The 62,035-nt window shown below is 39.7% G+C and overlaps 2 protein-coding genes across 2 annotated transcripts; one reads left to right on the forward strand and one right to left on the reverse strand.

Moving 5' to 3' along the window:
* Window positions 1–10,082: 10,082 nt before the first annotated feature.
* On the reverse strand, window positions 10,083–28,455 carry LOC149284676 (putative N-acetylated-alpha-linked acidic dipeptidase). The gene is made up of 17 exons (XM_089496307.1): window positions 28,262–28,455; window positions 27,442–27,730; window positions 27,050–27,175; window positions 26,774–26,957; window positions 26,435–26,525; window positions 25,694–25,789; window positions 23,861–23,946; window positions 23,411–23,530; window positions 22,233–22,315; window positions 21,266–21,329; window positions 20,195–20,262; window positions 19,699–19,799; window positions 18,799–18,889; window positions 17,442–17,694; window positions 16,779–16,860; window positions 14,734–14,826; window positions 10,083–10,299 (listed from the first exon to the last, which is right to left on the reverse strand). The coding sequence occupies exons 1-17, from the start codon at window positions 28,453–28,455 to the stop codon at window positions 10,083–10,085; spliced, it is 2,238 nt and encodes a 745-aa protein (XP_089352433.1).
* Window positions 28,456–31,347: 2,892 nt separating this feature from the next.
* LOC149284677 (calpain-3-like) lies at window positions 31,348–60,739 on the forward strand. The gene is made up of 24 exons (XM_089496421.1): window positions 31,348–31,620; window positions 38,512–38,581; window positions 39,656–39,774; window positions 40,597–40,730; window positions 42,004–42,172; window positions 43,001–43,132; window positions 44,165–44,248; window positions 44,856–44,941; window positions 45,165–45,242; window positions 45,545–45,705; window positions 47,802–47,971; window positions 49,083–49,094; window positions 50,510–50,718; window positions 51,612–51,648; window positions 52,960–52,977; window positions 55,440–55,553; window positions 56,993–57,067; window positions 57,298–57,355; window positions 57,799–57,863; window positions 58,325–58,393; window positions 59,183–59,261; window positions 59,462–59,578; window positions 60,265–60,323; window positions 60,713–60,739. Exons 1-24 carry the CDS (start codon window positions 31,348–31,350, stop codon window positions 60,737–60,739), a joined length of 2,415 nt encoding a protein of 804 aa, XP_089352547.1.
* Window positions 60,740–62,035: the final 1,296 nt, after the last annotated feature.

Consider the following 62,035-nt stretch of genomic DNA (forward strand, 5'->3'; position numbering starts at 1 on the left):
GGCCGATGCATCGCTTTTTCACGCAGGACGGTTTAGGAGAGTCTGCCCAGAAATTCACTTTAGAGTCCTCACCTCCTGAAATCCAGGAGTAACCATACAATATTTTGTTTTTGTCCAGGCATTTGTTGATTCTAGAAAGGCCAATCCAAAACACACTGAGGTCCAGTTTGTATTGAAGTTTGCTCAGAAGGTGAAATATTTCCCTGGCTTCTTGCTCGTTTTTCATGGTGGTGAGATCTCCCTTAGGTCCGCAAGCAGCGCGTGCATCCATAAATGACAAAGGCTTGGTGAGGATCATATAACAGTTCCCAGACTGATAGCACAGCAGGTCTTCCCCTAGAAGGATAGGTACCATGTACACGGACATGGCTAGAAGTACCCAGGAATGCTTCATCACCTCTGTTTGTCAGAAGCATACTAGCACAATACTCTTTCTGCTTTCGTAGATACAGAGGTTCAGGAAGCTTGGGAGGATATGACTTTTTCTTTCACTAATATAAATCCGGCAAGCAGGAAACATGAGGTAGTGAAAGCCAAAAGGAAGCTGAGGAAGCAGACCGGTTGTTTAAATGTATGGGCTTTCCATTTACAGAGGTAGGAGGGTGAAGAATTAGCTCAGAGTTCACAATTGCAACAAAACAGATGGTATAACATTTTGTTGTCTGTATAAAATTCCAACTCCTTTAGATCTTTTAGGTTCGTCATAATTCCATTTTCAGCTTAGCTGTTGAAGCGGCAGGGGTACTGTAGTATTTGCATGAATGAGACCCAAAAAGTTTGTGAATTCACTTGTAGATCACTCTGAGATCAGTATCAGAAACTGACAGACATTCAGACTTGATGAGATCTGCTTAATAGAGAAGTCCAGGGCAAGTCCAAATGGCACACCAGGCAAGAATGACCAAATGGCACACCAGGCAAGAATGACCTAAGGGGCTCCCCAATCAAACTAAATCATAGGAAAAAGGTTAAGCCAAAACGGGGTCAAGCATGCCTTGCTTGTTTTTTGTGTACTTGATGTTCATAATAATGAAGCATTACTAAACTATCATTACTTGCAACAAGGAAATGCTACTTTATGTTTTGCAAATTACTTTTGAGAAAGGTTTTATGCCCTTACCCATAGCTACAGCTACTTATACAGCAATTGCAGAGGAACCAACTAAATAAGTAAATGCGATACAAAAAAGCAACCACTAATTCAAGTCTAACACACCGCGTGAGTATAAAAATAATATGTGGAAGCAGACAGGGAGTAGGGCTTGTCTCAACAAAGCGCCCGCACACCCAGAGTTTCTCCGTGGCACCATACGGATATCAATACTTAGATCACTGTCCCCATATTTTTACAACTAATACGTTTCATTTTGAAGCAATAGTGTCACTCAGTAGCTATACCCTTTAGCGCTAACTTGCAGAGCGTTATTAGGTTATGGCTTATACAAAATCCAATTATTGCCCATCTACTCCCAGTTAGAAGTCCTGAAGTCATAAAGCACATACATTGATGTGTGTAGTTAATTTTAAAACGCAGCCCCGAGACATACAAATTACTCGCACGGCATCATAAGATTTTACAAATATCCAAGATACTGATTTCATATAGTGTTGCCAAATTTAAACTTAAGAGTCAGACATCCGCAAATTCAAAACGTAATGCTCGAATACATTAAAACCAAAAGCTTTTGTCATAGCTAAATCAACTTACAGAACTATAGGCTGTGCCTTTTGTTTTCAAATCGGTGTCGCTGCAGTACGGTTTATCTCCTTTCTCATCACACAGCCTTACAAAGGCTGCCTGAACCAATCAACGACAATCAGCAACATCACGGAAGAGGTAACAGGAAGTGACAAGCACGCAGATCCCGAAAACAGGAAGTTAATAGACCTTTCTCCATGGTATACACACAAATTTAGTGTTCACTACAATTGAGCAATTTATTTAGATGTTTTCTGTAGGCGATTTGAAACAGCCTCCTGCGGTTCTACGTTTCTGGGTGAAATGTTTAGTTAGTCTTGTTAAACAATTTCATCTTACCATAGACTCTTTCTTCCTCCTACACATCAGAAAAGAAAAAAAACTGGCCGCTATATTAACTCATCCATCAATTGATTGTTCTCCCCGACTGCAAAATAATTTGACGAGCCGTCACCTTTACAGAAGAGAAAAGGTTGAATTCCCTTTGGATTTACAATCTTTACCGTTAACCCATGATATTTTAGCTTACTGGTCTTATTCTGATTAACCAATCAGAAAGGATTAGAGAGGATATTTACTAAGGTTGATCCCACCTGGACCACTCACGGAGGCAGAACACAGAAGGGTCGTGCAACACCATATTGCGTGATCCTACGGCTAAAGCAAGTGCGAGAGCGGCCACAAAGAAAGCTGCGGGCGAGCTAAGGTTGTAATGGAGTTTACAGCTATGTATGAGTGAGAGTGTATGCGTACGTGTGTATGAGAACAAATGTGTAAGGGTTTGTGTGTTAGCATGAATGAATGTATTGCGCAAGTCTATTTGATAGGGAGAGTGTGTTAGCGTGAGTAAATGTAACGTGCAAGTCTATGTGAAACGGGAGTGTGTGCGTAAATTTGTGTCAGTTTAGAAAGGTGCCAGCCTCCCCTGGTTATTCTGAATCTAAGACGGTCGGATTACAGTTTGCGCTTTTACATCACAAAATATTTCTCCCATTTTGATAAGCCAGGCCAAGAAGCCTCAACAAGCCTCAAATCATGTAACCTTCAGTAACATGATCGAAAATGTATTATGATAAACCTTACAAATCGTGTTTTTGGGAGAATAAGTCATTTGTAATTATCACAGAAGATGTTCCTCAGTCTAATAGACTAAGGTGTTAAAGCCCCAAAGAGACTATAATTAACTACTTATTTTCAGAGGAAGAGATCATTACTAAAATAACTCATTTAAAATGTACTTCAAAGCAACATACTACATCAATTATGTAGGACGACAATTCAGAACGCAAGATTTTTGTCATGTACTGCATTTTCATAGTGAATAAAACGCATTTATGCCTATTTTATAAACAATTGGCAAGAAGTCAATTAAATGTATTAAAAGAGCCAGAGCATAGAACATTATTTAAACTGCATTTTCCCATTCATCCATCCACACGTCTTCTGATTATTATTATTAAAGATAGATAATAAAACCTCTATAGGCTATATTTGGAAGATAAAAGGGCCAGCTGGCCATAAGCTCCGGAACCTTTAGATTGATCTCTATGAATTAAAACCTGGCTGAAAGCAAAAGCAGTTTATTTACCAATCTCTGCCTTATAAAAGGAATAGATCACAGGAGAGTTGTATTTCTGCTCCTTGACATCACATCATGGGCCAACCTCGGGAAGCTACCGCTGCAGGAAGCACTTGGCTGGCCCTGTATAATGCATAGTAAAATCAGTCATCTATTGGACTTTTACATTATACTTTTCTGCCAGTGATGGCCATTCATAATAAAAACCCATTATACGCAATTAGACAGCAATGCAACGAGGGGTAAATTATGAATACAGACTTGATCCTAAAGAAAACCTTTTCCCTACCTTTTATGTGGTTTCACAGACTGCACATTCGCCTCATAATTAAAAGGGACAGTCATTTTGCTTCACTTATCCTATTATTTTAACGGAAGAGCAGTGTATTCTATCCTACCACCAGCGTTCAAGATTGCTGAACAGGCCCATATCATCATCCTGAAAAGGGCAAGAATAAAAGATATACATTTTATTAAAAAAAAAAAAAAATATATATATATATATATATATATATATATGTTACTGTCTCTTTAAATCATTCCATAGAATGAAAGCCTGGCTTGTTATAATGCCAGATAAACGAGAAGCGAGCGCTCGGTGGGAAATTTCTACTATACATCTCAGCAGGAAACATTGGCGTGTGATTCTAGGAAGGACATCCGATTATCGATTTATGTTTCAGAGCTTATAAAAGCCTTGTTATTTTCTACAGCACTTGATATAATTAATACACATTTTGAGAGTTATTTAATAGATTTGCCGCATCAATATGAATGCACTATGACACACTGTGTCCAGTACACTGGTGTAAAAATTATATTGTACGGAGCATCCAAGCCCAATGGAGAGCCATGCATTATAGACATTATTTGAGTGCTAGAATAGGTCTTGATCCATGTAACATTATTTCAGCGTGTGCAAAGGTAAAGAATAATGGGAAAACAGCTTTGTGTACAAGGCGCCCACAGAAAACGCAGGATAAGTTATCTTTCGGCTCAGAAAGAAACAAGGAAAAGGAAATATTGTTTAATTTAAGGTTCCAGTGCTTATATATCTTCCATTGCTGATATGCATTATAAATAGGAGGCGGTTCAACATGTGTGTCTTAAATGATACACCACGTGCAAATAAAACTAGGGGTGGACAAGTGAGTGGGATATTGCTTTATAGCCAGCCTGCCAGTGCCATCTTTGCACCCCAAACAGCTTGCCAGTGCCAACTTTAAAATAGGCACCAAGTGTGAGGTGCGGAGCCCTTCGCCCAATCCTTACCTGCTGTTCAGAACACCCGAGTGCGGTGCGCACCCCATGCACTCACCTGGGCTCAGCTCTGCCAGTTACCATGCAGGCGATACCAGGGTAATCGACATTGCTGACACAATGGGATAGGAATGGGGTCACATATGTTTCCATTTTTACATAATAAATGCCTTCTAAACGACAAGCATAATATTTGTTATAAAGTTGGTATAATGAGCATGAACAGAGAGTGATTGAGCTGATATGACTGAACGCTTATCACTTAGTTGCTCGAGTAAACATCGCTAGGCGAACACATGCTCCATGCTTCGGCCGACTAAATATGTCAGGAAAGCAGGTTTAAAGAAACAACGGCCCAAAAAACCATGAACGTTTACTTAAAATTACAGACAATAGCCTGATATGACATATACACATTACAGGTTGTAGTTAATCATTTACATGAAATCCATGGCTCCTAAACCCAGCAGGTGGACGGGCGACATTTGATTAGAACCACAATAAATGTAAATTTTATTTAATTAACTGCCACAATACAAGTGGAATATATGATATATGTATTGAATACGAAGATACGTTTTATTCACTTACCCGGCTGCTGCTGCCATGCACCAGGCCTGAGCTCCTGGAATCATGTTGGGCCCCCGGGATCATTTTGGGCCCCCAATGCAGCCGCCTCAGCAATAGCGCCCTGTAAGACAAGCACCGATACCCCATACACAGACCAGGTAATACCAAAAGCAAAGGGGGGGGGGCATTACTCAGAACCCCAACTCTCCAAAGGAGAGTTGGCAGGAGAGCTGTGAGCTCCCCTGCTTCACTGTTCATTTAAAGGTTTATGGTTGAGGAGACTCACTCATTTAACGCTACAGGGCCAGCCAAGCTCTTCCTGCAGCACTGGTGTTGGCCCTTCATAATGTATAATAAAAAGTCAAGAAGCTCAAACAAAACTCTCCCTTTGGTAAACAGACCCCTACTCTGATTGGGGGGGGGGGGTCATGTTTTTTGTGTGTTTTAAATAAAGTTTAAGTAGGAACATTGTGTTGCTAATGGTACTAATTAAAATCCATGTGTGCTGAAATGTTATTAAAGGATACCAGGCCTCTTACTCCTTTAAAACCAGTTTTAAAAAAATAAGAAAAAAATAATATTTTCAATATTTCTTTAAAAAAATGACACCCCCCCCTCTCAGTGCAAATATCATTAGCTTTTCCAGTCAGAAATACCTCATAGACTCCAATTAAATAAGAATAGCTGTTGTCTCAGATTTTGTGGAATTTTGAGGCCTATAAAAAGCAGAAAAGCCTATTAAACTAAATTTTTACAGGATAAAAAAACCCCAAACATTTTTCCTCACACCTTTACTTACACCCTATACCAAACGTAATTATGTGCAAGAAAAAAAAAACATTTTTAATGAAAGCTCTCCTCAATAGGGCTTAATTGGGCAATATGTGTAATAATCCGGGCCCTGATAACAAAGTAGCAATATTTGTTTATTTTGCATAATATTTACAGTCTGACTGCCCTCCGTGTTTCCCAACATCCAAAGTTGCAACATTAATTCCACTTACAATACACAAAAAAAGACGAGGCCACTCACTGTTTATGAGCACACAGTAGGAGAGGACACGACTCACTTGAGTTTGAGCTTCTACCGCCTTCAGCTCTCCCAGCTGCACGCTTCATTATGACGTCTGGCTTAAGCCCCGCCCCGTTGTCAATGCGATGACATCACAAGCCACTGCCACAACACCTGTTGTTTAATTTCTCCATATCTCAGGCATCTTCAGTGCCTACAGCCTAGAAGATACCCCAGGAGGATTTAGATCCACACTTATCAGATGAGTGCAGAGATAATAAATATACAATAATTACAATACATACCATTAAACTTCTGGCTTCATTGACTTTCAATAGTTATGAAAACAACTATTATTGATATTCATATAATTCTTTTTTATTATTTTATTTATTATATAAATTTCATTACACACACTAATACATGAATTATTAGTTTTGTGTTGCAAATCACAATTCATACAGATATAATATTTAAATAGTTAATATAATCAGTGATTAAAAGTAATTTTTTTTTTCATAGATACCAGATAAAGAATAATAATATATTAACCCAATATTTTGGAAAATATTTGCTCATACCAAGCATTTCAATGGAATCATATTATTATGCTTTGTGAGGATAAGTGGCATTTATTAGTCAAATGCCATTCCAATGAAACTATAATAATAACATTTATAATAATACATTATTTATAATAATTATTTATTATTCATAATGTTGATTTATATAGTGCCATCATATTCCATACAGCTGTACAATCTATTGATGAATGAAAAATATGTGAAAAGACCCTTTAGACAAATTTTTCTGCCTCACCTGTAGCTCATCAAGGGCATCAGATGCAATCATCTGCTGCATGTGATTCCCAATATGTAATAATCAGATTTTCCGTCTAAAGTTGCCTGGGAGCCTGTTGGAAATAGGTCAATGAATTCCAGCGCGTAGGGCGATATTATAACTGATACAATAATAATATTTACTGGTATAATATTTAGGTTGTGCTTTCATATGTGTCTTACTTTTACTTTGTATTTACCTTTAACGGGTATTACTTTTACTTTACTGAGAGAGTGGTAGATACATGGAACAGCCTCCCATCAGAAGTGGTAGAGGCTAAATCACTGATTCCCGATTCTGTCTCTTTGACCAAACTTTTGGCTTCACGCCGTGCCGATTAGATGCAGTCAAAACTGGAGAATGCTATCGGACTTATTTAATATTTTCCGGGGTTTTAATGCAACGTTTTGCCAGCCTTTCACATAATACTGTAAATGCTCTTTTGTAGCTTTATCTTGTTGTGATGCTTTTTTTTTTTTTTTTTTTTTTTTTTTTACTTATTTCTGGGGCATTTAACCCCCTGTGCGGATAATCTGAAAAAATATATATATAAAAAACATATAAAATATATATATATATATATATAAAAAAACCATAATATATATATATATATAAAAAAAAAACATATTAAATATATATATATATATATATATATAAAACATATAAAAAATATATATATATTCAGAGGGTCTGAGAGAGTTTGACTACCTTGTTTTGTTACATCTGTTTATGCGGCGTGTTTTCTTAATGATGATAGCGTGGTTCTTTGTTTCCATGGCAACGGGTATCATAAGCCGTACCGCATTTCACGGTAGGAGCCCCTTAAGCGATCGGAGATGCAGAGGAGCTTTTAGTGTAGTAACACGGATTATATATATCGAGCAGGACGAAGCGGCCGGAGAAATTTATGCTGCGGTTCCTGACTTCGCCGTCGCGCGGTCTCTTCTTTGTGAAGCAGGTGGTACTTTAATAAATTCCATTGCACTTAAATCGTGGATTGTTTTCATTTTGCGAACTTCCTCGCGGGAAATGGTGTCAGACTCTGGTCATCAAGAGCCCTTTAACCGTGGAATTTCAAGAGAATTCTTCGCATCTTTCTAACATGCAACATGCTCTCTTCACCTTTGTTTGTTTTTTTACACCCATTAGACAGTGGAATACGATGTCGCTCCACAAATAAATATTGTGATCTTTAAAATATTGATTACATGGATTCCCTGCAGACTACATAGACGTATGAACTCTATAAGGAACACCAAGGTGGAAATCGACGTATAAATCTGGTGTCATATTTCTCTTACATTTTCTTAAGGTGTTGGTTTAAGATAATCTTGAGTGAGATATTTCGCATTATGTGTTTTTAATAGGAGAGTTCAGAGTCTGCGCTACATCGTTGCAAATTTGGTGTACCATAGCATAAGGACAAAACCCCATCCGGCTGCACTCCAAATGGACCCTTTAAGATACAATGATCGGGAGCCCAATTTACAATGAGGTGCACCACAGGCTGGCAGTACCCGGAGAGTAACCGGTTTCACAAGGAATGGGTAAAACTTGTTGTCTAGTAGGATATATGGAGCCAGAAAGGCTGGGAGGGTTCACAGGGAGACCATAGTCCTCATATTACCCTTGCAAGGTTGCATGTATCTGAGAACAACCATGTGTAATAATAATAATGATACCCAGGAACCGATTACCAGCAGGGTGGACAATTCAAGAACAAGAGTCCATAGCCGAAATCTCTTCCAGGAGTCTGGATAGGTAGGAAACAATCGTAAACCAGAATTCCTGGTATATTTTACACGTTCAAACAACACCTTACATACATAATGTGCCGACAAGGTCTAATGCAACTTGGTAGGTTGGCTGCCAAGGTCATCTAGATATTGTGGATAACTACGATGCCCATAAAGACACTTAAGAGCAGAAGACACTTGCTGGATTTGGCCCTGTGTAATGCATTGTTGAGATGGTATGTTTGTTATATTAGCATTAAGCTGGCGCCAGCTCTGATTCCATGCAGGCATCCAGGGTGTTCTCCAGTAGCTGACCTGTTGTTCCATGTTGTACTGGACATTGCGTACGGCGTCCCTTGTCCTGATTTAAGACGTTCTTCTGTTGGATGGTATTGTTTTGCATTCTCACTATGACTTCAATAGCTTCGCCAAGAGCAAAAGAGAATACAGGCTCGCAAACTGTGCAACTGTCAGTGTTCAATGAGTTGCTATGAAAAGAATCAAATTCATGTATTCGCAGAAATTCACCCCGAGTCTATTTGGCAGTAGTTTCTGTTCTGTTTATACAAAGGGAAGGAACTTGTGTCGGGGTTTTGTTTATAAAGAAGGAAATAGCCGAAACCTGAGCGTCCAAACTTAAAAGTTGGTACGTGGATAAGGTCAGTTGGGATAAATTAACTGTAAAATTGCTTTCTTTAGTAATAATTACAATCAGCGCTTTAGGTAATATGTATATTGCATAAGGTATGTTGCTGCACAGTGTACTGTCTTCCTTGCAATAAGTTACCTAGCCATGCCTCGCATGTAAAATACCAATAAGATACAAACAGGCTGCGCCATCAGTTTAGGAAAATACATTTATTTTTAATAAGCCAACTCGACTGGCGTTGGTGCATGTTTTAGACATGGATGGTAGAATTCATGCACTCAACAGTGCATGAATGTTCTCTCTCTCTCTCTCTCTCTCTCTCTCTCTCTCTATATATATATATATATATATATATATATATAAACCTTTTGCAATTATGTTAAAGCTACACATTTTCTTGTTCTCCATGAAAACAGCTAAGTGACCCCACCAAACTTTTGAAAGGTATCATGCCAGAGTTGGTGTGGGGGGGGGCATTTAACTAAACTCGTCCTAGGGTTGAGTGACCTCTGAAGGAACATATAATATTAAAAAGTAATTTATAGTATTCCCCTACCTTAGCATATGAGTCATTCTCGGCATGATTGAACGTCCCCGCAATATCTCTCAGCATACAGAGATGATTATTGTGGACATTATAGCCTAGAGAATCTGACTACCTCTCATAACATCCCAAAACTGTATTAAAATGGTGAGATTTGTATCAGGCATTATGAGTTATATTTGGAAAGTGTTTTTCAGTACTGCGTGCCGGCTGCCCCAATGTGCCCGGGGTCCTGCATGGTGGCAGCCGCGGAACTGATTGTATAGGCAAGGATGGAAATCTCCTTTTGGACTTGTTGCCAACGCTTCTCCTGATCGGGATCTGTTTCAATATCAAACATTGCCGCAGCCAGCCCAGGGAAACTGGAGGCGGCGTATATATTATGCTGGTTAGGGGCATAAATCACATGCCTGTGGAATAAAAGAGAAAACGTCAAGTTAGAAACATTGTGTCCAATAACGCGGAGGAAAAAAAAAAAAACACATCCGGCTTATGGCTATTGATGAGTTGAAAATTCCTTTTTTTAGTGAATTGACCCTGCCGTTCCCATTGGGGTAGTTGAGAGTGGTACGTAACAGAAGAGTTTCCCATGGAAACACTGCTTGGATTGTGGAGAGAATGGGGCAGTAAAGCAAACTGGTCCCGGGGGGGGGAGGGGTTACTGGAATTACTACCCCTTTAACAACGTGCGATAAATTACCTCCGTCAAGCACTTACGCTATTCTTAGCAGCCATTGTTTATAACAGAATTAGTGGAAGCAGTGGGGGGGATTACTGTTGCTGTGTAAACTGTTAGTGAATCATGAGCATCGGAGGGAAATAACAGCAGGAGAAATGTTATAAGGATGTTCTGTAGCATGATTTAAGAGGCTGAATGTTAATATCCAATGTAACCGATGACTTATAAAGGCTTTGCCATGTATTTTTAAACCTTGACTGGAAAGAAAACATAAATATAGTTGGTAAATAAAGGGAAATCCTGATATTGGGGTTAGAATAACTAGTAGGATGTCAATGGTTGAGAATAAAGTTTATCTGGTGCTATGGAACATTTGCTGAGAACCGCGCTGATTGTCCCTTTCCTTTTCCCAGCTATTGTGACTCACACCTTGAAAAGCTGGAAATGTGGAAAATCACACATTCTGAGCTACATATCACAGATACACACAGCACTAGACACATCCTGGTATTGTTATTAAAAGTCATTAAAGAGGTCTCATTAGCAGCCGGTAAGAACAAAAAGTGAGAGGTCAGGAATGCCACGGAAAAAGAAATAGCCTTCAAAACTGGATTGCATGGAATCACTGATTTTTAAAAGGCCGCTGCTATTCAAGAGATTTTTTTTAAGATATTATAAAGATCAACCATTTTTTTTCCTGCTATTTCATAGGAATAGTGCCTACAATTGGGAGATTTCCTGTTTCTCTACCTAATGTATCGGTTTGTCTTAGGCTGTCAATTCTAGCATTGATTTTCTGTTCTTTTTAGGATCAAGATACAAAGAAGCATAAAAAATATCTACTACATGGCTAGAGTGGCGGCCATAATTTTTTGTTCCTTGACCATCTTGACCATAAGTCTCCAAACTGTGGCCCTCAAGCTAAGGACTATATCTCTGCTTGTCTCTTAGCTGACAGAACATTATGGGAGATTTAGTCCTGCAATAGCTGGAGGGCCACAGTTTGGAGACCCTTGATCTAGACTATTTAACCATCCTTAGGAATATACATTCAATAGGGCACGACCTGATGGACGTTAAGGGGGTTCAGGGTCAGCCCTAGTATATAGGCAAATTAAAATGCCTTGCGTTAGGAACGAACATTAGTTTTCTGGTCACTATGATCACTAGATCAGGTCTGACCATTCCCATTAATAGCCCTAGATGTTCCGTAGAGTCTATTGGGTTTATTCGCTAAATGGGAGAGTTGACAGGAGAGTTGTGTTTGTTAACTCCTTGACTTTATTATACATTCTGAAGGGCCATCCCCAGCGATAGATCTTAGCAGCATTATCAGAACATTTAAGTAAAGCGGTCAGATCACTGGGTTTGCAATTTTGTAATTTGAAGGCTTTTTCTAAGCTGCGCTGTTACCCACAGAGTATCGCCTCCAGCACACCTCGCTTCTTCAGCTTTCATTCTCTGCTTTCTCTTGCTAAAGCTGTGAATGTATTCTGAGGTTCATCAGCCAGACGTAAAAAGCATTCCATCGGCTGTTGTGTTTGGAAGGTGCGTTAGGACACCGTAAGGGGCCGTCACGACTCTAGATTGCCTGTAGATGCTAATGCCACGCTCCTTGGGAGTGGAGATTTACAATGTAATCCTCAAGCAATGTCATCATACTGTGGGGATCAGTATCTTAACAGCATTATTACATTCAGCAACATAGCACTTCTTAATGAAATGAAGCAAGGGTTCTGATCGGGCCACTTTAAAAGCCACTGCGGCCAGCCTCTTTGTTAATGAATTTCTCATACAAAATTTATTTCAAATCAACATACAAGTTTACAAGAAGAATAACATTGAAAAACTATACTACCTGACTAATCATCTCTATTAATAACTCTTGAGAGACTATGCACTACACACTCCTTTGGTGCAGAAAAGGTGAACATCCCCAGGGAGAAGAGCATATTCATCCACTATGAGATGAGCATTAGTAATCTGTTAGCCCAACATACAGTTTATTGCAGCTCTTACTGCACTAAAATAACCTTCTTCCTCCTCCTCCTCCTCCTCCTCCTCCTCCTTCTCGGTGGACACAGCAAACCTAATTAAATGTATCTAGGGAGATGCCCTTCAGCTATTGCTGGATGAATGGTAGGTTATAGACCTGTTCATTGTCTCATCAGGTTCCATGTCATCTTGTATGACATCACAAAGGAAACAATAATGTAATGGGTTTCTCCTCTGTCATGCTATCATCCTGCTCTACGGGTAGCCCGAGCACTGACGTTTTCTCTTCCTATGAGCGCAGGTGGATTTTTTAATTATCAAAGCTCTGGAAATGGACACACAACCTTCGCTCGTTTGATATGCGCTCTTTGAAGTACGTAAGGTTGAATGCCGAGAAACTGCTTTGCCGGTAGAAAGAACCTCTCCAGTTTATGTAATTCTTGGAAGCTAATGTATTAAAGGGTTTAAAGTAGATGTAGCTAGCATGAAATCACTGCATCATAACCTGGACGAAAATAGCTTTCTCCTTCTTTAATCAGCTTATACAGGACCTGCTTCAAGGAGACCTTCGTCTAAGAAGATGTGATGACAACTTGACGTAATTTTGATCATCATCATGTTTAAGATACACTGATGAAATTATATCAGGATTGGGGGTATGATGAGAGGTTGACGGACTGATTCACGTGTTTTATTTATGTGAATATGCACTCAATAAAATTTGGACTCCGACACGCGCTCCATGTAACATTTGATTATTGCTATTATATTTTTAGAAAGAGTTGTGTTGATCATTCATTGTTGAATGTCACACAATACACTATAATAATAAGGGATGTTACAACATGTCCGTTCTTGAGGATCAATTGTGTTGTTCACATTGTCTGAAGATTGATTGTTGGAGAATGGATACACTTTCCCAAATGAGTGTCCTTTTCTTATTAAGAAGAACATCAGTTTGACACTTAATCTTTGGCCAAATCTGAATGTAAGTGGAAGATGCGCAACACAGGGGAAAATATCTTGATCAGGAATATTGTAGATGTCTACGGCTCTTTTCCAACAGGTCCACGACATTGGTTTAATTTGTTACGGAACAGAATACAGACAGACAGGATGCTAAATCCACAAAGTGTATTTTTCCATTAGCACGAGTACACAGAATCTGTGGCTCCGGGCAATGGCAGAGATCAAAGAGCTGCGTTATATAGGTTAATAGGCCAACAAAGGCATTAATCATTTGTACTTGTGTACTAACTACCTTGGCTATTCTTAATTATTCTCTGTATAAGATTACTGCTATTTTCTGTGCGTTTCAGGCAGGAGAAACCGATATTAGCTGTCTGGCCAAAGGCCATTGTAACTGATGATCGGACCTGTGTCAGACGTAAGGGCGTTGTGACTCTCGTTCTGCCACTTAATCTATGTATTCTCAATGTCTGTCCAAATGGGGGATGGGCCATACTGTCGATGGGCCGTATGGTTCTTACCATCAAATGGTATAATGGTGAGATTTTGGAGACGGGGAATTCAAATCTCAAACAATATTTCCCACTAGACTCCAAAATAGAACCAAGTTCATCAAAAGCACAGTTGTATGTATAAGGTGACTGCATGGGCTATGTTTTCCAGGACACACATAATTTTTACATATTGCTGACCAGCCCAGATAAAGCGCTGTCCTGTAGTAAGGAGGATGTATAACTGACTAATTGGTTCTCTTCCATTAGTCTATACATTCTCCATACTGATGGGCTGGTCAGCACTATGAAAAACGTCCGGAAAACATGGCCGATGCGGTCATCCTAATGGGTGTAAATATATAATTTTATTTTAAAAAAAATATCGAAACTGCATTATACCCAGTCCTGCTCTGCATCAGTTTTCATCGTTATTTTCAAGAGATTCTAATAATTGGGTCTCTGTACACCTTGTTTTATGCATTAATTTAGCTTCACCACCATTTCCAGTTCCCCAGATAAACACGAGGAGCTGGTCATTGTGCCCATTCTGGGATCATGGATGATGCACTGCAGGCATGCTAAAAGCAGGAAACATTTTAGATTAGGTCCATCCCTACAAATAATACATTGCCATGGCAGCTAATCCTTCTTGTATCAAATATTCCACATTAAATGACTGCGGTTATGTATCTTTGTCAATAAATTACCTGTAGTATAGGTTGCCTGCTACACCGAGCGGGTCTATGAAAGCTCTTTCAAGTTGCATCAGTTGGTCATTGATCCTCCGCACCTCTAGAGGACTGAAAGACAAAATATATCAAATCAGATACGCCACGGGACAGACCGACATGGGAGTTTATCAAAACATAATGGCTTTTGGATATTTACTTGGTGGGAGAGGGTGGTAGATAAGTAGACTATTCTCCCACCAGAACTGGTAGAGGCTCATAGGGTAAGGGGATTTACCCAGGCATGGGGTAGGCATATGGCTTCTGATTCTAATGAGACCAATGACATTAAGATCTGAGTCTTTACAGCAGAAAAAAAAAGAACCTAGCAGGCTAGAGTGGTTCTTATCGGCCGTCAAAGTCTGTTTTCTTCGATAGCTTTCATTATTATGTAGAAATTACAAAATGAAGATTATACTTCCTGATTCAAAGCAATTTTCCAATTAAAAATCTAAACATCAAGACAAGGTTCCTTCTATGAGGACTCTAGCTTTCAAGGATGAAAAAACAAATTATGTACTGCAAAGTTTGCTCAAATTTTGCAGCCGGTTTTTTAAATGAAAGGAATGGAATTTTTCTAATGGAATAAAAAAAATCATTGTAAGTGCAGACAGCCATGACATTTTATACTTTCGCAGTATGTTCTATCAGCTTTATACTTATATATATGATTTATTTTTCAATAAAGACAAGTATTAAAATAGAGCTATTCTCTCCAAAAGCTGCATGGTAATAAAAAATATATATTTTTAGACCTGAGACGTGTCTTTTTGCGTGTCACCTGGTCGGTGAAATGACATTGAATTATGATTTGCTATTTAAATTTCAATAGCTATCCGTTCATAGCCGACAAAACCCAACCTCGAGAGCCCTTCTCTGTTCCTGTATTGACAAGCAGTCAACGTCAGCTTTAACTTAGATAAAGTAAGATCTATTGCAACATTTCCTTAAATCCCTGCCGTAAATCTGTTTGGGTTACCTTACTGACTGGTCTCCCGTGACGGAGAATGTAGTTTCACATCCTATTTTTGTTTTTAATTGAGCTCAAGATAAAAGAATACATGTTTTCAAGATACCTAGAGGATTTCGCAACACGTTTTCCATTTGGCTCTAGCCATATGCAGAAAAAAATAAAGTTGTAGAAGAAATTTTGAAGATTTGTTTGTTTATTTTTTGATAAACCAATTATTTCATTTTATAGGCGAATGGATTACGGTTACAACATAACAAATGATTTCAGAGGGTCATCTCAGAATTTAGGTGACTATGAATTATAGAATCTTTTCGTGTTCTAGTTAGAGGCAAAGTCAGAATGTTAAAGACGTCTTTTCCCCAATTTCAGCTCATCTTTGCCATTTCATCTGGTCCCTTCAGCTCGTTGTTTTTGGCAGGAATTGAAATTTCACAGCAGTGACTATTGCATGGTTACTTCCTTCATGGTTGAAGGATAATGTACATACTTAGCATGCCACAGGATTTGACCCGGAGTCTTTAACTATTTCAGTCTGCTTCGATTTGAAGGAAAATGGTCAGGTGGTTGGGGTTATAGAGTTTAGGCCACCTCATTTATCTCATACTAGGTTAGATGGTATCTGGGTTTCCTGCTAGGGGTTTTTCTTCAGTTACTTGTAAATCAATCTTTTTTAATAAATAGCACAGAAAATGCCTAAACCATCCTATTCCGAATTACAGTACCCCTATGATTTGTGGTAGCTATGGTGTGAGTATAAGTTCATGCAGGTACCCATCCATGCTCTTCAGTAAAAACCCCATGTGCATACAGCTGGTCATCAGGCTTCCAGGACAACCTTTAGATCACTATGGGGGTGTGGTGTTTAGCTCCACCCACTTTGTGGTAATTCCTTACTTTTCTATTCAGCCCCACCCTTGCTTATGGCAAGTCCCGCCTCTTAACCGATTATTGTCCCCTCCCAGAAGGAGCAGGAGGTTGAGAGCGCCAGGGGGAGTAGACTTGCAAAGCTCTCCGGAATCCTTTATTGATAAGAAATGTATCATAATCTTACTTCTCTTTGTTGACCATTTCTGCTCTCCTCTGTAGTGCCCGAGCTGCTGTGCGGAATTCAACCACTGCATCCTTTACTGCGTCTGCAAAACAAAAATTAGCTTTTTATTATTATATTTCGTATGGAATCCAAAAAGAAGACATTAACACTAATTCACTATGTCGCTGAAAAGAACACAGACTTCCTTCAGAAATAATGATATATTATTGCTGGAATATGAACAATGCATCTGTCCTGCATCACTACACCTGTGCTGCACAGAGATAAGACTCATGAGCTCATGTGGTCTACTAATCGGTGTCATCTAAGCCTTTTTTTAATCATTTTACGTTGCCCAGAACCCTGTCTAATGTATTGTGCTTATGTATTATAGTTTTTTGGACACTATTGTCAAAGCCTCAATCCCAAGTCATAACAGACGGAGGGTCTTTGTAAAGCTTATATTTGATTGTCTTAAAGTATGTTGTTATCTCAGACATATAAGTCAGGGCTTAATGAGCCCTCGGAAAACAAATAATGGGTGGCAGACATCTGGTTGGACTACAATGCCAGATGCGCCCACTAAGACATCCACATTGGCCATTGTCTTGCATCCTTACTCTTCCAACTCAAGATAAGTCAAGATATACTGAAATGCTGTACAGCGCTGTGTTACCCACTCACCAAGGCTTATGCTTTTATTCTGCAGCAGAGACCCATAGACCCTTTCTACGTCATCGACAATCCTTTGCATTGTTTCCGCATACTGCACACAGTCTAAGTTCAGGATCACATCGCTGGCCAGCGTCAGAGCCATTTCCCCCCACATCCTTGTCACAGCTTGGTGATACTTGAAGCCTCGGTCCATAAGACGCGACACCAGATCCATTGTCTCGTATACAGAATGATACATTGGATATGAGGAGAGAGAGTATTTCTTTTAAACAAAAAAAAAAAAAAGGGGGGGGTGGAAATCCATGAGCCATCGTTCGTTATATTTTCAGATTTTTGTAAAAATGTTTAACGCTGGAAGTGCTGATGCGTTATTTATTCAATGGGTTATTTAAGTCTAGGTCCGTGACCTTAATCAGACCTTAGGCTGGGGTGTGCTGAATATACCCCTCGCTAAAGTTTTTCATTGAAATACAATGAAATTGCAAGCTGTTGATGGAGTTATCCTTTTAAGGAAATAAAAAAAAATTTAATAAATAAATATATATATATATATATATATATACACACTCAATATACTTAATATATAGAGAGTTATCTGACCATAGGCAAAATCTCATGTTTATGCTTAACAGTTGTCCCGTTGATAGTGGGAGCAGGGGGCTAATAAAAAAACGCCATGGGGAGAAGATATATATATGATGAGGTGCAATTAAAACATTGATCCGTGGCAAATAAGATGATGTGGGTGAATACTGCAGAGCCTTGTGTCGGGCGGCCTTATCGTGGGACATTTTTCAAAGTGGGTCAATCCAGTTGGGGAAAATTGGGAAGAAATCTCATTTGGAAGTGCAAGTATACAAAACAAAGTGCTCCTGCTTGTATTGCCCAGCTCCCCATATCTGCATTATTAGCCTTAGAGGAAATGGCAAGCGATCAAAAGAATTTTGAGGAGTTGGGGGAACCGGATCAAGACAGCAAGAAACGGTAACTGCATGTTAAAGAATAAAAATTTGTTTATATTTATATATTTTATGTGTATGTATATATAAATATATATATATATTTATAAATATATTTATATATACATATATATTTACATTTATTGATTTTTTTTATTATTCTTAAAGACTGAACTGTAGTATTTGTAAATAATTTCTGTTAAACATTCACCTGCTGTTTATAAACTTTGAATAATATTCAATTTTCTAAGAAGTTTGTGATCTATATTATTTTACGTTACATCTTTTTTCAGGAGAACCTAGCAGAGTAGTAGCTTTTTAATAGAAATAATGCAGAACCTATGGAATTTTGTTGGTAGCGGGAGGACAGTACCTGACAATGTACCCGTGTTTAACCCGCACAGTACCTGATCGTAGTTATATCTCACATCAGCAGACGAAATCCCAAGAAGTTGCAGAAAAGAGGAATAATCACTTCCAGATCCTAGATCCCCAACGCTGCAAAGGTAGGCAAAACAAGCATTTATCAGTTATTATACACAAGAAACATATTTGATGGACTATTCTCCGTGTCTGGAAAGCGTTATATCATTCTAGAACCCCTTTGTGTTTCACTCTTTACCATTTCAGCTTGTAAACCCAGCTATTAACAATGATATACTTTAATTATACTAAATCGAACCGCTAGAGAAAAGGTCCATCATTGATCTCATGTCCATCTCAAGCATGTAAAATCATACATGGTCTGTCTGTACCAACACTCCTACAACACTATTTTGTCTTAATCTGGATCCCCTTTATTAACTGTTATTAACCATTTCTGTAAGTGAGATTAGCTCGAGGCCGAGTGGTTATTTGCCTTCCTTTGAAAGGGCAAATGTAATTAAGGCAGCTGATAAATGCTCGAGAATAAAGATAGCATGGCGGTTTAACAAATCAATATGACACGGGAGATAACAACATAGATGTCTGAATGGGCTTAAATTGGAGCGTAACTTGGATACAGAGATATGCGTCAGGTGTATTGTGCGGAAGTGGAAGCATACGGTAAATATGCGTTCATGTATGGGCAGTCAAATGTTGGCAAGTTTGGCAAGAGTCCATGATATAAAAAAATGACACCAAATGTTAAGATCCATATTTATAAATCCTGGGGCATTTAGGAACATAGCATTGAATGAGCCATCCAGCCCATCTAGTCTGCCCATAGAAAAACTCAAACCTTAGTCAGTCCTTTGCCTCATCTTAGAGTAAAAAAAGGCCACAAAATACCACAAAAGTCTTTGGCCATATTGTTATTAACCCACCGCGGGACATTTGGATTATGGGACGATGGCATATTTGCAACCCATGTATCAAATACTGTTTTCCGCCCGGCTTTTACTTCTTCTGGGTTTGGGTTTTCCACCTAGCCAAAAAAAATAAAAAATTTAAACAGTGTCATAGAAGAAAAATAATAAAAGACTTTAACCCCCCCCTTTTACCTTTTGGTAAGAAATTGTGGGTTTTCAATTACCTATATATTTGAATATAAAGCCGTATAAATAATAATGTATCTTCTATACACGTAAGTTATAGTTCTAACTGCAGGCAAGAACCCGCTGGAAAAGTTTTCCCATAAAATGTAAGAGCTTTGAGGATATCCAGCTTCTTCTGATCGCATGTTGTAATTAGAAAGCTCTGCACACCAGGTACTTTTCCGATTCTTCTAATTGCTCCAAGTCCAAGCACATTACCGATCTCATCTTTCGAGGGGCGCAAAGACCTGCGCACGTAAATTTTATTGTTTCTCCGTGAATTTACCTTTTTAGCGGCTTCAAACAAAAGTTTGTGCAGGATGGGCGTAGCGAGTGCCCGCAGGGTGGAATTTCCTGTTGGCAAAAGATTTAGAGGTGGTTTAACAAGAGCAAACAATGTAAAGGGAAAGGCTCGCAATGTCTAAACGTACGATTGTTTTATTTTCAATCGTTTTTGAATTACGTGTGATCTGAAACTAAAGGGTCAGAGGCTTAGATGTGATTTAAGGATACTGTGGGGTGTTCTAGATAAATAAACTGCCTCTCAGCCGACGTGGTAGATGCTAGAAGGAATTTAAACATATTCATATATGCAGAATTTGAGAAATTCAGACACCTCTAGTTTCACCGTAGAAGGCCAAGCTGGCCGGACGTAAGGCGTGTTTGATGCTGAGATGAATCGGCCTCAATGAAAGTCATCTACATTTCCCTGCTGGGTTCAAGGTGGTTGCTTTTGGAGTTCAACATTGGTGTTTTAACAGTAGAGAACCAAAGATGAAGAGATACAGAGTTATCATAAGGGGACCCAAATCAAGTCTTCTTTAAGATCATCCCCTAAATCGCAGGTCCACAGTATCAACCCGAAGCTTCGAGCTGATAGAAAAGCCAAGCGAAATCCAAAAAGTTCAGCATTACTTGACCTCGACACCTGAGTGTTTAGAAGAAGATCTTTGTAGATTGGTAGGTTCTGATCCAACTAAAATATCTAGTCGGGTTAGAAAACCTTTGTATGCTGGCTGGTTCTGATCCAGATATGTTAGCAATGAGAAACCAAAGACCACAAAACATGCGTAATAAAAGAAAAAGTATCAGGTACCGAGGAATAGTCAGGTTGGAAAACCCAGCCTATACACCAGGCAACATTAGATGAGACATATGATAGAATTGCAAGTTAAAAATAGTCCGTCACTTGCCAGCTCTTCCTGGTTGCCTAGCAGGAGGGAACTAGAATGGTGATCTGTTTGCTGATTCTAGAACGCTAAGGATAGAGGTACAAAGCCATCTGTATACAGGGATACAAAAACAAACTGCTCTGCTCAAGTTACTTTGTGTATACGAAGGTATAAAAGATCCATACCTGCTAGCGAGAGGTCCACATTAAGGTATGCCACGGTTCGAGAGCCCAACACTTTTCCCATTTCCTGTAGAATTGAAAGGTATTTAAAAATTAACTTTACTGTAAAAATGCATTTAGAATTGTTGAATACATATAGAAAGACAAAACATAGATGCAACAGACTTCCTGAGCCTTAATTTTAATATAAAATGCATATGTATCCCTCTTGCATGGAATCCAATGCAGTTTACTGCATGCAAACATGTTGAAGTATTCCTCCTCCCCCTGGCTGCCGCTACTGAAATCAGGAAGTGTACTTAAGTATGCTTACTGCACATGCTAAGTAGGACTCCCACCGAAAGCATCAGCCAATCACATAGCTTTACATTAATATGTGTTATACTGCTTTAGAATAGTAGTACGTTTTTATTCAGTATCATTTATTGAATTCTATAGTCTCATCACATATGACCAATGCCTTTTTCCCACAGCTTAAGAATGTAGTACGGCAGCCAATACATGACAACCTTCCCAATATTGTCTGTACCGTTCTACAGTAATCTGCCCAATTCCTAACCAAACCACCCACTATGGTTAGTAGTCCTACGATATTGTTTTGTATTGGGTAAAATAATGGGCAACGGGCCTCATCCAGTCCCCCCCATGCACTCTATGGAGTGTCCGCTCAGCAATCCTGGCTATCTTAGGACCTTAGATGCTCCCCCTACTGTGGAGAAGTTTAGTGGGCAGCTGGGGTAATGGAAAATTACAACGTCTGTGAGTTGTGAGTGCCTCTCTGTGATCACCGTGTTCTTGTGTGAGTGCTGAGTTGTGAGTGTTTGTGCAACTTCTGTGAGTTGTCGTATAATTGTGTGACATACATAATGGTCAACAGAGGTCAGGACCAACCACAACCTGAATCAGTTTAAATCAGAGCTATTGCAGCAGTTTTAAATGGTGCAGGTACTACTACGCTGATGAAACTCACTTCTACCCACTCTGTTGATCCAATGAGTCCATATTCCTCTGCTCCCCAGCTACAGAACAAAATTGATCTGCGGGGCCGCCATCCTGTAAAGACAAACAATACAACGCAAATAAATAGGAAAGATTAGGTTATATTGAATGAATGTGATGAAGGAAAACATCATTGATTCTGCTTTTGATTTAATTCCTCTTTGTTCCACTGTCAGTCCGACCCAGTATACAATATTAACGCCGTGTCCTGGTGGGATCTGTGTCCTTTCAGTTTGAGGGGACCCATCAGAAGGTAAAGATGGGTTTTGAAGAGTTCCTAACAGGGGTCGGCACCAACATTGCTCATGGTGGAGATTTACTGGGGTGTGTGGACAATTTAATGATGTTATATGGACCTTCACAAACCTTGCCACGGATACTGGTGTCCTCGTACGGACACTTTGCCTATCCCTGGTTTCTTAATCCAATTGGGTGCCTACATTCTGCCACTTTAATTTAAAGGTTGTCTTTATTATCACTTGGATCATGTCTCTACTCATTAAATAAAAGTATATATCATCTTTTCAGTACTGGTCCCTTGAGGACTGATGCCACGTTCCTGGTTTGATCCTCTATACATTTTACATAATGCCACAATCTATCACAGAATATTGTATATTGCTAGGGGATGTCTTTGGCTATTTACCATAAGATGTGTTCTCCACTATTAATCATTTCTAACAAAGAGCCTTATTAATAAAAGCAGAAACAGGGACGGCGATGGAATGACTAAGCTTCCATGCCTAATATGATTAAATAGCTTTAAAGAAATAACATGTTCTATTATCTTCTAAAAGAAATACCAGCCATTGCTCAATTCACAGCTTGTCTCAGTTTGGGTAACTACTGGATCTGACGCCACCAAACCAACATGAATCTCAACATGAAATTGTTCTATGGAAACCAGATGCATGTTTCTCAAATATGTTGTCTGTCCTCACCATTGGGGAATGATAAATATGGACCTTTGACCATCAAGGAACAATGGCCACCAAGGGACAAATGTCTGCAAATAAACATCTGGAGTAAAAAGTGAAACAAAACAATAGTATGAAGGAGCCCAAAAACTTAAGAGTGAGTTTGAGGATAGAAAGAAGCACTTTATTGCCAATTTTGACTTTAAAATTCTGTTATACATGTTGCGCATACCCTTTTCAAGCATCTTTGCCATTGCTCTACTCAGTTCCATCATGGCTGCTGTGCCGCTGGATGGGTCAATGGCTCCAAACACCCAGGCATCACGGTGATTGCCCAGAACCACATAACGATCTGTGATAAGACATTTGTAAAAAAACAATCACGGCTGTAAAAGAAGTAAAACACTATAGCCCATGCATAGCCTTCTTTTCTGAACAGAACAGGGCTCGCAGCGTTTAGCAGACATGTGCTTTTTCAATGTTGTTCCAGACAATTGTCGCTCCACAATAGCTTGCAAAGTTGTGGCTCTGTGATCATTGTGCAAAAATAGACACGGTTATGATATCAGATATAACTGAAAAATCTTACAAGCAAGAAAGAGAAACCTTGTTCAGAGACCATGAAGTCAGGTTATTGTTTGCTGCAAAGCGATCGTATTAATTTTATTCTTACAATACTCACCAGGCTCATACTGTCCCTCGATAAATCCTATGACGTTTCGGATTGTTTTCTTAATGTTATATGATTGCACATAAAGTTTTATTTTGCTGTGAATGGGAAACGTAGAATAGAAAGAAAATTAAACATCAACACACAGGCACTAAATAGATCATTAACTTTAGAATAAATTGATTATACAGAAAAGTAGCTTCTCCACAATGCAGGGTGAATGGAGTGGGTAAGAAGTGGTTTAATGCTTATCTGTTGCTGTTGAGGGAGGAAATGGTAAAGAATTATACTAATATATATATATATATATATATAAACATACAAAATAGGACATGTGTGCTGTATATCTTAATTCCATTTTAAAATCTGCTCAGGCTATTTAATGCATGCAAAATAAAAAATGTGAGACTAGCTCAACCTTGAGAACGGGCCACCTTTAAATGGATGGCCCTACTATGAACCCTTGCTTGGAATGCCATTACAGGGGAAGAATCTGTCAGCATATCGGACTAATCCCCCACGAGGGCAGTGTAGGATTGAAATGCAAGGCAAATCCCATCATGAACGCTGTGTGTACACTGTGTATTCGAACAGAAGTCCTATCAAGAAAATATTTTACTCCTTGAGCATTAAATCCAGCGCTGTATACAATATATTGCTGTATTAGGGTTAGCGGTGATATAAACCTGCTTTTATCTCATTTTGCTCCAATTCACCTCCTTTATCTGCAGACCATTGTTGTCAGTCATGTGATATTTTGGGTGACGTTCCCTGCACAGTCACCTAACTGAGCTGATTCTTTATGGCAGTGCTAATGAAGACCTGTTTTTGTATAATGATGTTCTTTTCTCCATGGGTGTAGTACCGTGATCCTGCAGTAGTAGTGTAGGAGTTTGCGCTGTGTGCAGATGGGCTCTAAGAAAGGAGAGTGTGTTTGTTTATGGTGTTAAAGTAAGTGTGTGTGAGTGTATGGTGGAGTAGGTGGCACCAAAGAAATACCGCACCAGTAGCCCTTGGCTGACCCCGGATTTCCTCCATAGACTTTATTAGTCAAAGTATCTGGCAGGATGATTAAGACTAAACCATTCTATTGTTTCCCACTGACAGTATGGTAAGGAGTCAGGATATTTAACTAGTAGATTGGGATAACATAACAGAGCGAGAACTCAAATGACTAATATGCAGCTGCATAAAAAATGATATTATGCAAAAAAACTAGAATTAAAAAAAAACAAAGCAACACAGTATTTTAAACCCTGTACTATATAAATCGTTCATTGTATGTCTTATTTCTTTTTTGATTTGCAAGAGTCGCGTTACAATCTCATATTTTGATTGTAAACATCATAAAATATCCACCCAAATAGTCCTCTTGTTTCTGTTTTTTACAGTTATCTTCTCCTTTGACGTTAGCCATACCTGCTACATCTACACCCGATTCCTAATCGGTTCTACGGCCTCTCATTACACCTTGAACTCAGGTTCTTTGACCAAGTTCCCCAGGTATTAGAATTTACTTCGGTAAGTAACTACTCCCTTATTTCCATAGCCAAAAATGATAAACATTTGAGTTTACGCTTGTAAACAATGCAAATTTTAACACAAACCCAAGCCCATTCTACGAACAACTTAGTTTGCCCACTGCCCTCTGGTGGCACAAAATAATTTTGTACTACTTTATTATTAAATAACAGAAATATGACATACTAATATCTGGAACCTTTTTTTTTTTTTTTTTTTTTTTTTTATAAGACCTCCCCAAGATACTTCAAAGACTACACTAGAGTTGTTAAAGGTGGCAGCCAAAAAAAGTCATTTCTGACTAAGAGTCGGTCAGTACTTTACCTTCCCTCGTATGGTGAAGCAAAGCCTGGACCTACTCTGTATGTAAGACTCAGTTTCCCTTTCCAGGTGCTGGGCACTTCGTTTCCAGACATTTTACTGGGAGAAAAAAAAAACATACAATAATAAATCACATGGACACAGACTGTGCCTGTAAATTAAAAACCTCTACATTTTTCTTTGGACATATGAAAATTTGAAAAACCCTGCAGCAGAAAGAACTGTTGCCATAACAACCACTGCAACGTGTGAGGTCATAATGAAATGCACGTGAAGCAGCTGGATGTGACCTCATCATGCAGTGGAACAGGTCTAAATGTTAAATCAATGACTGGGAAGACCGGTTTGTGTGCTTGAAGGAGAAATACATAATTTTGTTAACATTCCCCATATAACTGAGGGAAATCGGCACACATCAAAGGAGGCAAATCTTCTGACCGTATGGGCGATTGTCCAAGCAAACAACACAACCTACGAGAACAATGCTGAATGTCTGTCTCCACGTATCAAAATCCAAAACGATTATATATGTATACTTTGACATCATATTCATATGACTTACGTCAATGCCATTCCATTTGATGTCAATAAGGCAAGACCCTACCATGGGTTTGGCATGGGGAATCTTTTATACTGCCCTTATGGCCCTGTTTTGTTTTTTTTATGTTATGCGCAGGGAACGCCAGATCTTTTTAATGGGAATTAAGCCAACGTGTTGGTATAGCTTTACTAGCGTAATAATACCTGAGATATTTTGCTGCATCATTATATCCAATTGGAGTTACAGGAATCAACGGCAACGCGATATCTTTCTCATCCAGGAAAAAGGCAGATTCTAAGAGAAAGAGGAAAAAATGTATGTGTATTTGAGACTAGAATGTCATACTCGAGTCTTTACATATTCGTGACAATTAAGTTTAATTAAATAGTTTAGGAACTTTACATTTGCTTTTTGTCATTGCTTAATAAATCTCTCCTGAAAGTGTTGGCATGGCATTCAAATGTGATTTTTAGGCTCGGCTTTCAACTTCATCGCAGATCAGCGTAATGAGCTTTAATAATACTAATCCATATATTTCTTACTTGTAGAAGGGTAATAGGGGGTCAACGGATCCCCGTCAGTGTTCAGGACGGTGCCTCTCTGAGCACCGGTTCCGGGGAGCCACCAGTCATCAGGGAATACGCGATCAAGATCCCCAGCCACGTAGTCTGCAGGGTCAGAGTATAGAATTATCCCGGCACAGCCAAAGTTCTGAGCATTCTTCACCTTGAGTAATACAAAATGATGAAACCTGACTTAGATTCTGTTAGATTTTTGACCATTGTTGTTTGTTTTTTATTACTATGGAGCGTACGTACCTTATCTCCTCTGAAAATCTTGCCATATCTGGCAATGGCCACAGTTCCTGTTAAATTCATTGAAAGGTTCCTTGTCAGATAGTGGAAATCTTCCACCGCGCCATAGTTAACATAGACAGGATCCCCCTGTGTGAGCAAGGGGCTCATTTAAAGCGTATGTCTTATGCACATAGTTAAGCCTTTTAAGAGTTATTGTGGGTGATAAACTGGGTCTGAATGTCCACATTTGAGGGAAAGAGACGCAATAACGAAGCTCAATGTCCAAAAATTAAACATAACAATTGTCTGACTCGTTTAACCACTAACATGACTTCACAATACATTAGAATGGAGAGCGAAAGTCACCTGCCAACTCTCCCTTTAGCGAATAAATATGTATATATGTTTCTTACCACAATAACACCAGCAGGAGAATACGCATTGAAAGGATTGACGACCGTTGGATCATTCTGGTCAGGGCTAAGGATCTTTTCAACCTTGTCTGATATGTCACTCTCGGTTCCATCAGAAGACAGGATGGAAACGTAGTTGGGATCGCTTGCGTTGGGATAAGACAGAAGCACCGTGTAATTGTATATCTTGGATCCATCCAGACTTGTCTGCCATGTCTTGTGGATATAATTGACAAGTACTTCTTCTTCTTGGGGGCTTCCGGCTATATGAGGTTTGCTGGAAAAATACCTGCCAAGAAGAGACATTCTATGTTACCACAGGCATTGTTTATTAACATATTCAACATTTCTGAAGACCTCGGAGGAAGCCTATACTTTTATTTATGTGATTTTTTTTTTTTTTCCGCAAAAAAACCAAAATGCGACCCTGGTTATTTAGAACCTGAAGTATATAGATCCTGCAGGTCAGTTTGACTAATGTTGGTTAACGATAAGTAGAATCCATACTATGATTTTTATATATTGTACTGGGCACTATTAATTAGACTAATCTGCAATCGGTAGAATTCATAAGTGTCACTTTTTTATTTTTGGTAGATTCATGATGTTTTTGTAATTAAAGTATTTTCTATACATTATAATTTTTAGACATGGTTTCTATGCGAATGCTTATGACCTTCAAGATCCAGGTAGGTCTACAGTAATCTTCCTTCCATCATTCCGTGACATTTTTTCTGGTTATGTCCTCAGGGTCCTGTGCTGAGAGCATCCTCATCATTATCACTTTTTTTGAACTGAATAATTGCTATTCATGACGCACCTCAGGTTTTCCTCAATTCTGTTTGCTTGAATTTCTTGCTGGAGTTGCTGGCTGTACTTGGAGTCTCCATCTTTGCTCATTCTCTTCAGCCATCCAGGTAGCTCTGGAGCAATCGCATATCTCCCGATCAATATCCCAATCACAAGCGATACTGCGCCTACAGCCACTACTCCGAGAGCGTGTACCGGCTTCATTGTGATTCAGAGCCAATCTGTGACCTACAGAGGAACAAAAGATCATTCTGTAGACTTGATTGTCTCTGTCAACTTGAGTAATGCAAACAAATGGAACATTTAAAGGGCTGAATTAAATCCTCTCATCTCTGTCAACGACGCTCTCTCAACTAAACGAGGCTTTTTAGCACCTTTTCAAAAAGAATTTTCACCAATGCATATTCTCCAAGTTGGGGTTCACAGTTGTAGGTTTTTAAAAAAAAAAAATACTTTTGCCCTATAATTGTAACAATAGACTTACAAATATATACAATTTAATTTAATATTTTATTTCTTAATTCATGATTTAAGTTGTATTAAGAGGGGGGCAGTGGGCGTGGCCAAATGCCACCCCCCCTACCCAGAGAACGGGAGAGCTGACCCTGATACTCAGAGACTCCGGGTCAAACCCACAGAGTTCTCAGGTATAACTGCAATATTTACAGTTTGATTTTTTAGTACATCGAACTAAATCCCCCTTTTCTCTCCTTTTATTTCTTTACTCCCCCCCCCCAGACTACTGCATGTTTTTAATTGGTGACGGACTGCGCCTTTAACATGTGACACCAATAAAAATAAGTCTCTGTGTTTTAAAAAGTCACTGATTATGTGATATTTCATTTATGGTTTAGGTAAGCATTAACCCCAAAAACCACGACTTTGCGACTTATCATAGAGGATGAGGAGTCATACAGAATATTAAGCCATTCAAGTTTCTTCATTTGCCTTGTTTTGTAGCGTGTGTTGTCGTTTCCAGTTTTTGTCCAGCTTTTTGCTACTCTTGTAACCGTAATATACATTATTTTAAACATAATTATTTTTATATACAATATGACGATACCCATGATTTCTTGCAACCTTGGATGCTCCCAATAAATGAATGGTTATTGTAACCCATAGTGTAGCAATGTAACCTTTATATAAATGTTTATAAAACTCTGTCATCAGATACTTCTGCTATAAATATAACGCAAACTACATTATCCAGAATTTGAAGTCTGAGGTTTCCAGGGAGTTGTGCTTCCATCGCCTTGGCTTCATTATACATTATGAAGGGTCAACCTCAAGAAGCTTCTGTTGTAGGAAGAGCTTGCCACATCCTGACATCCTGAATAATGTATAGTTAAATAAGTGACATTTTTCCCGTCACCTCACCCATTTAATAACACATTATACAGGGCCAGCTCAGCCCTTCATGATGGATAAATCCACCAATGTTGGACCTTCACAATGAAAAATGAAGAGATGGAGATAAACTCCACTGGAAACGTTCCTCCCAACTCTCCCTTTAGTGAATAAATCCTAAGTAAATACATTTTGTTTACGTCACCAGAGCTGTCTTCTCCTTGTCAAGTCCTAGTTGAGATGTATGGCTGGCGATGCCTTTGGGACCTGGACAAAGTTGATGTCCATCAGATTGATTTATAAAGCTAAACATCTTCCCTTTTTTTATTTCAGGAGGTTTTATTCTATCCAAAGTTCACAGAAAGTCAATAGATCTCTGAACTGAAAGGAGGTGTGCGCACAGGGCAGAGGTTGGAGAAGGTTAATTCCAAGCTAGGGAACGTTACACATTCATTGTTGCGTCTCCTTTGAACTGTATAGTTATGATATTCTGTTTGATTAGTACAGAAAGCTGTAACGTTGGGCAATAAAGGTACAGGCCGAAAGACAAGATTATGCTTTACTGGTTGAATATTAGCCAGCTCTGCTGAATATTACACCCAACATTCCACATTCTACAGGTAAGTAAAATGACGGTGATTAGAAACAATGCTATAAGAGCGGATGGCTTCGACCCTCCTGTTGGGATTTGTGATTACTATACAAATTGTACTTAACCATAACGTAAATCCGGATTTTGTCTCATCTTTGAGGTTTTAAGCAGGGTATCTATGAGGAACCATGCAAGAACTTTGCAGTATTTAGGCTAAAGCGAGTTCAATTTACCAATTTAAGTCATAAGTCATTAAGAGGATGACTACTTAAAATTAGAGGACAATTGTAAGACATGAGCTGGTCTGGGGCCAAGCTTGCACCTTGGCTCAACTCATCGAGTTACCTATGACGGCAGAGGACATGCAGTCCATGGAGTTCATAAACTATAACAGAAAATTGGATTGACAACTCGTCCCTCTGACGTCACAGGTCATGATTCTATCTGAATGCGGTATGACCGCACAAGGAAAAAAAAAAGGCAGGCGACAACTGTATTATGCCATTACAGTGGTGAAAATTGTCTTCCAACTTAATTACGTATGAATGCTATCTCAGGATTGTCCAACTAGCTCTTGGAATCCTGACAATCTTTTAGAATTTATGCAGTTAATTTGTGATTAATCACCGCGTGTCACATAATCTTGTCTCCATTGTCAATCCCCCGTGGCGACATTGTCGCATTTATTTAATAATGCTTATATATATATATATATACACACACACACAATTAAATCTTTCGCAAAGGAATAATGAGGTTTCAACGCAACAGTTCCCTAAGGTCACGTTGTGATTAGAGGAATCTGCTTGCCTTGAAAAGTATTTCGGTTTATTTTTAGCTCCGGGATAAAACTTCTCAGTTGCCATCAAGTCACAGAAGACACACACACACACACACCGCACAACTTGTTGAGTGATTATCCATGTGCGATTGATTGATCTCTGCTTACGGGTTTCCTTCAGAAGATACCAAAGCGAAATGGTGTTCTGGACCTTCTGGCACATTAAAGTCAATTAGAAAAAAAGAGCAAGACAGGACAGATATTGAGTTTTTTTTGGCAGACTTCCTCTATTCTGCGTTCGCTGGGAAGTTGTGAAATCCTCTATAGATTTACTTCTTTTTTTTTTTTTTTTTTTTTTAACATATACAGACTCTCCATGCCTTCAGAAATCGTTCCTACGGTTGCGGAGCCGACTCAGGCTGGGTCAGTACCCGCTACCAGCTCTGACGGCGGCACGGGCGGAATCTACACAGCCATTCTCAGCCGGAATTTGCCTATTATTGGCGGGCGTGAAAAAACCTTCGAAGAGCTCAGAAAAAAATGCCTGGAGAGAAATGTCCTGTTTGAAGATCGGGAGTTTCTAGCAGACGACAGCTCGCTGTTCTACAGTCAGAGTTTGCCTGTGAAGTTTGATTGGAAAAGACCACCGGTAAGTTTAATTTTATGTTTTGGGGGATAAAGAGCATGGACTTTCGCTCCGAAGGTATTGAGGGCATCATCAGCCTGCAGACATTTACAAGGTTTTTTTGTTTTAAATAAATTTATGAATTTAAAATTTAATTTGGGGGGGGGGGATTAGCTTTTTGCTTTGCTACAGAGAAGGTTTTTTCAAATAAGCATTACTTACCCATTTTTATGGGGGAGGGGGTTATGAAAGAAAAGAAAACCTAATAAATATATTTTTACAACACTGCATGGATGTATACTATGCTAAAAAAAAAAAAAAAAAAAAAAAAGTGTGCCCCCTTTAAATTGTCATTACTGCATCACTGAATATGGAATCATTTTGATTATGATTATGATGAAGATACTCTCTCGATATAGAAGTGCTTGATGATATAGTAGGGCAGATATGTTGATAAATTGTTATTGTTTAGCACAAAAATGGTTTTATAAGAATAGTTGATTTTTTTTTGGGGGGGGTGGGGGGGCTGAGAGTAGGTAAGGAAATAAAGTGCAGTAAAAACCCCTGGCAGACCTTTACAAGACTGATCAACTTGCTTTGCTTTGACACCAAGGTGACAAACAAGACACCAAGGTTGTAGGAAGACTAGGTATCCTCTCTATTTTAGGGGACATCTGTCACCCGGTCCTCTCTGCCTTCTTTGACCTGCCACCCTAAGCCTAGTCATCCTAGGCAGGAATACATCCGAATGAAGCCATTTCGCTTAGAAAACGTAGAATATCTTTTTTTCAGAATTGCTTACTAGAAAAAGGGATTATGATTAACTGAGCATGCACGGTGATGCATTGTAGGGATTAAGCCAGTGTATGCGAAGAATGAGTAACAGTAATTGGAGTATACGAGACGATGCAGCCAAGGTCCGAATACAGAACATTAACAACGTTTAGGAGAAGGAAGAGATGACCGTGGGTCTATGTTATAAGTCACTTACTGCGCAATCAGGAGTAAGCCCAGGAAGTTGTGTGCTCGCTTTGGGACTACTCGCTGGGAAGACAAGCTCCACTTTCTGATGTAGCAAAAGTGAAAGCGTGTTCGAAATATCCTTGCAAGGCAATACAAGTGCCAAGTTCAACAACGGAGCTTCTATTACTTTGCCCAGTCCCGCTGTGCCTTGGCTGCGTTCTAGAATTTGATTCAGAGCGTCTGGAATGCCCAGGCTATAGGAATTTCCCTTTCGCCATCTAAATCATCCTTGTGATTTGTTGCTTGAAATCTAAATAATCAAGTGGCTGTTAAGGATGGCAAAGGAATGCTACGTACACAAGTGTATAGGATTCTGGATATAGATCAGGTTCTCCTACGCACTGCACCACTGTATTTATTTCCCCAACGTTTCATCGTTATCACTCTTGCTCTTTAGATCCATGAATCCTATAAACATAAAAGGTATCATTTAGTTGCCCCATTTGAAAATGTCTGAACATGATGTATGAGGACACTCTCATTGTAACTAGTGGTAAGAAAAAGTGTAGCTGGGCTTTACTTTATGAAGGTACTTTGCGGGGTATAGCTCGTAGGTCTCGAACTCTCATTCACTTTTTGTGGTCCTTCCTTACATACAAGCTTCCATACATGCGCACATGTGGACTTTCACTAACCCCTGAGTGACACGCGATAAGCTTACCCCCAGTGAGCTCCAGTGCTGGCTCTGCACATGCTACAGATGTGGGCCTATTCATACGCCTATGCTCAGAAAGCACTCCCTTTCATTTCAATAGGAGCGCTTTCCTGCCCTTGATTGACTTCCAATTGGCCAATCGTTGGCAAGAATTAAGCTATAGAGGAGGAGGCCAGCCACTGAGCTGCAGTTTCTACCCTTAGTTTCAGGCAAGTGCTTTTTTTTTAATAAGAAATATTATTGTTTGTGCGTAAATCAGCATGCTGTCATAGCATTATGTCATGTTCATTTGATAGGACTGACAGCTGTTTTTAGCTGAACCTAGATGAAGGTAATCCGCAAGGTAAACCTGATGCCTTTGCATGTCACAAGACCATTGTGGCTCAAATGATAAAATTCATCTAGACCAAGGTGACCCTACTTAACATAGATATATTTTATCTCACTATAAATTACCCGGTACTGATTACTAAGTTAGAAGCAATGCATTGGAATTTTCTTAAAACAGATGCTGTTGCCAAGCGTGCAACAACAGAACATTTTTCTGAATTATGCTTGGAATAAGGACCCATGCGTTGCGTGTCTAGTAGTTGTACATATATTTCCATTGCATCTGAAGGAAGAGTTAATGTTAAAAATAAACCATGGGTTGATATAGTAACGGAATATGTAAAGCTCTGTCCGATGTGGATTCCAAAGGTTCTGAAACACATAGCGGGAGATTGCCTTACAATACGAGTGGCATATGGCTTGTGCAGGTGCTATGGATCTGAATCTCGCTCAGATGGACTTAAAGCTTATTCCGGTTCTGTACAACCCCGATTTCTCCTCTGGTCTACAGAAGTTTAGTTTACTCTTTGCAAGTCTGAGAAAGACACTTCATATACCATACGCTGAAACCCTTCGATACTTTTATTTTAACTAAATGCGGCTTCCCTGAAATAATAAGCTTTGAGATGACCTATGCTTCCAAACAAAGGCAGCCATAGTTGATTTCTCAACTATACTCCAACATCTTTCAGCTATCATAGTTACAACTCAACTTGGAAGCATCCCCTAAAGCTGTACTGTTACAGTTACCCCCAACTTACAAAAACACAAAATCAACTCATAGAGTGTGTGAAGCTACCACACAGACGTTGCGATCCTTAATAATGTGCGGAATCTGCCCAAAATTCATTATGGGGTCAGTAGACTTCTCGCTGACATGTTCTCCATCCAGTATTTTAAGAAGATAATTGAATTATCCAATTGAAAAGAAACATTTTGGATATGAAACAAATATTTTAGAAATATTATACAAAATAAAATTTAGAAAAAAAACTCAAATACTTTAAAAAAAGAATAAAAGATTATTCAACATTAGCAATTTTTTTCTAAAATTATCCATAAACCGCTCTTTTATATGAAAGTTTGGAAATCGATTTAAGTTTTTAATTTCATTTTGTACTGACTAACTGTGAAATAAGCTGGAAGATTTACAGACTTGTAACCATGCCAAAGAAATATGATGTAATATCCCCCCCCAAGGCGGAAACATGGGTATTAAAGCTTCATTAGCTCGGAACAATGGTGCAAAGCAGATCCCTTATGTATTCATTGGCTTGTATAGGATTAGTGTATACTGTCTGTTTAGAATGGTCAGTGCCCTGTTCTGTTGACTGCAGATTTTATAAAGGATGAATGCCTTCTGCTGAGACAGGGCAAGCTTGGATGTGATTTGTTTTACATGCTAAAGCTAAACAAAGAAGAACAAAAAATAATTAAGCAAACCGTAAACCACCGAGCAGGCTGGTGGCTCACTTAGAAAGCCATCCATTCCTATGAACGCTGCCTATCGTAGAGCCCACAGGTATGAAATCCCATTAGTGCCATAGAAAAGTCATAGCAGAAGATTGCCTTGGGACCATTTCTACCTCGGAACCCGGGAACGTACATGGTAATCCCACCACGTTCCAGCCAAGAGTGAATTATCTGGTTGGATTTATGCCTAGTGCACATTGGAAGTCTAGTGCCATCCAATAAATCCTGTGTACAGCCATGCCGTTTATACCCATGGGGTTCCTTTGCGACCGTGTGATCCGGGAAAGAGATCGGAGGAATGGAGAGGGATCCCTGGTGAAGCCACTGAGATATGAGAATCAGGATTTCACTGCTTTAAGAAAAGAGTGCGTTAGCAAGAAGAAGCTGTTTGAAGATGACATCTTTCCAGCTGGAGGACAGTCATTGGGTTACAAAGAGTTTGGACAGAAAGCCTCCAAGGTGAAGAACATTGTCTGGAAAAGACCAAAGGTGGGAATTCATCTCTCCATATCATTTTACTGTGTCTATGGAGCTCAAAAAATCCAGAAAATAGGATTTTTTTTAATAGTATTTATTTTTTCAGCAGCTAAATCACTTGATGTTAACTTAAAACCTCTGTGTTATAATGTACCTCGATAGCTAGAGGTAAATTGAGGCTCAATGTAATATATAAAACATATCCTACAAAAATAATCGATTTAATTATTAATTTGCCGATTAAATTAGTTCATAAGATGTGATGTAGACATCGAGACAGATGGGGTCATCTTATTTCATGTTTACTGTGCAAAATCCCAATGTTTATTTACCTGATTAATGGCTGACAATTCAATAAGCCAGTTATAGCGACACATTTTAATTACATTTTTCAAAATAACTCACAGAAAGTGCGGACAATACCATCTGGGCTAGATAGAAGGTTTTCTGCGTCACCTGGGGAGAAAAAAATAAAATAAAAAGTAATCGGTCAGAAGATACATGCTTACAAAAATGTCACTTATTTACAAACACAGGATTTGATGTGGATTCCTAGTCTTGTCTCCAAATTCCCTTGGACAACCTTTCCAATAAATTAAATAAATAAGTTACATATAAACCTCTGACCCTCTTGTTTTGGATAATGGCTTCTTGCTGTAACATTTCTCTCCTCTTCTCCTTTGTTAAATCCCTTTAAATATTTAAATGCTCGTATTTTTATAAAGCAGGTAATGACCCAATGCGACTGCAATCACAGTACAAGTTGGTACAATTGACGGTTTTATTTATTAGGTATTTGGGGAATGTTTTGCGGTGTTTAGTTAATACAAAAATGTTTTGTTTTATAACATGAACCTTCCAATGCAGTCAGTCGATTTCTAGTACAGTCTCATTGTGGGGTTCCCCCCCCCCTTTTTCTTTTTTCCTTTTTTTTCTCTCTCTTTTTTTTATTTTTTATTTTTTTATTAGATGAGCAGTGTGTTTTCTGGACAGTGTAAAATGATAAATCAAGCAATGAGAAAGAGTTGTACTGCACGACCCATTGCATGTTTTTTAATTTTAATAATATTTCTGTATAAATTCAGTATTAAAAATGTATAATTTTATTTATTACGCATTTAAAATGTAATATATTTTTTAATGTGAAAAAATGACATTCCAAGCAACTTCTCTAATGAAAAAAAAAAAATCTACAGTTTACATATTTTGTGTTCTTCGGATCAATGGAAGCCTGCCAGAACCATGCAAACAAAAGTGGGGCCCCCGTCTGGCATAATCATTACTACCGTAGCGTTGTGTCTATTGTGAATGCGTTCTAGCCAGATAAGCACATTCACTAAGTCAGTGTTGCTTTTCTAGTGAACTCTGGGGGACCTACATTATATCAACAAACCAACTATTCGATGATCTGATCTACAAAAATCCGAGCAAGCGCTTTAAGTACAAAGTCTGAAGGGGGTAGTAAGAAATACCAAATATACATGGTTTGTGCTTGGTGTTATGAATACCCGGATCTGGACGAGTTTAAATGAGTATAAATGCTTAAATAAGTAGGAAATGTTATATAGATAAGTCCTAAATGACCACAATAATGCGCACATATCTTTTTTCAACATTATTCGTCTACACGTCTCATTAACATAAACAGCTATCAACAGAAAGATAGAAGTTCTTGGTAAAGCCCCTCTCCTAACCACATCCCTTAAAGGAAAAGTTTCCCTTTTTGGCCCATTGACATGTTGAGAAGTATGAGTCTGGATGATGGGGGCATTATCTTTGTCAAGCCAGCCTGGTTTTCTGTTTTGACGATAACTCCTCAGCAGAGGACCTGTCTTGTCCTGCGAGTGCCATTCATTGTTCAACGCCTCATTAAGGAGATTTTGACCTTTTTGCCTTTCTGGATTGATGTAGTTCTAAGCCTCATTGCTGAAGGAAGTCTTCCAGTATATATGCAGATTTTCGAGCAATAAATCTGTTTTATTGTCCGTAAATATACGAGTTCTACCGGATGATGGTCAGAGACGTCCTCCAGAATTACTGCTGGCCTCTCTTCAAGCATTAATTTATTAACATGAAGAAAACTGTATTATGGCATTTGAGCTGATAGAAGTCAATACTACGGGGAATTTAAAAATGCATGGGATTGTCATGAGGTTCCTGAATAGAACGTGAGACCAACGACCAAGATCTGTAGACTAGATGGGCTGAATGGATCTTCTCTAATGTCATATTTCAGGTTTGTACTATACCCCAAAAAACCATAAACTTTTCACTGCTTTAACATAGCAGTATTTTAGAGGAAAAACACTGACAACATTTGTCAACCCAACCTGGGTAATAACTGCTCTATGAGCAGCAATACTTCTGCTCCTTCTCCTTACCACCTATCATGGAAAGGTCACACCATCTAACACCAAAGCTAATTTTATTTTCATGTGAATAATTAAGCCTTCAACGTATTCAACTGCAAATCAACTGTTGGTTTTGTAGAACATTCATGATTCAGTTCGCCAAATCATTTTTATCTAAATTGGATAGATAGCTGAACTTTGATCTTTCAGCTAGAATTGGGGCTAGTAGTCCTAAATAAATTACAAGACAGGGGGTGAGAGGAGAGGGAGATCTCATTGGTAAATGCAAACTTAATTGTCATTGCCTACTCAATACTCATGGGAAATCACGTTGACGGTAACATGTCTTCAATAACACCATCTCCTCTAGTGTCCATAAAACATTGTATGTTTGAGAAACTACTTACTGGACCACTAGACTCAAAATACAAAATCATATAGGAACCAGACATTTATGTTAACACATCAAGGAACAGAGATACAAGTATATAACGGAGGTGCCAATAATTGGAAAGATGATATCGTTATATTGCGTTTATGCTGCATTACTGGTTGCAGATGTTTACTCGTTCTACTGAAAATATTTTTCTCTTTTGTTTGACGCAGGAAATATGTGAAAATCCCCAGTTTATCATTGGTGGAGCAAACAGGACAGACATCTGCCAAGGAGATTTAGGTAATATTAATATTCACAAATATTTACATTGAGTTGACAATACAAGGTAGTGCGCAGCTAGGCATGGCTCCAAAGTGCTTGCTCTTACCCATCGTCCATCCAGGTTTTCCCAAGGTCCTATCTTTCTGTTTAACCGGTTAGTCGAGTTGTGAGGTCTTGGCTTTCGATGTATAAGACCTCGTCATGCGATATTGTTGCCAGCCATTATCTTCTGTTCTTGCATACGATCTTCCTTGATCAAAATCCTCCATGTTGGGGCATATATCATTCTAAACCAATATTATTTATTTCTGAAGCCATCCTTTTTGGTATGTAATAATGTATGAATATGACATTATTATTATTATTAATATTTATTGTTTTATATAGCGCCATCAAATTCCATAGCGCTGACATGCCAAGAAGTCATAAGAGATTTGTTACTCAGCTCTTTGCTTTCTCAAAACATCATGAGTTTGTTCTTCTACTTCTCGGGGTATTTCCATGACAGTTGCTTGTAACTTTCCTTTCCTTATGAGTCCTACACATATAAGTGTAAGCATGTACCTCGTTTCTAGGATTGCCAAGTGGCCAATATATGTCTGGCTTGAAGTTTTTTGTGGGTTTTAATGGTCAGGCCAGTTGGATATCATGACCAGCTATATAAAGAGCTGGTTTTTGTAGACGGAAGGCAGGCTGTTTTCTTACAGCCCGTTATCTCCTCTGACAGTAGAAGCTGGCATTGCTGGCTCCTAAATGGCACATAATGTAACAGGGGCAGCCTCCCCTCGGTCAGCAGACTAGATACAATGTAGCGAAAACAGTAACTAATGCTGGAGTACAGAGCGTTGGATGTGTTGGCATAACGTAAACAATGTCCTCCATGCCTTCAACGCATAAGAGAGCCGTTACTAATAATGAAATCTGCATAAATGGAACTGCCTCCCAAAACATGGCTCCTAAATCTAAGACGAGACCAATGAGTCTTTACAGCAGAAAAAATGGGCAGACTAGATAGGGCGAATGTTTCTGTGTTTCGAGGGCGTGTGAGCCTTTGGGTATCTTTTACCTACATTTACATTTTTTCCTCCCCAGGTGACTGCTGGTTCTTGGCTGCCATTGCTTGTTTGACGCTGCATGAGAAGCTACTTTTTCGTGTCATACCGCCAGAACAAAATTTCACTGACAACTATGCGGGGATATTTCATTTCCAGGTAAGGAAGTAGCTTACCATAGTTCTCATGTAATCCAATTATTTCTGCATTGTGCTGGAGAATAATATAGATTTTATTATTTAAGCATTTGGGGGGCAGATAAAGGTAAAAAAATGAAGCTATACTGTGCATATCAATCTGGACACATTAAAGTGTGGATGAATAATCAGCGGCTATAAATAATATGGTTGTTCCACTTTATAATAAACATTAGATCTGTCACTGGATTCATTTCTCTGAAGGTTTAATCACATAGAAACTGAAACAAATGTCTCAGGTTTTGTGCTGGTTTGTCGTCAGCGCCTGCTTTGTGCCATATGATTATTATAGTAATTCAACGGTTCCAGGGATTATGTTTTTAATTCAATTCAGAGCATGCAGAACAAGAGCTCCAAGCAACCACTTAGGGCTCCAGTGATCTAAGAGATTGGACAAGGGTTATAAAGAAGGAATTTTTCTTGCTCATTCCCCTCCAATGCATTAGTGACCCTCTCCTTTCGTTGCCTCCAGTCTTAATCCTTGTACTGCCCTCTCTAACCCTAATCTTTTGTTACCACTTTGCCAGCCCGTAGGTCCCTGTGCCACCTTCTTTCAAGGTTCTCCAATCTATGCCTACACAGACATAGTCCACAGAACCTTTTAGTGCCCGCCATTCAAAGCGTAAGATATATTCATACAAGCCACTTCTGAGGTGTTTACTTGGCTCTTACTTTTGGAATGTTCTTCCGCTATAGGTTATCAGACACATCCTACACAAATCACAACAGACCTAGCTCTATTCCCACTGTTTCTAACTGTCCTTTTGTTTCCCCCCCCCCATAGTTCTGGCGTTATGGAGACTGGGTGGATGTGGTTATTGATGACTGCCTGCCAACTTTTAATAATCAGCTGGTGTTTACCAAATCTTCCCAGCGGAATGAGTTTTGGAGTGCCCTGCTGGAAAAAGCTTATGCAAAGTAAGACTATTTTACTGTGAGATTTCTTACTTTAGGTGAAAACAATACCAAGGTCGAGTATTGATGGTTTGTGCCGGAGCTTTACACTAAGGCAAAGGAGCTGTCTCTCTTATGCATACAAAACATTGCACGCAGAACCTGAGAATGATTTCATCAGATCTGTTATATCTGCATCCTATTAAAGATGGAATCTCTCTGGGCTGCCTTAAAAGTCCATGTGGCCCTGGGGAAGCCTCTCCTTGGCCCCCCTGACAAGTCCCCCAAGCACCCCTCTCACCTCTGCACTCCTTTCTGTCTTTGTACCCCTCCATTATACCCTGTTTCCTACTTCAAGTTCCATTGCTTTCCCCTCCATCCATCCTTATTCTGGCACGAGGGCCAATCGCAGTTGCCCCCTATGTAGTGCTGGGAGTCCAGAAAGCTGCTCCAATTTGCTTTATGACAATAGAATCTGTGCTGAGCACTGAAACACCGATATAGAGACATGCGTTTCTATCTACAGATACAATAATAATCAAAAATTACCCAATGTCTTACCCTTAAACAACTGGTACCAATACTGCCGAGTCTCCGCAAATACGTAAAATGGATGCCTTCACGTTCATTGAATATTATACATCTGTTGCCAAGGCTTCCACGCTGACATTTACAAGGCATATATAAAGAAGCAATTCATTGCAAAAGAAGAACGTTTGAGCCAACGCAAGTGATCAGATATCAGAGGCCGGGTAGTACATGGAGTCCTCCAGCAGCTGTGTTATCGTCCCAACTCTGATCACCATTTTCTGCCCTTTAAAAGTTACAAGAAGTCTATTTTCTAACACCACATTAAAGCTGGATGTCCATTTATAAGCTTTTCAAGTGTCCCCTTTTTTAAGGCACGGCGTGTTCACCCCAATTTCTTGCAACGCTTTATATATCAACATGGTGATAAATATCACAGCTGGCGGGGGTCAGATTATAGACACAAACATTTAAATAGTTTATTTAAAGGAGCACTAATTCTTGATTACACCCCCATCCTCTGTGTCAGCTCCAATAACCCTCTTTCACCCCAAGTGTGATGTTTGATTGAGAAACATTCTAGTTAAGAATTATGCTTGTGTAGGACACCATTCCTGGTGGACTCTGGCCAAGTGCCCACATTGTCCTTGCAATTAATATTTGCTTGTCTGGCTAACCACTCTGATTTCATTCAGCAGGATATTATTTGATATTGGAAGGAGAACATGTTCTTCTGAGATATCTCAGGTTCTTCATTCTCTAATTTTAGGCTTCATGGATCCTACGAGGCTCTCAAAGGTGGGAACACCACTGAAGCCATGGAGGATTTCACAGGTGGGGTGACGGAATTCTACGAGATTAAGGATGCACCAAAGGACTTGTTCAAAATTCTGAAGAAAGCTTTTGAAAGGGGCTCTCTCATCGGATGCTCAATTGATGTAAGTGTAAGGAAATCTAACATTTTTACGGGTTGTAGACCAACTATTCTGGCTTCCAGAGAGCACTCATGCCACGTTTTTCTTTAGATCAGAACACTTGAAAAAGTTATTAAAAGCCAATGAAAAATGAAACTTAAAATGATTTAACCAAGAGACCGCCAGTTTCAGCATTGATGATAATTCTGACCACAACAGCTGGCCACAGGGAAGGGGATTCTGGGAAGATTTATTTTTAGTTATCATTTAACAAGCAGCATTCCCAGCTGCGGTGTACTTGGCAGCACCTGTTCCTTTCTGCGCTTTTATGGATTTATTATACAGCAACCATATGTTTTTTTATAAATTCATGTAGCATTTCTGACAACAAGTGTATTACTGAAATATCACTTAAAATATCCATAAAACGCACTTTTTTTTTTTTTCTAGTTTCTTGCTTATTCTTTCTAATGTATGGAGGAGGAAACTGAAAACAGCAAAAAAATTTCACTTAAAACTCATATTTAAAAAAAAATAAAAAATTAATTTTACGTTTTCTGCACCACTGAGTTGTGGAAAGATAAAACATTTCTTGTCGCCACATTAATTATACATGATGCCGGGCCAACTTGGCCTTTGAGTTGAGGGATTTGCCAGTTTGGGTTTTGGCCGCCGTAAATGTTTCCCCATCTCGGCCACATCCCATGTGACCTTGTATTCTCTAATCTACTTTGGACAGATAAATAAAGTTCTAAAGTATTAATCATTTTTTAGCTCTTTTTTTTTTTATTTTTATTACATTTGTTCCTCTAACATATCTTCTATATATGTACTCTCTGTTGCTGACTCCAGGAAAAAAATGAGTTTTCCTATGGGATTGCTCCCCCAAGTGACATTGGGGAAGCAATAAGACGAATGATAGAAAACGTGGGCGACTCGCAAACCGATTTAAATGGCAAAGGCTTGGATCCACGGCCATATGCGGTTTGTATGCACTTTCGCATGGTATGGTGGCTTTTTGAAAGAGCGTAGCTGTTGTTGGAATTATCTGTCAATAACTAGGCTTAAATAACAGTGTTAACTTTTTTGTTGCATTTGGTAGCCTTGCTTGCATGAGTATGAAGGAGAGAGACAGAAATCGGGCATACTGACATGTTTTGTATTGTACGTACTGATTTATTTACTAAACCCAGAGTGGACTTTAGCAAGTAAAAGCGGACTTGGGTATTGGCCTGGGCCAAACTCACAACCTAAACTCTGCAGCATTTCCCAGCGCCTTGGGTAATGGTACTGATGATACATTATGATTGAAACTGAACGCTGCCCCAATTTATGAAGATCTGAACATTATCTCCTAAGACAAACTTGACTTCCAAGTAGGCACCAATAGGAGAAAATCATCCCAACGGCAACGTGGACAACATGACTTGACTTAATTGAGTTCCAGCGGGTAGAAGAGCAATTGGTTGATGCAGTTAAACCAGAACTAGTCCGGCTCTCAATGAATCAAGTGACCAACTCGTCAGCCGACGATGGAGTACAACCGAAGTCAGTAGGAGATTCACATTTTCTGAATGCTGTGGGGTTAGGCCATTTCAGGAATGGACATTGTGGACAGACCTGTCGAGGATCGGATGTATGATAAACTTGCAATAAAGTCAAATTAGTCTGAGTAATGTAACATGAAACATGAATTGGTATATTTTATCGCAAGAGCTCCTTCAGAATAATATAATGTGACCAAGCGTTATTTTTTGCTCTGGGATCTGCAGAATCATGGAGTTGTAGAATGATTTTGCATCTTGGTATTTGCTATACATTTGCTCCTAGGAATGATAATTAGTCTTACTGGGGCTGCGCATGAGAGTGACGTGAAGAAGTTAAAACCTAGACGTCTTAAACGAACGATTGAATGTCTAGACGCACATATTATAATTTAGTTTATAATTATTGCATGAAGAGCTTTGTTTTATATAAACCGTATACATATGCGTCATTTCTCCTTTTCTGTTTTAGGCTATTGTACCTGCTCAGTTTGAGACCCGCATGGCCAGTGGACTAGTTAAAGGCCATGCTTATTCTGTAACTGGAGTGGAAGAGGTAGGGCGTCCATTTTTTTTTTTTTTTGGGTTAACGGATTAAGTTTTTTGCTTCATGTATAGCCAGAGGTATTCTATTGCAGGACGTTTCAAAGTTCGTTCCCAGATACCCCCAACCATGTGCATTTTTTAAGATCCCATCGGTGGCCAACATATTTTACGCCTACTAAAAAAACCACTGGTGCTCCTTGGATGAAGCTCACGTTTGGTCTGTAGTTCAGCACCAATATTGGGTTATTCTGTTTTAAGGAATTGATCCTTATTTTCATGGTAGCTTTCTTTTGGTCTACTGGAAGAGATCTCCATCTACATTCTTTTTCCATTGTTGGGTCAATGATATTTGTCCAGTGAGAGGACAAATTCCAAAACCAATGCCAATGGCAAACCCATTTGTTTTTTCTTGCTAGAATTTAATAATATCTTTCTATTTATCCGTCTATATCTGATTTAGTAAACATGTTGCTGGTACAGATACAGTTTCATCCTACTTATTCTTTATAGAAAATCCTTTAGAGTCTTGTAAAGAAGGTTGTGATCGACCAACAATGTTTAGTTTATTCAAAGTCTAAAATATATTTTCTTTTGTTTGTATTTTTCCGGCGACCCAGACCTCGTTTAAAGGAGCTAAAGTTAAGCTTGTCCGTCTGAGAAATCCTTGGGGGCAAGTGGAATGGAACGGATCTTGGAGTGACAAGTAAGATCTTAGCTACAGAATTCACCATTGATGAACATGATGATGTGATTTATTTTTGTTTTGGGATAGTGGCTTTTCTTCTATTTCTATAACTAGTCAACAAGAAGCTGCCCATCAAAAACCATGCTCTAGGCCCATAACATGCTCAGTTAGGCATTTTTATCTGTAATATAAATAAAAATGTATTATGTCCCCCTATGCTGACTTTTGTTTTAATGCGCAGCTCAAAAGAGTGGGCCATCATAGATAAATCGGAGAAATCCCGCCTGCAGCATCAGATAAAAGAAGATGGCGAGTTTTGGTGAGAAAAACATGAAATTGTATTTCCTTCCTCCATGGTATTTAGTGCACTAAATATTCCGCAGTAAATTATCTAATCATTTCTAATTACATCAACAATTCTGTGAAGCGTCTGATAGTTTGCCACAGAAAAAGGTAGAGATGGGAAGGAATATCGGAGTCCATAACATAAAATCATTCTTAAATACATCTTGGGTAAAAGGGCACACGCAACAGTAACAATACAAATAAAATAATTATTTGCTATACTTACATGCATTTATATTTTCGATAACCATATTTAATCCATTTTAATTTCTTTAGGATGTCGTTTGATGATTTTATGAAGAACTTCACAAAGTTAGAAATCTGTAATCTGACCGCAGATGCTCTAGAATCCGATCAACTCCAAACATGGACAGTGTCTGTTAATGAAGGACGATGGGTCAGAGGCTGCTCAGCTGGGGGGTGTCGGAATTTCCCAGGTATTATTGGTTATTAAGTAGCATTTAAGAGTGTTTATTTACTTTACAGCGTTATAGGGCACACAAACGTGACTATACAGCATTTCCACAACATCCATTTCTTATGCAAAGCCTTTGTCCCTTGTTAGTTAGAAAGGCATAGCCTTATTTTCTAAGAATGCCTATACAAAGACAATTCTTTTCTTACAAGTACTTTGCACCCCTGTGTGGACCTGAGCTCCCACCTGCCCTGGACCTCATTGTGAATACCTTCTTCTGTAGTCCATCGGTATCTGTATCCCCGGCTCATGGGTGCCTTTCCTTTGTGCTCCGCAGAGGGTCCTTGTCACAGGCAGGGCTATCGGCCGAGCCGTGATGTGGGAGTATGGGTGTACCAAGGGTTAAACACCAACCAGACTTCCGGTGCGTTCAGCCACTTTCCCCGCAGGGCTCCAAGCAACCACCACCAACCCCAACCAGTCACCCCAAAACTCCCAGTGTAAAACACGCTGCCACCACCAAGAACTTTAAAACCGGGCGTCTTAGGTTACCCAAAAACAACCAGACTGCGATAACTACACAATCCCCAAACTGATATCTATATAGTTAACCGCTTAGTAACGTGGCATGTCTATATGTATACAAAAGGCTATCTCTAGGCTGAATTCGGTTAGAGAACAAAGACAGAACTGATTAAAAATGTTTAATCTGAGCATAAAATGGGTCACAGTGCTGTTACACAAAAATGCATATAAAAAGAGACATAGACTTAGATAGTACAAAACAGTGTAAAATAAAAGGGATAAAACAGAGTATCATACCATACTTCCTTGGAGCCTTGATGTTGCCTCTGTGATGGTAAAAACAGGCTCTCCCCATTACCAATTGCCCACCTTTTTATCCCCCCCCCAAGACCGCCCTTTTCCTGTTACCTGAGCAAGGGGATGGGAGTAGGGGGTTCAGAACTATGACCTTCTGAAGAGGGGGTTATATCTTCTCAACTTTGGTCTGGGATCACAAAATATGTAATATGACGCTGGCTGAGCTTGGCATAATTATGACACCAGGATCATCATAATTCTCTGGTCCTAGTGATCATTTTCATACCAAACTCCACACCTGTATCAGTTGGCACAAGGACACGTTCGCATAACACTTGTTATGGTCATGCCTGCATGGCGTGTTTGGTCTCCCTGAGACCAGCACATCGCAGGCATAAGGATGCAATGTACGATGGGGCCCAAAAGTTATGTACCCATCATATTTTGGACATTATACATTTAATAATTTTACCCTGTGTCTATTGATACCCTGTCTCCACACCCCAGGGAGATGTAGCCAGGATGTCTGGCCCTTCACTCTTCCACAGGAATCCCTTCCTGTCCAAGGTGACAATACCCAGCATGGGGTAATCAAGTTTTATTTTGGGTTCTGGCTCCAAAATGGAAGGTGTGAACAAATGTTACTGGACTTAGCATCAGTCTTCTGTCTTGGACTTCCCTCCTTCATCTTCAAAGCTACCTCTTGCTTACCCAACACACTCAGTCCCGGAGGCACTTGTTCTATTTCCGAGTCACTTACACTCACGCTGACAGAAATAAAATACGTATTAGTAATAAGAAATCTGCGCATTCAAGTGATAGTGAATACAATGTGTTACATATGCCGATGGGTATTATGTGTATCCAAATACAATTATCTTCCGTACTCATTATTCCTTTAGCCAGTGCTCTCTGCACCCCTAATAAACTCACGCTCTAGGGGCATGCCCAACCTGCCTTATGGAGAATCAGACACTGACTGTACCTCCAGTGAATTGCCCCATGCCCCTTTTTTATTTTCTCTCTTTGGCCCCATGGAGTAGCTGTACAAAGACAGATGGGATTGAGTGGTCTGGCGCCCAGCTCAGTCCGCCCTGTGGGAAGAAAGGCAAACCAGAGCTATTGGAGTAATGTCCTGCTCCAGCAGACCACCTGTAGCAGTCCTTCAAGTTATGCTGGGATAAGGTGGCACTTGGCCTGGTTGGCATGTCATCTCCTTGTGCCAAGCTCACATCCTAGGTTGACTAGAATTCTTGGATTACTTACTAATGTATTTTCTTATTCTCCAAATGACAGACACCTATTGGACCAACCCACAATACCGTCTCAAACTCCTGGAGGAGGATGATGACCCGGATGACAATGAGGTCGTCTGTAGCTTCCTTGTAGCTTTAATGCAGAAAAATCGTAGGAAAGACCGCAAGGCGGGAGCCAATCTGTACACCATAGGCTTTGCAATTTATGAAGTAAGATTATTTTTACATCAGTATTCTTTCTTCTTTGTCATATCCCAATGTGTTCTGCGTGGATAACTCATACCAGGATAGGGACTTCCAGACCCCTGTATTTTGGACAGCTACATTGACTACCTTCAGCAAGCAAGCTAGGGGACAATTTGAGGGGGCTGTTAGAATGACTTTACAACCTAGGAATCTGACAATGGTGTTTCTATCCAGAAGCAGAACAAAATACAAACTTTACACACTTTACAGTACTTTCACACCAAGCCTTCCTTTAAATCATACCATGCTTGTATCCAGTAGGATGTTGTGTTTGGTAATCCAAGTTTTAGTTTCAAAGGCTAATCAATTGTACTATTAGGGTTCTCTAGTCTTTAATCGAGTGTATGATTAAAACATTTCTAGAACAATTTGCAAATCCTTTGTGGTTGTGACCTGACCTCCCGAAAAGGAAAATGTTCTAGAAAACAACTTGGTAAACTATGTTTCCTTGGGAAAAACCTCAAACTGGATTGGAACTTTGTTCAGTGTTTCGTGCAATGTTTAGTGAACAAATCTTTTTGCCCGTACTATGTGCTAATCTCAAGTCTGTAAAGATTCCTACTACTCAATGAATCGGCCCCCCGTTGGTCATGGAAAGCCAACTGTAATGAAATCCTCAATAAGCCGTTAATTTAACCAGAACGTACCGTGTGGATCCAAGAGCAAGTGGAACGTTAGTAGGTATTTAGTAAATGCTGCAAGGAAACTTGTTTGCTCCATACGTTGCACATGCTTCTCGGTAGGAATGCCTTCTTGCCCCTTGATCGGGTGAGTACATCCTGATGGGACAAATTAGATATTTTGGTTAGAGATATTATTGCCAAGTAAAAGTGTCCTAATAAGCGATAACTGCTACAATGTATGGGTTCAGCATGCCTTAATTATCTCCCCAAATTCTCACCGGTTGGATCGATCAATGTAAACAACATTTCAAACTTGTCAGAACTTTATAAAAAGACTCTATGCTGATATAAAAGCCGCTGGACATCGGTGAAAATACAATGTGTCGTGTATGCTTGCATTTACCTTTTTTTTTTTTTTTTATTGGAATGATGTTTTTTTGTCTCTTTCCTAGGTTCCTAAAGAGGTATGATGGGAAAGGATAAGTAATCTGTAAATGTTTGCTGACTGGTGCTTCTTGCTTCCTAACCCAATACGGAACCGATTCACTTTGGTCTGTTTGCAGTGATGTGTGCCTGAAACAGCAGCCTTGAAAAATACATTTTACGGGGTTGCGTTGGGAAAACAGGGATGCAATGATAAAAAGCTGCTCTGGGGCAAAACCCCTAAACATGGAGTAGAATTGTTCTGCTTTTCACAAGACTAGCTGTTTTTGTTGGGTTCTGTGTTTCTAAGTTAGTTCCTGTGTGGTTGAATTGTTTGTATTTTGTCCGCAGTCACTTTTAATTCCCATTTCACCTACTGCCTGATCTTGAGCAGCATTTTAAGGGTATCCCTAATTAAGTTCAAGTATATCTTCAACTTCAATGAAGACCTCCTGAAAAAACGTGGACCTTCTGGGTTTTGGAGGACAAGAAATGTCCACTCCTGGTTGTTACTGGAATGACTTCATTCTGTTCTAGTTTATGACCTAAGCTTATTTTAAGAATTGTTCCTATATTTGTGTTGGTGGCAAATGACTACTTTTAGTACAAGGCAAACATGTACTATCTGTACATTGTTAGCACCCACAGTTCACATGCGGTGTTTGAATGTAAAACTGCAAAGTGCATCTTTCACAATGGTGCTCTAGAAATTCTCTCTATGTTGATGGAGAAATTATTCCAGCCGGACATCATTATTAACGTCAACATTATGTAAATAATATGTAATATGCACATAAAAAAAAAAGACTATCTTGGGTTCTCAAGGCCAGTAGGAGAATTTCAATTATTGTGCGTTGTGTTTTGTGAGTTGTTGCTGTTTGTTGCTCGTCTTTTAAGTGCATGCGTTTGCGTTTCATTAATCTTGGTAATGTCTTAAATAATCACATATATGGCATATATGTTGCTATTGTCCAGAAATATAATTAACATGTTACAGGCTGTTATTTAGGTTTTCGGAATCGGGTGATCGGGGGACTATTACTAAACCTCTGTAGCATCAGTCCGTAGCGATGTTGGAGGCAAGCAAGCTGGCTTTGACCCAGACTCAGCTCATTGAGCCGAGCAAGAGCCAGTCAACACATGTCCAACATACCGGATGTCCATTATCAAAGGCATCTTACCTGGCTTGGCTTCTGCTCGTGTTATGCCACATTTGACATTCTTGAGCCCACGTCGGCACATCCACCTTTTTAATCAATGCAGATCCAATATTCTAATCAAACGTCCATTGGTTTCAGCAGCAGCGAGTTTAACTCAGACAGGGTACTAATGTATTAAGTGTCCTTACCTTTTCATCTTTTTCATGATATTGGGAGGCAGATCTGCATCATAGGTCTTCATCTATGTCAGTTATGTAGACTCGATGTGTGATGCTAACCTTACCAATTTTTGACAGATGCACGGAAACAAGCAACACTTACAAAAGGACTTCTTCATGTACAATGCCTCAAAAGACAGGTGTAAGTCATATATCAACATGAGAGAGGTATCACAGCGTTTCCGTTTGCCCCCAAGCGAATATGTCATCATCCCATCAACCTACGAGCCCCACCAGGAAGGAGAGTTTATCTTACGGGTTTTCTCCGAGAAAAGAAACATCTCTGAGTAAGTGTTGCCAGCAGGGCCGACCCAAGGCAAAATGCCGCCTGGGGCGAATTTTAAAATGCCGCCCCCCCCCCTTATCTACCCTTCCTCTCCCTCCGTCCCTGCTGCCCCCCCCCATTATCTACCCTTCCTCTCCCTCGCCCCCCCCCCCTTGTACTTACCTTTCAGCAGTCCTGCGGCGAGTCTCCCTGTTCGGTCTCGGTGCCGGCTTGTAATGCTGAGCGCCGGAAATCTTCCGGCACTTGGCATTACAAGCCGGCACCGAGACCGAACAGGGAGACTCGCCGCAGAGGAGAGAGAGAGGGGCGCCGAGCGGGTACTGACAGCTTGGTAAGCGAAAACCACTCGGCGCCCCTTTCTCTCTCTTTCGCTTTTAAAAAAAAAAAAAAAAAAGGGCTTGGGGCGGCAAAGTGCCGCCCCTTCAAAAGTGCCGCCTGGAGCGGTTGCCCCATTGTCGGGCCGGCCCTGGTTGTCAGTTAAACATCAGACTAAAAGCAATACGGTCTGTAGACTTTCCCAGGCTAACTCCGTTTATATTATATATTGTTTTACCACACTAAATGAAGTCTAGGGCCTCCTAATGAGAACATCTAGACTCAAGAACCCACAGTAATAGTCTACAGGGAGTTTGGCCACCTTTTTTCAATGATGGCCAGGAATCTCTTAATCAGAGAGCGTCACGAGTGATCATATACCTATACACTCAAGTGCAGCTGCTCTTGCACTAGACAAAAAATACATGGTTTGCTTCTATTCTGAACAAATAAAAATTGGGTCCAGAACCCGACATGTGAAGTGTGCCCAAAAACGGCACCATGAAATATTGGGGCTAGTATTCAGTTATTTCCAGGGCCAATTGTCAAATTTTAATAGAATTTCTGTTCATTTTTCAGGGAAGTTGAAAATAAGATTGAAATTGATCGACCAAGTGTAAGTATTTATTTTAATATATATATATATATATAAACATAACCCACAATTTGGTGGTTCTTGCATCAAATATCATACTTTACTCGCACTTGAGAGGCTGTTAATGAGCACAAAGCTATTTTTGGTTCATGACATCCTCTGTCACATCACACTGAAAAGTATACAAGTTGATTCACTTAACAGGTGGTTGGTCTGTATCCGCGTAGACGAGCTACTTGCACCTTTATCTCCAAGTCTTTTCATTAAATAAATCCCTTTTCTCCTTTTTATTACAATTTCCTTTTTCTTTCTTCCTCTAGAATTAAAAAAAAATGTATGGATTCACTTCATGAAACCCAGCCCCAAACTAACTAATTAGAATTGTAAAACAAAGAAAACTTTGTTTTAATAACTTTACAAAAAAAAAAAAAAAACCCAAAACAGTTTCACTCTACCGTTTAGGAACCGGTTTATAAACACTGAACAAAGCATTTGTCTTGTTGGTTTGTCATTTAAAGTTTGCATTGGTAGCCATTTAAAGTGTTTTTTTTCTGCGACAAAATGTTATACCAGTATTCTGTCTTCATGAGCTTTAAGGATTCTTTTTAATGTCCAAGAGCACATAAGAATATTTCAGAAGGTACAAAAGAAGACTTACTGAGCTGATGAGTGAATAGACTTTCACTTGTCATAGCTATTCTAGATTCTGCACAGTTTAGCCAGGTCACTGCAGATGTATTTGGACACCCTTCCTGAACCTAGCAGAAGACCCCTCCAGAAACCCCAGTCTTTCATTCATGGTTGACGCTGACCGTAGCATCTGGTTTAGGCAAGTAGGACAAGATCATTCAACATGAATAGGCAAGATTCTCCTACACTACGGATGGCAGGAGATATAACTTCTGCTTAGAAGGCTTTAGAATGTCAGACCTTAGAACCTTCTTCTTTGGTTCCATGATTATTCATGATGTCATGTTCCAGCAGCCTGGACGGGATAGCGTGTTCCCGGTAGCATGAATGATTATTACATAATTATTTAGAGCACCAGCAGACTCGTAGTATCAGTTCCCAGCTACAGTCAAATGTGGGCAGCTCTATATTTTCTATTTTTCATGTGGGAGTCCTTAGTTGAAGTTGACCCTTTTTATTGGTTCAACCTGCAAAAAAATGTAAAGTAACTGGGACCTCAGAGGTCTGTTTAGATGGAAGAGACCTCTGAGGTCCTGAAACCTCATATTACTTTACATGTTTTTCTAATAAAGTTTTATTTTTATACTGGGACAGAACCATTGACTCCTTAAATGTATTTATTTGTATTATTTCTTTGTCCAGAAAAAGAAAAAAGCCAAGGTGGGTCGCGATTAGCTTGGACAGTTGAGTGACTAATTTGCATGTAAACGGTTGATTTATCGTCCGATTGCCAGCGTGTGCAGAGTTTAAATCTCTTACTAAATGGTTTGCCATTTTTGAGGACTGAAGTTCTTTAAGTCCAAACTCAGTAGCTAGCTTTTTGTGTGTGGTGCTGCTAATAAATCGAATCTCAATAAAGTCCATCCATTTGCTAATTGCATCATACTCTTTATGGTTGGGTTGTTAAAGATTGTGTCTGTAGATGAGATACAGTGCCAAAATACAGTGATATTCAGAACTAAACAGCAGCAGATCATAATGGCCAAGTGCCCTGCCCAGGGGCATTCCTGGGGCTCCCGTAGGTTGCATGTCTAGCCATCTAATGCATTATCGTCCTTGGTGATCTAGTATACAGAAGAGAGAGGACCTCTTCTCCTTCCCCATACACTTACATCGCCCTGTAGGTAATACATGAAGGGCTCAGATTCTGGATTTAAAACCAGTGTTGGTTAAGCCCCAGCTTGCACTTTTTAAAGCCACCCCTTAAGCCAGACTTGTCAGGAGTCCTCGCTGGAAGTGAGTTCCATCGAAATTTATGGAGTGCTTCTGCAAGTTATATCGCTTGAAGAAAACTCACCACTGATTTCCCAACAAGTGAGTCGGGTCCTTATTAAAATCAAAGAAGAACCAACTTGCAGGTTGCAGGAGATGCTTGGGAAATGGTGAACGCCCGATCTTGCCGTGGATTTTGCGGTGGATGTTAGTTGGCCAACAAGGTACCAAACCTCCTCATATCCTGAACACCCTCTGGAAGACTGCTGTTGATGTATGTAAGCCACCAAGGAGCACACAGCTCTCTGTAAGGCTCCAGAACGCCACCATACTTCATTTTGTCAGCCCTACCCTGCTTTTCCCTGGATTTACATTTGGGAAAGAAACCAGAGTCACTGAGCCAGAAAAGGGATAATGTGTCTGCTGACTACTGCTTAACGGGCGTCTGTGATGTATGGTGGGAAGATTACCGGGCCTATTATAAGCCGCATTAAAAACAAACGTTATAGAATGTAGCCAACTGTAAGCAGAAGTCTGTCAGATGTAATAAAACCATGGAGGTAAAACGGTATGTTATACCTTCAGGGTGTATGCGAGGTGGAGACAGGCAGTTTAAGCCGTACTACGTCCCAGCTATGTGAAAGCTCCATTATCATTTAGAATCAATGAAGACTGAATGGTGACACCAGGATAAAAAGTGAATTTTATTTACACAATGCGATTCATGAAACATTAGAGTTGTGGAGAAACCGCAGGGGCTACCAGGTTTATACACGTTTGATCAAAAACGTGACATAACGATGACATCAGACAACAGCCTCCTCGAAGTTTCATCTTGCTTATTGTTACCTCTGGACTTGTCTTTTTGATGAATATATATATAAAATAAAAAACATGGTTTTAGTGCTCGCCCGTCATGTTTTGCATGTTGTATGCATGGTATGAATTACATTACGGGTTTTAACCATGACATTGTTTAGATGCTGAATATTATTGTGAAATGATGTTATTAGGTCTGCAGCTATAACTCCATCCGATTAGCCGCATGATATCTTGCCCAGCAAAGGTGCTTTTTCCCCCATCAGTTTCTCTCGATATCTTTAAATGAACATATTTGACAGCTAGACCTTTACGCTGCATGCTTGTTTTCCACGGGATTTCTCTTTCTACGATTTCCCTGCTCGTTGCACGATCTTACGGTTTATTTCCTTTGCATTGAAAAGATTTAAATATAAGTGGATTTGTGCACAATAGGAACGCACATTATGACTACATAACAAACCCAATATTTTAGGGCAGTAGCCTTGGTGTCTATTGACACACATCATGGAGGAGTAATGGTCCCACCATGTGTGGGTCTACACAGGATTTTGCCAATGAGGGTTTCAGTTGAGGTTGCTCTATGATCTTCATTAGTCTACAAATATATATATGTTTATACAAAGGAACTTTGCCTTGGAGATTAAGACCATTCTTTTCCCAAAAGTAACTAGGATAAATTTTAGCCAATTTATATAACATAACCTTAGCTATAAAAGATTTTTAAATTTAAAGTTAGATAGCACCAAAAAAGTGCCATGCGTGCCCCCTTTACTCATAGATTTTGGACTCTAAGAACCCATGGAAAAACAACATGGGGATCCTTTCAATGCCACGTCGGTTGTAATCTCCTACAAACAATATGGCTCCTCCAAGGAACCACGAGACGCCATATCATATAGAATGAGCAAATTCTCCAACTACACAAATCGAACGCTTTAAACTGGAGTAGATACCCGTGTCCCATGACCACTATAAATCGGGAGTTGTTGCATGGAAATTGTTGCAGAATGGATAGCACCCGTCGAGTTACCATTTTGTAACGGCTCCCTTTTTCCCCCCTTTCACCCCCTTCCTTCTCCCCGTTTCAGCCCATCATCTTTGTGTCGGACAGAGCAAACAGCAATAAGGAATTGAGTGTGGACGAAGTGTCTGACGAAGAAAAGAAAAAAAGGAGCCGGGATGAAAAAGAGGGAAAAGATAAGGTCTTTGTGCCTTCTGTCATTTTAAGTTGTGCCATTGCTGGGCAAGATATTACAACCTGGAGCCATCGGTTACATGGCTTCTTGTAACCAAGGTTCTTTTTAGTAGATGGACCTCATTGCATTTCCTACGTCATATTGAACTTGTCCTAAACCTATTCATGCCATGAGGTATGTATATATTGCGTAATAGCTGCAGAGTGACCTATATAGGTAGACACCCAGGGAAGGCTATTGTGAGCTGCCCAGAGATCTAGGTAGACCAGATACCTCCATGGATGGGAGCCGATCAAAGACAACGCGTTCCTTGTACTTACAAGAGAGATACTTAGGGTCTACAAAGACCTCAAGGGGATCTTGTGCCATGTTGCTCTGTTCTTCATCAAAGAGCAGAGCAAAAAGTTGAAACAGGTTGCAAATTCGTAGCCCCCCATAGTGCCAACAGTATCTAAATACTAAAAATGGGAAAAACATCTTCACCAACCTCCCAGTAGTAGCAATTGTATCCATCCTGTGGAAGAGCTTATAAGCTACATTGCAAAGAAGTGTGAAAATGACTGTTCGCTGTATCTGGTAGAATCTTTCTAGCTTTTTAAAGATTTCGTCTTCACATTAAATGAGATATTTGTGTGTTACATATATATGTGTGTGTGTGTGTGTGTGAATAATATATATATATATATATATATATATATATATATATATATATATGTGTTTCCAGAAAAAAACCCTACGTTTCCTGGGTTGGAGCTGTCAGGTGCAAGCCCTGCTAATGATTTATTTAATATAAGTTCCTCTGGTATTAGGCATTTTCACATTTTATTTTCTTTTTAAATGTATTTTTTGGAGGCTCTTTCTACCGCTACCCCAGAGGATACACGGAGGCTGTCCTGGTGGTAACTGATGTGGTCGATACACTGTACAATTACATGGACTTCATATCTGATATATAGGGATACATATATTACAATGTTATGTTTTATTATTGTTATTTTGGCATTGAAGGGATACTCTTTGAACATCTATACCTGTTGTTTGGGTTTACGATTCTTTTATTAATTATAATTGAATAGAATTTCCCCCTGTTTATGAGGGCCGGTCCCTCTATAACCCTCTCCCCCCATAATTTCTGGAGGATAGAGATATTTTATACCTGAATGTGTTGAAACAAAGAACTCATTTGTATGATGATGACATAACTTAAGCAGTGTGCCAGTAATGTTAGAAAACACTTTAGTGTTGCTATGACAATATATTATGATGTCATGCTGTATATATATATATTATGATGTCATGCTGTACAGCTTGTTGTAACGGTGTGTTCCAATGGAAACCCAATACAATCATGGTGTTTCTAACCCATCGAAAAACTAGATTCCATCAATATCCCTTACTTGAACTTTATCAACGGTTTTCCTGTTTTATTTTTCCTCCCCTTGTAGACGTCAGGTAACACAGACAAGGAGAGCGATGAGGATAACATGTTCAAGAACATCTTTCAGCAGATCGCAGGCAGTGTGAGTAGTCAAGACCATGTGGTTGCCACCATCAGATCTTTATGATGATGTGTTATAAAGCAAAAACCCCAGCAAGTTTCTCCAACAAGGGCTGGGCTGGCCCTGAACAATGCATAATTCAGTGGGGTGAATTACATCTGATTTACATGTAGATCAGCAGCAGACAAAGCAGTCCTTTGCGTATCTTGATTAGATTGCATCTTAACGTTTTTATATCTTCTTTTCACTAGGACATGGAAATCAGCGCAGATGAACTTCAAAGTGTCCTTAACAAAGTCATTAATAAACGTGAGTAAGAACTCTATAGGAGGGGTATTTGTTCTATAGGAGGGGTATTTGTTCTTTCCTCCTGTAGAGACTGCTAACGCTCAAAGGGCTTCTCGTCGTAAGGTCAGGGATGGAATCTTTGGGCAAAGGTGACACCTTTTACTGAGCCAACACAGAAAAAGCTGTAGATTCACCCAAACTTCCAGGACATCAGAGGTGGCTACTTTTTTTGTTTGTTTGTTTTGAAGAAGAAACTTCTGAGATCCCAAAAGTTTGTGACCCCACGTCCTTTACTAGGTTGACTCAACTTCTATATTATATAAAATCAGATGTTTAAAAGTACTTTCGGCAAAGGCTGGTGGACCCTACAAGCCACCCCACACCTTTAACGATCTGCGCCCAAAAGGAAAAAGCTACATTTTGCATGAAAGTAACCAAAAAAAAAAAAACGTTCTCCCCTGCAGATAAAAATTTGAAGTGTGACGGATTCACTCTGGAATCGTGCCGCAGTATGATCGCCCTCATGGATGTATCCCTTTACTGCGTCTCACCGTAAAAGAAGAACGGAATTAGTAACGTTCTTGGCGTAGACAACCTCTGCGGGGCGTAAAGTATAGAGGAATCCCTGCATACAAACATTTGATTTAACCCGCAGACTCTCAGAGCCAAGTAGTGGTCCAGGGACAGTACCTTGTATAATCGCTAAGGGGGCTTTGTTAGGTCATCTCGCTACATGTTAATATTTGGACATTCCGCTCCTAAATACAGCTTACGCTCTCTAATATACGGTCCCGTGGCTGTCTGTAGATGTAGTTTAACAGACAGCCACGCAGCACACTCGCCCTGTGTAATATCCCTCACGTAGTTTAGTGACTCTTAGATAAATACATGGTTAACCTTCTTGGGATTGAGTTCCACTAGACCGGAAAGGCAGCCGATGGTCAAACTGACATAAAAATCTAAATCCTGAACTCCTATACAACCACACAGACGGACGGCTGCGGAAGGTTAAATCTGCAGGAGTTTCATCATCTTTGGAAAAAGATCAAGCACTGGCAGGTACGTAAAACAAATCTTAATACTGGAAATGTACCATTTTTTGTGATTTTGGTGCTATCCTTTCCAATTCAGCAAATACTTGGAATATATATAAAGAGCGTGTCTGCAGTGGAGCATGCATATCATAGGATCTTCCAAAATACCAGATTTTTAACATAAAACACACAAACCTGGGCTGTGGTGGCAAATGAGACCTCACTGACCAATTTACAGAGTTGTTCATTCATTTACCCAACACTTTTATTTGGTTCCACTTGGTTTTGGCTCACCAGCAGACCACACTATTTAATTGCATTGTGTGTGTTGTATGCCCCTGAGTATGGCCATCCCTGGGGTTTCTAGTGCTCACTCAGCCATTACTACATCTATTACATGGGAACTAGAATCTGGTGGTGTTGCCCTTGGAAGCCCAATACCCAAACCCGCTACGAAGGTCACCTACATGGTAGGAACAGCTCTGATCCCGGAAATCACACATCCTTAAAGTGAAGTTCCCAGTTATGCTTGTTACGTGGTTTAGGAAAGAAGTCACATCAACCATAGAAATTACATTAAAGAATATATGAAAAGCATGGTCTTATTCTGAGGCATATAATACAAAACCCAATCAATATAAAAATACATCTAGTATATTAATACTCACGTTATCCATGACTTTGTGCACTTTGTTCCAGTCGGTATGTGGCTCCTTTATTTTTATACGTATGCAATAAATGTTACCTATACATGGAAGTTAAAGCCTTCACCGTTTGGTTTTTGAACGTTCACGTATTACGTTTGTAATCCTAGAAAATCTTCTTGCGTTACGATTCAGACCAGTCGGGCACAATCAATAGTTACGAGATGAGGAACGCTGTCAACGAAGCAGGTAAAGGGTTTATAAGCGCAATAAAGAAAAAAGGTAATAGCTGCCATTATTAAACACTCATCTCCATCCACCAAACAAAACAGAAGTCCAGTGGTTCTACCACCACTGCAAGGCATTCTGGGTAGTTGTGTGTATCACTAAAACACATAGCCTTCTACTAAAAGTAGGCATTCTTTACTAACACTGTGTTCTCTTTTTAGGGTTCCACCTGAACAATCAGCTTTATGACATCATCACGATGCGATATGCCAACAAGCACATGAACATTGACTTTGATAGCTTCATCTGTTGCTTTGTGCGCCTGGAGGGAATGTTTAGTGAGTCGATCTTCTGATCCGCTAGTTAATTACATTGTGTTAGTGATACATCGAGAACATGTTTGAAGAAGTAGATGAGGTTCACGTAGTGTCTTCTTCCCGATAATGTTTACGCATTACTTGCGTCATCGCATCGTAATTACAAAGCAGGTCATCGTTCTCAATTGGAAAAATGTCTAGGGAGTCGTCGAGGGTCTATATAGAGGGCTTTTAATAAAGTCATGCCATTTGTCATCTAACTAACTTGCTTATATATTTTAATATTATGTTGATAGTGTTTAAGGACCAGCACGTTATCCACCAAGCATCTCAATCAATAATACTTACCCTTTACCTTTGTTGACTTTATCACAACCCTGTTTAGAAAATGGAATGTGGCTGGCCCCGGTTACAATAAAATAGCAGTAGAGCCTTTGGGGAAAGATAACACAATGCAGGATTCCAAGCTCTATGATAAACCTAACATCGGTGCCTACAGGGAAAATCATATACATTTTGGGGCTTGAGGAGGAAGGTTGAACTCCCTTTACAGAGACGGAAAGTCGTTTTGAAATAATCTAAGACTGTGATCAGTAGATATTGAAAAAAGAGGAGAATCCATACATACATACATGCATGCATTCATGCCACGCAGCCGTCCATAAGTCTTGCCAATGACGTTTTTCTCTCCTTGGTTGACTTTACAGGGGCGTTTGACGCATTCGACAAAGATGGAGATGGACTGATCAAGCTAAATAAGTTGGAGGTAAATACAACATTAACATCTCACCTGGTCGCTTGCCGGAGGCCTATCTTTAATCAGCTCCTTTCTTAAAGGAAAGTGTAGAACATTCCTATTAACCTCTTATTCTTGGTCATAGCCAGCATCGGCCCCCATGGCCTGCGGTATCTCCACCCGAGACCTTGTGTAGGTTGCGCGTTAATATTGGGTGCAAGAACAACGGGATCGGTATGAGAGACGTGACAATGTTAAGGTGCTTTATAGATACAAAAATCCACAGGGGGTCGCCGGGCTCATGTGCCAGGGGAATACTGGGTTAAGTTATACGGTCACAGCTTATGGCTTAATGGCGATAACCTCATGAATCGTGTCTGTCCAGTGAAATCATCTTGTTACTCGTTTCTTTATCGCAGTGGCTGCAGCTTACCATGTACGCCTGAGAGCCCCCGTTCTACGGTTCAGCTTTCCTCGGCTCCTCGCGCCCACCTCTCGCTCGCTCCCACAGCGCAGGATACACTCAGGATCTGTCGGACAGAGCTCTTCACACTTACCTCATCGTCCTCAAATACACGGAAAACCGGCAATAACGTCTTATGTTTACTTCCACGAGCGCAACCGAGAAGCCATTTTATTTTGTGACAGGATAGACAATTCATCCCCCGTTAGTAGTGGATTACAGCGAGGATCCCAGTGTCATGAAAAGGTGTATGTACGTCCTTATACCTCCATTTAAGGTGGGCTACATATATTCACGGCCCGACGTTCACATAACCCCCTACTGCTACATGTTAATTTATTCATGTGAACATTTCAAAGGGTAATTATACCAATGTTTTGGGCGCAAGCCACCTTAAAATGTGTTTCTTTGTGATGTTGGCATATCAAAATCATATCAAGCGATGGTGGCAGCCATTATGACACAAATGAATACACATTGCATATGATTAGCGTTTCTGTGATACTTACCGGGGGTCGTTAATATCACAAACTTTAGAAAGATCAAAATGACAAAAAGGTATTCCTTTCGATGGCTTTTGTTAATATTGCGCAAGCTACCTCAGCTATAGTTTACCTGAACAACAAAATGGCTGACCCGGCTGCATCAAAGAAACTTGCGATGTCCCGCGTGTAATTATTTGCGCTCATGCCCTTTTACGAGTTAGAGCGTTTGGCCGTAGCGATAGGAAGCACTAGAAGTATTATATTTGTGGCGTGAGATTTGAAATGTTGACGTGTACATTTTTATATGTGACAGCGGCACGGTATACGCTCGATCACACTAATAAATACAACGCAATCCCAACGCAGCTTGCACATTTCTACTTAACGGTGTTATAGATGTACAGTCATCTTACTGGCCGGACAAGCTCATTGCTTATTGGCTCTGCCACACCTGCACCCAAACATACACACACCAGGACAGGCTCTGCCACACCAACACCCAAACACACACACACACACGGACAGGCTCTGCCACACATACACCCAAATACATACAGGGGAAGGCTCTGCCACACTGAAGCATAGAAATGTATTTTCTACACTGCTTTGTCATTAACCGCCCACTTTTGTATTTTTTACCCCCTTGTGTACTGAAGCCCCAGACAGGCCCCCTGTACTACTGATTAATGTGCCCCCCCACAACCTTGTGTATTGCCCCCCTTAGTTTGTTTATTTTGTAACGCCATAACCCACCCCCCCTTGAATATCTAACTATTTTTTGGTAATACTTACAT

This window comes from Sceloporus occidentalis, unplaced genomic scaffold, assembly GCF_023333645.1.
Source record: "Sceloporus occidentalis isolate IW3139 unplaced genomic scaffold, rSceOcc1.0.p SCAF_89, whole genome shotgun sequence".
Lineage (NCBI taxonomy): Eukaryota > Metazoa > Chordata > Lepidosauria > Squamata > Phrynosomatidae > Sceloporus > Sceloporus occidentalis.

Bases quoted from the DNA above. Each gene is read 5' to 3' on its own strand.
- LOC149284676 (XM_089496307.1), bottom strand. From the start codon at position 28,455: ATGAAGCCGGTACACGCTCTCGGAGTAGTGGCTGTAGGCGCAGTATCG. The intron at 27,731-28,261 runs GTGCGTCATGAA...TCTTCTTGGCAG, and splicing joins AGAATTGAGGAAAACCTGAG to GTATTTTTCCAGCAAACCTC. The intron at 23,531-23,860 runs GTGAGTATTGTA...GTCTTATCACAG, and splicing joins CGAGGGACAGTATGAGCCTG to ATCGTTATGTGGTTCTGGGC.
- LOC149284677 (XM_089496421.1), top strand. From the start codon at position 31,348: ATGCCTTCAGAAATCGTTCCTACGGTTGCGGAGCCGACTCAGGCTGGG. The intron at 57,864-58,324 runs GTATCCCTTTAC...ACAACCACACAG, and splicing joins GTATGATCGCCCTCATGGAT to ACGGACGGCTGCGGAAGGTT. The intron at 58,394-59,182 runs GTACGTAAAACA...TTGTAATCCTAG, and splicing joins AAAAGATCAAGCACTGGCAG to AAAATCTTCTTGCGTTACGA.